Consider the following 72,089-nt stretch of genomic DNA (forward strand, 5'->3'; position numbering starts at 1 on the left):
GAGATGACCGTATTACCCGTGCGCCTTGGTACACGCATGTTTATGTCCCAAGATGACTCCGAGATAGACTCCGGTTACAGCGACAGTGGCCCGGTAATTACATACAACGTCGGGAGATCAAGTACCTCACCGTTAAATATGGCCGCCGCGCCGTCTGATTTACTACTAGTTACCAGCGTATTTCATTAAAATAAAACTATTCGCCGTTCTAGGATATTGTTTCTCGCATGTGGAGTCGCCTCGCGCCGGTCGTACCGTACAATATTTATAAAATGAAATATTACTTAGCTAAGATGGCGGCTTGTAAGTGCTCACTAGGCAATTGCGGATATCGTCTGTGTTGTACGGAGGACTTTGTACCGAGGATGTTCTGTGTGAGGTTTATGGTCAACATTTGTATCTGCATAGCTATTCTGCATAGCTGTTCTGCAAGGCTCGGATGTAAAACACGTAGGTTTATAACAGTTCCCAACAATGTTGCGTAGCTTGATACTCAGTTGTGGCATCGCTGTCGTATTTCGTCTGCTTTATTTTACAACTTTTTGAGCTTTGTCAAGGGCGTGTGGGAAGTTTGATTTATTCTATTGCACCAGACCGTTTGTCATAAGTTTGACGAGTCGTAACTTGGGAAAATAAAATTCAGTTGAGTTCTTACTACGACCAGTAAGGTTATACTGGATGGAATGAATATGAAAACTTAAAATTGAATTATAACGTGGATGGTATTTTCATTCATACAAAACTACTCAAGTTTTGAGTTTTGATTTGGCAACGAGAGGGATTTTTCTCCGTCCCGAAGACAAGTTCCGACATTTGTGGGGAAACCATACACAAAAATTTACAAATATCATTAATCCTCTTGAATTAAAGATGATAAATCTTTTAATAACTGGTTGATAAATCAAGGCAGAGGTACATTTCGATGTTACATGTCCAGACGAGCCGCCGAGGAGGGAATCTTACAAAATTTACATATAAATTAACAACATGTAGAATACACAGTTTACCAGAAACCTCGAGTCCAGTTGTACAACACGAGAAGCTATGTCACGTGACACGCCAAGTTCCAGCAGGGATGTACTGTTTATACCACGAGGCGAATGCAATCTAAATGTTAATACTTGACCGACCGCGGCCGAATTGATTACTTGGCCATTGTAAGTGCATCAGAGGATAATTAAATTGGGCCTCGTGTAAACCAGCTTCACAAACCTGCATTCAGGAATTCGCTAACTACTGTAGTGGCTCATAGTGGTCAATAGGTTATGTTTCAATCAGTTATTGCAAACGTGTATGGTTCATGGAATGATATAGTAATTGTGTTAAATTATCAGATACTATTGGCCAATTGTTTATCTAATGAGTGTTTTCATTCATCAGTGCTAGATGATGATTTGGTTTTTAAATACAAATGATTATCTAAGCAGACTTATCATCCCACTATACATTTTGAAGCAGAAGAAACACTAACTTTGAAATCATCTGATTTAGCGAGCGGGAATTGTACATTCCCGCTTAAGAGCATAAATGAGCTATTTTGCGTACTGTTTACACGTATGGCAATGTAGTCATTTCCATGCAGTGGTAGGAGGAAAATGTTATTTAAAAACTAACAATAATTTATAAGTTTTATATCTGATGACTTAGTGCAATGCGATAAACGACCAGATTATTAAAAGCATATACCACAGTAAAACCTACGAAATTTACATAAATTTACAAATGAAGGCAATTAAAAGTGTTATAAGAGAATACTAGTTTTCTCCTAGGGTAATTACAAAATGTATATCACACAGTTTATATAATTATTGTACATATATAATCTTACGACTCTAAACAGATACGCCCCCTAGCCGCAGCAATGTCGAAATATTTTACGACGTATAACAGTAATTTGAATCTATGAAAACATCTCGAAAACCGTTTGCAAACACGGTTTTTAGTTAAAACACATATTAAAATTTAAACTTTTGACCTAATGTTCATCAAAGGTTAGGCCCCCTTCACACTGGGCCACCATGGTGGTGACACCGGTGGCGACACCATGGTGGCTACGTTACATTAGCATTGATTTAAATGGGACATCTTCACACTGAGCTTTGGTGGCGCGTCTGGCCGCGCGACCAGAAATGCGGTGGCTCGGGGTTGCGATTTTCAGAGACACCAGTCTGGTGGCGCCACCACGTCGCACCATGGTTTCTTATCGGACTGTTCACATTGGAGCGACTGGCAGCGCCACCAATCACTACCAGCGGGCATTACTCAGTATACTAGTTTACTAATCTTTTGAAGTTGTTAAGGTAATAAATATGGGGAAACGATTTTATTGATATAACAAAATGTATAGGTACTCTATTTCATTTACATCTTTTCGTCATTGCAATGTATACATTGAGTCAAGGTATTACAGTGTTAATAAATGGTATATTAACTATGTTTTATTTAATTTTCCACAACGTTAGTAGCAGTTTCTCTTCTGGGGATATTTTATCTTTCAGACGTCCCAGAAGCTCATCAAAACTTAAAACACTCATTCTTGTCAGGGTTATTTCTAAGGTCTTGGTAGTGAATGAAAAAAGTCTCTCTGGTACTTTTATCTCATAAAAACGGATGAACAAAAAAATACGTTTTTTCTTATGTTTTCACAATTTCAAAAAATATATATACGCTAAGCACCTGCCTCTTCGACGTCCAACTGTGAGCTTTGTGGCTGCAGCTGCACTGGTGGCTGAGCTGGTGGTCCATGCGCATTTTGACCGGCCACCAGTGTCGCCACCGGTGTCGCCACCATGGTGGCCCAGTGTGAAGAGGCCTTAAGGTTCCAATCAAAAAGTGAATACAACATATTAATGTATGAAGAATTGACATAATATTCTCTTTTATTTTATGTAGGTTAGTTATCGACGTGATTTATTTTCTTCGCAATGCTATGCAATTTTAATAAAACTAGATTCTAATTAGCTCATGCTCAAAACATATATTTTAAGGTTTAATAACACAATCGTAAAATCTTACATTTGAAACTAATGTCCAGTATATGCGTGGGAGTTTTAGTTTTAAAAAACCATCCCCAAGGCTTAAGCCAAAATTATGGTCCAAAGGGACAGAAGAAATAATCTAACTGAAATTAGAAAACCTCGGGTTAATAAGTTAAATTATTGTAACTCAACCAAAATTTATGTACGAGTATATAAACCATTTATAACATAGTGTAACAAGTATTTTTCTAAGAAACACTTTGTTAATATGCTAAGCTAGTTAGGATATTATTACTATATAAATCCAACGTTACCAAGCACACAATAACAAAATGTTTATTTAACACTTACGTTTTCTCAAAGTTGCACAACTTTCAACGTGTTATTTATAACTAAGAGCTCTCGAGAAGCGCGAAAACTGCAATTAAATCAACCCAGTGAACCGAGCGAGTGAAAGAGTGAAAATCCAAACTTCTCATTCTAAAAGTGTGAATGGAATTACTGAGCTGGTGTTAATTTTATAAGAGGAGTTTGATTGCATTAGACACGTATTTTAATGTCGAGTTTTGAAGCTGAATTAATGAAATGTTTCACTGATAATTTTGTAACGTTGTGGAATTTAATATTACAGTTTTTCTAGAGGTTTTGTTTGGGGTATTTATTTTGTACAATATTATACAGTATGCGTGTACGAAGTAATTACATAAAAATACTTATAGTGTATGCAGTATAGTACCGGTATATAAGATGTGTTTAGTACAAAGTACTAAAGGGGTGAACGCTTATTGAAATTTAATTGAGTAACCAGAGTTTCACAACTGGTGTAAACCCTACTAAATATCGTATCACATAATACGTAAAATTGTTACATATATTAGTTCCAAACTGTTTGCAACTTACAAGCTGGAAATGGTCATCGTACGAGACACACCCACCTGAAACAAAGATGATTAAAAATGTATATACAGTATTTTCAGCATGAAATGTGGTTTTAGACTATGAGAATAATATTTCAACAGTATAAAATTTGGCAACTACAGGAAAACTAAACATAATTTTGCCGTTTAAACCCTCTCCCCTTATCATCTAACGACCAACGGAGAGGAGAAATCCAACAAAACTGTAACAGACGCTATAATTAACACTCATTTACACAACCCCATGCGAAGTGATGAAAATAATTAAAACGGATATTTATTACCTGAAGTGGAGGGGTAACTAGCACTCAGCCCTGCATCTGAGCCTTGAATTATGGCGGGTAGGGAAGGTACAAATGTACATCGGCGCTACATAATGGCGGGAAAGACACCTGTTTAAATAGATTATTAACAAGGCACATTCGCATTCACTTGCGCCCTTGCAATTACAAGGACAACCCTTTCTCTTATTTCATCCCATTCCGATGCGAGCCCACATGAATATGTAGTTTGAATATCCTACAAGGGTGGATATGCGTGTGTGGATTATGTGGATTTGAATCAATTTAATCAGTTGTGTTGTAGTAGATGTAGGATTTCTATGTGTGTTGGGAGCGAGCTGTTCTAGTGGTAGGAGGTAGGACTTTGGTACTGAGGTCTCGGGTTCAAATCCCAACAATCGCTAATAAATCAGTGATAATGCCACAACCTAGACCTAGTCTAGGCCTAGTCTAGACCTAGTCTGAAGTAGTGTGAGAAAAGGATGCCTAGCTACAGCTTAGCGTCCTAAATGTGGGGGGAAATAGGAGCTGGGTAACCAATGAAATAGCGCTCCCGAATTTTCTTTCAGAAGTATAACAACCGTATCACGTTTTTCTCTTTTCCTGAGAGATTTACGAATTTTAGTGTTATGAACCAGTACGTGACAAAACAAGCAATACATACAAATCCATTGTGTTTTGGTTAGTTGGAGAACGAGATCTCTGGCCCAAAGATATCAGCTCAAATCCCGCAAACCACGCATTACGTTTAGTTAAGTAATAATGCTATAATACAGTGGATCTTGAGCTGTTGGTTTACCAAAGCAAACAAATCTTTAGCAAGGAGATGTATCTCTTTTTGTAATACCCAAAGAGCTAACCCAAAATAGTTCTCTCTAGTTAAATTCATATAACTACACTACGTTTGCTATTAAATTTTACAAGTTTACGTTTCAATAATAGTTGGTTCACACTCTTTTGTTCAATTAAACAAAGGTATTTAATTGTAAAACTGTTTGCAGCATTTACTACTTGAGCAGGAAAACTACAGTGTATACTTCAGGGTGATATGTTTATCGTCTAAACTACAGTTTACATTCACAACATCACCTCATACAAAGTCAACCTTGCTATTTGTTGTGGTTTCGTAAAAAAAAACAAGACCAAAGAAAACCATACTATACAAGACAAGGCCATTCATAGTCCGTCCTAACAATGTGTTTGGGGTTCACCTTCGATCCCGGTCCTTTGTGACAAATTTGAGGTAAGAAGTGGCAGAGATGACCAAATAGCTAACTGTAATAGCTTCTGAATGTTACCATTTAATAACGAATGCAGATTTTAATTATTGCGTTGCGAAAAAACGCAAAACTATGTATTCACAAATCAAAGTACTTAGGTATGCGTTAATTAATACGAGTACGGTATTCTTAGAGTATAACAACTGTATAGTACTCTATGTAATTTGTTAGTTAAAACGATGAATCTTGCATTGCATTTTGTCATAATGCATTTTTATTTAAGATATAACCAAGATATATCCAAGTGGTAGCGTTGAGAGTACAAACCATAGAAAAATTATAATCTAAATTTAGAATAAGTTTAATAAATTGCTAGTATATTTTAATATACAGGGTGTATAGAAACTCTATGGAACCTTTTTTATATCTGTTCCTTAGGACAAACCCCTGAAAAACGTTATATAAACATGGTTAAAAAATGTCAGGTTTTCTGTATGTCTGTTTGTATCTGATTTTTACAAATGTATCCACAACTTTTGAACCCCTTAAGTGATTTACTTCAAACTTAGTACACAAGTAGTGACAGGTAGGTATTTAGGACTAATATTTCAACTAAATACTAAATTTCTAAATTCTACCAATACAAAATGGCGACCATTTAAAATTTAAGTTACCATTAGGTCATTAGTCAATTTTGTTTCATAGTTCCAATTAAATACTGCACATCCAATATATTTAACTACATCAATTAACTGATTTACTCGCAGTTCTCATTGATCCCGAGAAGGGTGTTCGGCTCAGGCAGTATTAACATTTAGATTGGCGTCGTTTAAAGCAGCGATTGTGTAGGATACTTGTACTTGCCCCAAGCATCAAACGACATCTTTTAGGCAACTCGCCGCCTCTAAGTAATATAATAGGCCTAAAACATTCCATTACAGAAGATGACAATATCTTGTTTAGAGGAAATCTAGTTACTACAAAAATAGATTTTTCAAATTTAGTTTGGATTACTTTGATAATTTTTTTTATGGAAGGCAGTATGCGTTATCATACAAAAACTGTTTGTGTACAATTGCGCTGATCATTTATATTTGCATTTTACTTTATAATTTTTTTTATCATTTTATTCAGTAAGTACTTTAATACCAGAGAGGTGTACATTTTGGTCTGGTCAAGACTGAACTTTAATCGTTCCAATAGCGAAACTCATTTTTAAACAGTGAATTGGTAACCTTATTCCAATTCAACGAAACATACGGTGAAGGAATGAATAAACTTGGTATTTTATCACACCTTTTAACATGTACTATTAAAAGTGTTTAAAATGTGCGTTATTTTCCCACAGCCCCTTCACACTAACAGTGCAATTATGACAGGTTACTCATGTTATACATTTGTAATCTAATTATATACTAAAGGAGAAGCTGTTGTTGTTGGATTAACAATACTTTTTAAAAGACGGTATGAAAACAATAATCAAAGAAATGTTAAGATAAGTCAACTCGCACACCTTTAAAATAAAATGATGTCCTTTGGACTTGTCACAAGGCAAGAAAGAAAATTTGTAGAATTTAGCCTTAAAACCTAGTTTTCCTTCAGGACAGAAGAGTTTACTATGTTAATTGACAATTTTACCGTAGTAACGCTTCCTCCTTCGTCCTTCCTTCCTTAATCATTGACGAGCGCAGACTTCTTTCCTCCCGCCCAACCACGTGAAAATTAGTCTGATGAAAAGTTCCCTCCTTATGACACAATTATTAACGATGCAGTAGAAACCAATGCAATCAATCTTCATGGCTCCCTTGTATGATTATAGGTTTGGACACGGATGGGTTTTTAACAAATCTACTAATATTTGTAAACAAAATTCTCAACAACTCGACAGATTATTGTTTGTATGTGAAATTGTCTCAAGCATATTGTAATTGGATGTTTAAAGCGCGTGTCGGTATCTATAATGATAATTCCTCTGTCTGGGTGTCATTAGAATACATATTGATGTATTATAATTATTTTGTTTCATATACTATAATCTAAGCTTCCTTAAATTCACATTTGTGCATCTATTTACTGGGAGTTACTGTTAATAAAATTCAAAAGCTAACTAAAATTACTACTGACCACGTTCTTTTAATTTGCAAATACACTTTCAATTGAACTAAACTACAGTATCACATTTTTTAAATTCCAAATCTCTTCAAATTTTTTAATGATTCACTCTGAAGGTAATTTCAACAATGAAACATACACACCAATTTAATGAAAATACGGAGGGAGAAAGGATTAAACTTGGTAGTAGAGATGCACTTGTAGGGGTACGGCAAAATTAGATTTTTAAAGAATGCTTTCAGCCTAACTTTCAAATATGGCCTACATCATTTTTGTATTCTTTTGAAGGATTTTGAAGAATCCAATTCTACTGAGCTAGTAGTGTATGACTAATGGTTAATCGTTCAAAATCTATTTTTATTATCAACTAAATAATTATCAATGATTGAGATGGGGACGCCACCTAGGTCCAAATTCTAACCCAAAAATGATTGAAAGATGAGTGTAGAATGAAGTGAGATGATCTCTTAGTTAATGACTAAAATCAGCTGTTTGATTAACCAGGATAATTTTTATTTAAAGCCCAATGGTCAGGAAAAGCTGGGGTCCAGTTTCGAACAATCAAAAAGCTACTGCCTTTCTCAGCATCGAACCGGTGACCTTTTGATTACTAGTCGAGCACTATAACCACCCTACTCAGTCAGATCCAGTATAAACGCAGATATAAATTTAATTCCAATTTAACGAAAAGCTTGAAGTAGGGATTAAACTCGGTGGTAGAGAGAGGCACATGGGGGGAGGGGGGGGGGTTATGTTGTGGACTGAGGATAATTAGCGAACGATCTGTGTACTTAGGGGGTGGGTTTCATTAACGTAACTCACGCCAGGTGTCTGTGTACCTTGCCGGGACTAACAACCCTTACTGGGTGGAACCCATAGGAGAAGTCTGTAGAAGCAAGCATATAGATATAGTTCACTTTCACTGTGTTTTCCAAGTGCTTGGATGTATTGACAGAACACGTTAGGGGTGGGAGAAAATCTAGAGATATTTCATGTACTGATATACTGTAGACAGCAATAAAATATAATTGGTAGCAGTTTTTCTATCAAGTGATTAAATATATCAGAATTTGTTATCGATGGTAGAGAATCTAGGCTAGGGGTTTTACCTGTACTACTTTCGTTAACGTACGATGCATTAAATTTACAATAAAATAAGGGAATTTCAATACGTCGAGATTGAATCTGTTCAACTATGATTTTGCCATGTACTGTAAAGTGCATGTAGAAGTTACTTGGATAATAAAGCTGTTGTGTTGGTGTTTCATTACAAATACACTTAGTATTTTACTTCCTGGTAATTTGAAGTATGTCAAAATATAACTTGAATGCAAGCAAGGAATTTATGAAGGAAGTGTGTATGTAATGAATGGTAGCTGTAAAAATGAAGTCACTAGACAATTTGACGCCTGCCTTGTTGTATTTGGAATTTTGTTTTAATTGTTATATCTGTTTGACTACTTCACTACTCTGTGGGTAGTTTTTTGTGTTTTAAAGCTTCAGCTATGGTTGTGCACTATTCTTGTAACGTTTTACCTATGAACGGACAAATTTCAGATCCCGATAACTTTTCCTAAGAACAACTCATCACCACAATCATCTATTCCACAATCACCTCCACAAGTGATACGAAACATTGTCGGAAGGTAGCAGGAAGTGTTGTAAACACCACAGACACTAACACTAACACAAACACCTGCGTGTGTGTGAGAGTTCTGGTCTGTGTAAACCACGGGAGGTAGTGTCAATTGATGACCAACATAGAAACACACACACGCGCAGTTTCTGTTACGCCAAATCAACATAGTACATCTCCTCTACACTAAACATCACATAACACGCTCGCCTCCACATGCAAACATATATTTACTTAACATGTTTCTTTTTCTGACAATCGTAAAGTGTGGATGTCCGGTTTTTAATCGCCTCTGCGATTTTACTTTGGCGATCACGATTTTAGGAGAGGAAATTCCGTGCATTGAAAACTATTCTCATTTATGTTAACCTTATGGCTGCCAGGTTTTTGAAGTGTGGCATGAGTCACAATGAACCTAAATCTAATGTAGGTCATGTAAATAAAAAACCTTCGTGTCTAATGATGTTCACACGAGTGACATAACACACTTCTAGAACCTGGTAACAATAAGTTAAGAGAGTTCTACTCGGTCAATTCAATATGGTGGCTAAACATGCCAATGTTTCTCAACACTCTAAAACTAATGTGTTTCCAATTATTGTGAGCTTTTTGTGCTCTTAACATTTAGAGCTTGGAGTGGGTGGAGCAAAAATAATTTTTAACTATGATTTAGAAGTTAAAAATTATTTTAGAACTCGCATGTGAAAAAGACTAGTTTACGGATTTTCAAAATTATGTTGTAAATACTTAAAGTAACAATTTAAAAAGTTAAGTAAAGTAACGAAGTTTCAGTTCAGTCAGATCTGTTTCTTCAACTCGATAACCACTTTAATAATGCCACGAGGTTCTTTTTTATGACCATGTTTACGTGGTAACCAGCCGGCGGGTGGAACCCTCTTAAACACAAATAATTAATTGTTCTTAAACGCATGGTTTGCTTCAAGGTTAACAACAGGTTCTTAGGTGCTTAGGGAATCGTCTGATTAGAGTTTGAATTACCCAACTGCTAACTATTTTGGCTAGAACCTATTACCATCAAAAGCTGTTAACTTTTACAGCAGTAGGCAATTAATCTATTCAATAGGAATGTACGAAACAATGCAGTTGCAATATTGGCTGCTAACCAGGTGGTCTGCGATGCAATACGTCCCTAGCTCACTCATAAAATCTTGTAGTGTGATTTGCAAATTGGAGAAGTAAGTTCAAGTTCGTTCTACACAAACATGTAAGCCAGGTGACTAAGAAAACGGGTTGTTTTCATTAGGCTTGGTTTTCAGACTATAACAAACACCCCCTACCCCACGAAAAATATGGATGAAAATTCCATGATAGAAATCACTAGCTACCTTGTTAGCTCAAAATACATTTTGCACATTCAAATATCTACTTTTAGCAAAAAAGGTTTTGTTCAGTTGAAGTAGTTTTATTGGGAAAGTCTTCCTAGAATGTCACTTCTCTGTGCCCAAGAGATACATTAAGGATTTCAGGAACCTCTGCCAAATTTGTAACTTTGAAACTTTCACTCCGTGCAATATTTATTTCAGTGTTTTTTCTTAAGTCAGAGTTAGCCTATAACGTTAAACATGATCGACTTAGGCCTATGTGAATACAATCAACAACGTAATAAAATGGAAATAAAACCCGTGTTAATCATATTTGTAATTTTGTTGTTGCTTTTTGTTGTTAACAATCATATTGTTACTGCAGTTATGTTGAAATACTGGTAAAAATCAGTTGGGTAGATATATAAGTCTTTTTATCACATTGTGAACAGCCCAAAAGGGGTCAAAATGAATTCTTGAACATGAGCAATGGTTAAGGCGTTCAATAATATGAACAAAACAAACATGTCTCTATTAGAATAAAAAATAAAACATATCCACCGACTAGATCTCTAAATATTCACCATCATCCTTTCAGTGGTTATTTAAATTTACGAATTTAAGTTATGTGTCTCAATTGATCAAAACCGAATGATCATTGACAAAATCAAGGCATATTTCTAAAAAAATATACAATCCCCTCGATAAATGTTAATATCTTAGAAGTTTTAAAATAATTCACACCTTTTGTTTGTAAAAAAATTATCACAACTTCAACCAGCAAACAACTTGCAAACCAGCTACGAATTTCCAATCAAACATTACATACTCAATATCCAAGAATTGACAAAGTGTCGATAGGAGATACAGACTCGCCTGGACACGCGGAACAATAGGGAAACAAGGGGGGACAAGGGGGAACAAGGGGGGAACAAGGGATGTTTTAGGGGGGTGGCAGCCAGAGGGAAGGGGGGGGGGCAGTCGGAGAGTTGTCAACTCTGATAATCGTCTTAAAACAATCCGCTCTGTCCAGTTAAGCCGCCCCGCTCCAACAAGGATTTTTGGAAGTGGTCACAAAACAGACACTAAAATCTCGACTGAAGACCTAAAGATACTTCACGAACCTTTTTTCAGATACTAATTTCACCTGATTGTCTTTTGTGTTCGTAAATCGAACATTTTCTTCTGACAAGTTTCTTCTGATTGAGGATGTTCTGTTTACAGTTGTGGTTATACAAATTTGGAGAAATTATGTTTAGTAACTATAACACTGTAATATTGCATGCGTAAAATATTTACGTATTCCACGACTTCAACGGTATCTAATATATTGTGAAGACTAATAATACATTATGTAGAGTAGTTATAATACGTTAATATACTGTTTTGGGGCAGGGAGAAAGCTGGTCTAGTGGAGGAGAGCGGGACTTTGGTCCCCTAGGTCCCGAGTTCAAAACCCGCCAATCACCAATGGATTTTATTTAAGTAAAAATTCCTTACCATTCTAGTCCTAGTCTGAAGCAATGTTCTAAACGGTTCCAGGCTAAAACGTAACGTCCTAAGGCGTGAAGGTGGGAAAACAAAAGCATTGATAAGTAACTATTCGTGATTTACAAATAAGTACATTTAATTGCTGTCTATGAATAGAAAAATAATTCTGCTACAATAACACGATATACGATGTGTGTACATTAATCCTTCATCATATTGCATAGTTTAGAGTACTAAAAGTACGACTAACCGTAAAGTAAAAACAATCCAATCGGCAGCAAGAACTATTGAATGCTCGAGATCAAAACTAATTATGTACTTGGAAAGACCGTACGTTTTGACTCGCAGCAAGTGGAATATCCAAGTAACTGTATAAAGAAGGAACTTTCGGGAGTTGTATGTCGTAATGTTAAGCTGAGTTCTATTACCGAGTTAAGTATACTATTCAACCCGCCACAGACGTATTGTACAGTATTGCGGTATAAATAAACAAAGCCATAAAAGCCTGCAACAGACGCTCCCTTTCACTTCAATTTCAAACTTACTTTTAATTATAAGTATGTTCAAATCTGATCAGTATGCAAATTGAGCTCTCAGACAATGTGCTAATGAAACGTCAGAAGTGTCCAAAAGTCGAGCAGCAGACATTTCTCACCCTACGTCATGGAGGAATGGTAACGCAATTCATCTTAGGGGAAGTTTCTGTACGCTCCCTTAGACTTGATGGATCCTTCAAATCCACCTTTATTTTTCAGGATTCAACGCGTAAGTTATATAAAGGAGCCCTGCACAGCGCACGTATGAAATAATGTATTTTCTTACTTTTTAAAGGTTGTAGAGTTATAGCACATGAAGAACAATATTGTATACCTTTGTTTGTGGTTTGTTTTTAGAGATGGATAAAATAAATAAGAATCTATACTAGATATTAAATACTATGCAACAAATATTTTTCTTGCGAGACACAATGTTCTAAACAAGCATACAATTTATGGTTAACAACTAGTTCCATTATAGTTTTTCTCGGAGAGCAACATCCTAATTACGTCATAATAATGTAATTATAATAACAATTTTATAACTTCTTCAGTATAGAAAACATGCAAATAATGCATCAAGCAATTCATAAACGTGGCACTAGATAGATGAATCACCCAGTCAAATCAACTCAGACATTTATCTTGTGAAACAGAATTATTAATCGCACAAAATAAACAACTAACCCTAAACAGCTAACCCAAGTCGAACTAAAATATTTGAAAATCTATCCTCCCGCCCCTTAACAAACTTTCCTCCAAGTTTTAATTAAACTCAAGAAAGAATAACAAGAAAGTGATCTCAAAGAAAACTTGAACCCATCAAGATTTCAAAGGGCCGAGGATTGTCCGACTGTTTAGTGTTTAGAGAGTTGTTTTATGTGGACGGAGGTCAAAGAGGTAGTTACTCTTTAACGTAACTACGGCGGAGGAGACAAGAGACCCACTACAGCTCTGTACAGACTACGGACGAGGTACAACGGTACAATAGAGGCTGTGAATATTGCAGAGGTAATTGTCACTGTGAAACATAGATGAAGAAGACAAAAGGCGGACAAATGGCGCACGTTGACTGTTGACCGACCTAGTGTAGTGGTGAAGTGTTGTCTGTGTTGTATACTTACTGGTGTAGTGGTGAAGTGTTGTCCGTGTTGTATACTTACTGGTGTAGTGGTGAAGTGTTGTCTGTGTTGTATACTTACTTGGTGAAGTGTTATCTGTGTTGTATACTTATTGGTGTAGTGGTGAAGTGTTGTCTGTGTTGTATACTTACTTGGTGAAGTTTTGTCTGTGTTGTATACTTACTGGTGTAGTGGTGAAGTGTTGTCTGTGTTGTATACTTACTGGTGTAGTGGTGAAGTGGTGTCTGTGTTGTATACTTACTGGTGTAGAGGTGAAGTGTCTTAGTGTTGTATACTTACTGGTGTAGTAATGAAGTGTTGTCTGTGTTGTATACTTACTGGTGTAGTGGTGAAGTGTTGTCTGTGTTGTATACTTACTGGTCTAGTGGTGAAGTGTCTTAGTGTTGTATACTTACTGGTGTAGTAATGAAGTGTTGTCTGTGTTGTACACCTACTTGGTGAAGTCTTGTCTGTGTTGTATACCTACTGGTGTAGTGGTGAGGTGTTCTCTGTGCTGTACACGAAGTCCACAAAACATTTGTACAATTTTTTACATTAGCCATACTGTTACTTTGCAATGCACGATGTTCTATAATGTTATATGTCTGTGTTCTTGTATCAACCACATTATACAGTTTGGTTTTACTCATTTTGTTGCCGAGTTTGTTTATCTGAAGAGATGTTGTGACCAGTTCAAATTGTTGCGTAGTGAGCAAGGTGTTTTACGTCTTGCTTCCTTGTTTTTCTGTCATCACCTTTTATAATTTCTTTTTTTATGATAGATGAAAAAATTCCTAAAAAATGTATCTCAGTTATCATCTGAAAGAGGTAAAATTATGCATTTTTTATGGATAATGAATAAATAAAACTTCCATTTAAATCCATGTGTTGTTACTGTACTAGTGTAGTAGTAGTAGTAGTAGTGGTGGTGGTGAAATATTGTATACCTATAGTAGTAGTGAAGTGTTGTACTACAGTATCTGCACATCTCAGTTGCAACACCGGGGCCTAGTTCACACCGTAATTTGTGTACAGTCGAAAGTAGCATTTTTGATGCGATAAAGAAGATTTGTTGTGTTCTTTGTTGTAAAATTGCGTTCTCGCTTATGAAGTAAGCGTCTAATTATTTTTTTTATTTTTTTTCTGTGAAATGAGTGTTTCACTGTTACACACTTGCTTGTTATAAGTGAAATAGTTTGAAGTACCTTTTGCTGTAGAAGCCTTGCAGCATGTTATTTTCCAATAGTATAATAATACAAGAACAAGTGCAAGATCAAGAAGCTTTGTAAAAAAGTCAACCATCTTGTTAATCATGGTGAACCTAAATGACAATAGTTGGGTGGACTTGTCACTCAAATGTAACTCTGGCAACAACCAATATTCAAGCAAAACCTGCATGGTAAGCTAATTACCATTTGTTTTATTGAATTTCTTAAACAGATGTTTACCAAAACAAATGAACACTTTGATAAATACCTAAATATAACTCCAGACCAGTATTTAGCTGTGCTGATATAATGGAAACACGCTTGTGTTTTGGTTAAATGTAAAAAGCTTTTAATACACATAGAAATTGTCCAAGATTTAGAAAGATGTTTCTTATGAACAAATATTTTAAATGAATTATTTTGTTCTCCATAAGGATAACATGCACTGTTCTACGTTATGCATATCTCGGAGATCTAACTCCATGGGTGTCAAATAGAGACATATCTTACCAAATTGTGCATCAAATATATAATACATATTTTAAAATGATTTAAAAAAGCTATATATTGAATAAGATTCATTTTCACAATTTTCTAGAGTTTTCTGAATGATCAAATAATTTCAAGGACGTATCAATGAGAGAGGTTTGGCACCAAAGTTTAGATACTGGCGCTTCTTGGACAATTTATCACTGAGGGAAAGAGGAGATATGTCACCCTTTGAGAAGCTATCTCATGAACGCCTTCTCATTCTCATGAGAAGCTGCTATCCTTTCTCATCTCCCTAGCTTTGTTTTATTTCTTACTACCGAGTAAGGTTAGGGATAGCAAATCTGAATACGTATTTTTGTAACAAGACGAAACAATTTCTAATGTTACAAACAGGTAAGTGAACAATATGGTTATGTGTTTTTGATACATGTTTACTTGTTCTTTCGTATTTATTAAAGCCTAAATAGTAAAATAGCTTGTAGGGGTGCTGAATTCAGTACAATGGTATGAAAGGTAGTGTTTATTTAAAACCCGTGTTTATTTTGTGTACGCCTCGTTTAAGAACAATCCATTTTGGTTTCCTATTTATCAAAGACTGGTTGGATGCCATTCAGAGACATTATGTAAGGTAGGGATTATTTCTCCTTCGAGATCAATTAATTTTGGTTCCCCATAGTTCACGATTAGAAACACACTTTTGTCTACACACGTTCAGGTTCGACAGCCCCTTATGAGGATTTTATGTTTATGCATTCTCAAAACAGAATTTTCATAAATGTTACAGCGGACAGATAAAACGTTCATTTTACTCTAGACTCAAAAATGTATTTATTGTATAATATTAACTCTATTTTGCAACTGGTAACTCTCCTTGAAAAAGCTACTAGATTTAATTTATTATTATTCATTTATTATTCATTATATGCATGTAAGCTGTATTTTATACTGTAGAAATTGAAGGACCTATAGCTACGTGTGCTATTACGAATATCTCACGTTTCCTAAGTTAGATCTATGTTAACTAAACCTTAAACACCCAAGCCACTATTAGCTGACATTCACAAAAGAATACGTGATCGCGAACATTCTTCGGCACAAAGGCCACCTAACACCTCCAGCTTAAAACCGTGTTATTCGCAGGACCGTGTATCCTGCACAGAATGCATCTAGGTGTCGCACCATCACGTCCGACCCCTGACACAATAGATACTGTCACTAATCTAGATTGATTCAGATCCTGACAAATCACAGCCATTGTCGCCGGCGCGGTGGCACGTTTCATCCCCGTATAATAGCTTACCGCCCCACGCCTCCCTCCGAGCCGCGTCTTTGGAGAATATATCGGAAACTGTTTGCCAGTCGGTTTATTCCCAATTAAAGCCTCTATATAAGGCGTCGCCACCAAATACAGTCTTCGCCCAGTGTGTCGCTTCAATAGCGGTGGGACTGGTGACGGTGCGATACATGCCAAGTTGAGTGTTCTGTGCGCAGAGTTTTGCAGTTTAAATACGTTTACAGAACAATGACTGTTTTTATAAAACCCAATCGAAAAAACACTAATAGAAATTTATTTTTTAAACACTGAGTTTGATACGTTCAACACTAAATATTTTCATACTCGGGAAAATACAGTACCTACCGTATTTAATTATATAAAAGTTAGATTTTCTTTGTCTTAATGTGCAAAAAAACAACACAAAACATTCTAGGGTATCTGTAAATAATCAAATCATACCTATACCAGAAAACCAAAGAACTCGTTAAAAGTGAACTAAATTATTTAATTACATGAATAAAAGCAACGTTAGAACAATTTATAATAGTAACACACACACATTTAGAGTTTGACTTGACAGTTATTTTTAACAATCATGTAGACATTAAATTTTTTTAATTTTAGTCGTGGTATCAACATTTATGTTTTATTTATACACATGATAATCTGAAAACCTAATAACCCTACATTACTATAAACATCTCAGCTCATCAATTTTGTGAAAAAAATGAAAGCTGTAGTGTAATCGGTAAGATAAAATTGTATTTTTTAAATAGACTTCTCATTCTAAATCTATTACCATCCAACTTAATTGAAATAAAATTTAAATTATACCAGGAGGAAAACTTTAGATTTCAAATAAATCAACACAAAATAGATATGTCAAAAAGACTTTAGAAGACAAGTCGCGGTAAAACTTCTTGAAAATCAAAATTAGGTGTCCAACCCCTCCGAGAGGTGATAAGCAAAACATCCCCAACCACACGATTTATAACGAAAATCCACCGCGCAATTTCCATTTAAATAATATCCAGGATAAATGACGATAGGGAGTCAGAGATGCGTCCCGAGCAAGTGACTTGGAAAATGAAAATCTGGGGGAGGTAATAGACTACCGGGGCCGACAGGAAATGAGGAGAGAAAAATGATTTTGGAACAAAGAGAAAACTCGGATTAGGCTATTTTATGACGTCCGAGGGTAAGCGAGAGTTATCTTTAGGTCCTTGTAACAGTAAGATATGGTAAACAATAGGCAAGGATTCGTCTGGGAGTTATTCCCGTTCACTTAGCTATCAGATGATACGTAACCCGCAATTGGCATATCTTGGAACAACGGGCCTCGTTACAGCCGCTGATAAGCCGTTATGATACATAAATATCATGAAATAGACAGCCGTGGAAAGTAACAGTGGAGGTTAATTGTGCAAGGGGATTGCTTAAGTATGTCAAATTACGTTTTCTCTTGTAATTTTCTTTCCAAATTTTATTTTAGATTTCGGTTTATGTAATGAAACAAACGCCCCGAAGTATGGCTGTTCCGCGTAAAATCAGCAAGAATTGAAAATATACCTTTTCCCCCTTATGATTAACTATATTTTACGTCATAAACCACTACTCTGATATATAATTTAAAAAATGTAAATTTCAAAAAACGTTTCCCTTTGTAACTTAGACCACAAACTAGTTTCCTTAGTGTTTAGCTATTATATACAAACAACTGTTCCTGTTAAAATCAAATCAAATCAAATAATTTTTTAAGTCAAAAATTAACAAAACAAGTTGCATTAGCACGAAGTCATAACATGATAACATTTAAAAATTCAAAACATTTACAATTTTAAACATGCCTTTCATGAGACTTAACACTTTTTATACACTGATATTATACTATAATTTACAATGGAAAATGGCTTACAAACATATTTTCCCCCTAGGTTAATTTGCTTTTCAATACGTCTGAATTTAGACCAATGTTTGTTTTAAAACTCAATACAGCACGATGATAAGCACAATCAAACCTTTATAATGGTACCGTAATTTACTATCAAATGTATATTTTCTTCGACTAGATCAGTGGACAAATTGTCCAGCTTATAAACGTGCACCTGATGAATCTTTTTCTCCCTACAAAGTACAAGAGCTCATTTAACTTCTAAAGCATTTATTAAAAATATCCATTTTCACTTCAGTGCCAAAGATAATTTTCGTGTTTCATAAGCAAAACATATTTTTATTTTTCAACAACGTTCAAACAACGTACTTCCATAATAAAAAATAAATACCCCCGCCGCAGCAAACCTGCAGACTAAGCGAATTTCCATTTGACTGATAGGATTTACACTGAAATAGTGAAATGTCTACTTAAAAATATAACATTTCCCGATTTAAATAGAATTAGTTTAGCAAGTACTTAGGTTTGCTGCATCAGGGAGGGTAAAACAGTTTTTTTTTTGTAAAATGTTAGTAGTTAGTAGGAAATAAAAACATTTTCCAAATTTGATCAAAATATGTTCATAAACAAGCAAACTACAACAGTTTACTTATTCTCCATAAGAATAACATGGGAATTTTAAATTTACAATTTTTTTTAATTTTCTCCGTAACCATTAGGCGCATAATAACGCTTCAATATACTAAATTATTTGTTTTTTTAAGCTCTACAAAATGGTTTGGAAAGAAATTGCTAAATTTTATGTTTTTGGGGTCAAAAATGGGAAAAACCTATTTTTACCCCATAAAACCCCCCGTAAACCCCCGTTCCCATGGTCCGATCATGCTGGATCGCGAACTCGTTCGAATAAACGTAGGTTTACACGTTTGTACCAAATTTCATCAAAATCGGATCATTTTTGCTCGAGTTATCGTGCTAACGGACACATATATATATATATATATATATATATAAATATATATATATATATATATATATATATATGAATTTGAACGGATGGTGTTTTTGGCCTCTAGGGACCTCAAAACGAAAAAAAAATCGGTCCCGCGTCCAGGTCTTACCATGAGTACTACGGTAATAGCTTATTCCCTATATGGGAAATTCGCTAAAAATGTCAACCTCTACGATCGTTGGTGTTGTATTATTCTTTACATAATCAAGGTTATGTATTAATCAAGTAGCCCAACGCAACAAAACTGCAAATCAATGATTTTATCATTATTTAACAATTTATTAATACAAAGTTTTTAAAACTTACTAAGACTGTTAACACGTGATTCAACTGTTCAAACTTTTAAGCACCACCAACAATTACTTGCTTTGCCAAATCGTATGCTTTATTTTGTTTTCAAACCCGATAAAACCTGTCAATACACTTTGAAGAATACAAAAGAGATACATCAACAAACTGTCTGAATAAACCAAACTCTAGGTTCACTGGTGCATCATGCATTTCGTTGTTTGGATTTAACTACAGTATATTCAAACAAACAAAACGATGTCAGCTTTTTGTAATGTTCTTTAAAAAACAATTGTGGATAGTTTGAATATATCTTCCGCGGATTGAATAGAATATATTTTTATACGATACACGACGGGCAAAGCTTTTGTTTCACCAGCCAGATTGTGACAAATCTGTTTTACTTCAAACAAAAATTCTAACTTGTTATTACTTGTTCATTGAGAAAAAAATTCTCAAAAATCCTAAAAACTGACCATGGAGTTCTAACCAATGTTTTATCATTTCTTATGTAACTCTAAAATATCAATAAAAACTATCAAACAAATTTCGTTGTTGGTCAAAACATAATACAGTATGAAACACCTCACTATAGCTTACTATTAACATGTATGTTTAAACTTTGCTATTAGCATAGAAAAATTGAACACCAGTTTGGCGGAGTGAGCTGGTCTAGTGGTTAGAGCGCGGGACTTCGGTCTCTGAGGTCCCGTGTTCAAATCATACCAAATCACCAATTGATTATTTAAGTGATAATGCCGGCAACCCCTAGGTCTAGCCTGAATTAATGTTGTAATTAATGTTGTCAATGTTGTGAAAAACAATACCGGGCTCGTGCCCAACGTTCTATAACAAAAAAAAAATGATATTAGTCTAGTTTTATCATTACATTAAACCTGGAGGTTGTAAAAACTTAGGATGCCCAACATAAAATTATAGTTCAAAGTTGATATTTCATGTTTATGATCACAGTTTATGTTTTATAGTTTATAAAGGACTAAACCAGCATAAGGACGAGCAACGGTAGTGGGGGGAGGGAGGGGAAACCTTCCAACTTTGTCATCACTGGCTGACAACTTCTCTGACATCATATTACTGATGTCAAAGAAACCCTTCTGAACTACCCTTGTTCGGAGTTTGGCTTTGGGGTAAAGATTATTGCAGGGTTGATCCTGTAATAGGCTGTTGTATTGTATAAGATAACATGCCGGGGATAAAAGGCTTAACATAAACATTTCTCATTGATTATTAACATATACAGTAGTTATAAAGTTATGAAAACTATTTAAGGAGTAGACATTTATTTTTAGTGTGGTCACAAAAAAATAAAGCTGGGTAAGATAATTTGTTATTTACATTTTGTTTCTAATGATAACTAGTTTACAATACTGTTAAAAACTGTTTTTGATAAGGTTATATTATAGTGAAATTACTTTTCTGATTTGTATAAATCAATACAGGATTTAAGTAACTCAATTAAATTACGGCACTTATATCAAAGAACCAAACTGAATCAAACTGTGTGTAATAGTGTACTATTATTTATTATTTTGTGTTTTGAGGGTTTGATGCATTACCTCCTTTCACAAACTGAACCATCTACTATGAGAAAAAGACTTGACTAATGAAGAAGGCCCTAGTAGCTCAGAAAATGTTATGTTTTTTGTATATTTTTTTTTATTTCCATATATTTTGGGAGTAAGGTGAGTCTGTCGTTAAACCTATACACTCCCATATCCTAAGTCATTACTCAGTCAATAGTAAAATTGTACGATGACTATTTGTTAAAAATATGTTTAGCATACAATCGTCTGTTTAATTCTATTTTGCTTAAATGTTCTGGATAGCCGAGAGGTTGTAGTGTTCGTCATCAATAAAAGGTCGACGTACTGGCAAAAAGCAAAGGTTTTGAACCGCTGCTTTACACAAAACTTAAATAACACCAAAGGTGGTAACATTTGACGAAACTGCAATTTCTTATCTTCCACCAAAGAATTAGGTGTTAACTTTAAACAATCACAACTCGTGGGCGTTATTCCACGAGTTCCCGGGTTCAAATCCTGTCAATAACCAATGGATTTTATACATGCAATACTGCCCAACCCTGTAGGCATATCCTGAAGTAATGTGAAAAACAGTTCCGAGCTAGAGTCTAGAACATATATTGTAAAAGTGACACGAGAAAATAAATACTGAATTAACTCGCATTTTATTTACAGGTAACAATTACCTAACTCCAGGAAATGACATTTTGCTTACTCAACAGATTCACCATGCTAATGAAACTCAGGCAGACACATTTCCAAATATGATTTTCTCGCTGTGACCTACCGCCTGATGGCCTCTAATGCCCACTTCTCGTGCTGGCCATCATTTGCCCTAAAACAATCCCCACAAACGCACATTAGCCCCCCCCCCCCCTCAACACTAACATTGCGTCCACAATGAGGTTCACAGTTTTTGCAAACCAAATGGCAGGTGTAGCTGCGTTCACATTGCATTAGCTGTTGCAATTTGCTTTTATAGGGTCACTCCTTCAATTACACGGGTTAGATGAAAAGTGTTTAGTAGAAAAAAGTAATACAGTTTTAATATTGCGCATGCGTCTTGTATCTCGATCTTTGTGTCGGGAATGTTAAAGGGTGGTGAAACGGTTTCGTTTATACACACTACTAGTACTTTGACTATCAATAGTCCGTCAATTATATCAAATTGATTGACTATTGACAGAACCAGCTTTTTCAAGAAGAGGACTTAGGCCAATTGAGTTTACCAATGTTCCAAGTAACTTTTATTTTTGTAGTATTTTAAAATATGGTAAAATATGGTATAGCAGATCCATATTTAGCAGGTAGAATGGATTTACAAAAGTCAAGGCTGGTAGACCGTGCTTTTTAACGAAGTATGAACTTAAATTTACACATTAATCTCTTGCAAGTTTCTACTTGATATCTAATAATTAATTGCATTACGAGTTAAAGAAGATTGTATAGGTAGGCGATGATTATCGAATTTTTACAAATTAAATTATTCATTATCAATGGCTTCATCATATATAATAAACAGCATAACACAGTTTCACCAAAATATTCTGTATGATTTTAATCAATCGTGTGACAGTATAAAGGAAAATAGTTTGAGAATGTAAACAAATTGTATATAAACCTAGCATCCTCCTTATTCAAGTCCTACTAAGGCTTGATAAATACAGTGCTGCTGTTTCCATGAAATCACATTATTATAGTATTAATCATTAATTTGATATGTTAACTTTGAAAATAGAAGAAACCTTTAGAGAAATTTATGATCGTGAAAAGAAAGATACCATTCAGACATTTTATACTGCAGATTCAAAACACTGTTATACTTATGTCATCTCAATCGTTTTTGCATATCTAGTTTAACAGATTTTTATTGGCACCACAAATATTGTTTGAGAAAGAAAATATTCCAGAAAGCATAAATTTTGTTTAACTATTACAGAATATACTACAGTAACTCCTAAATGCAAGTCTCTACTTACCAAAACTTTGAACATTATTTATACAACGCCGATAAAAATATATCCCCATCTACCCTACATTGCAGAGGAAGCTTTTGTCTAGATACTTATTCTATGAAGTGTAAAGTTATTGAACCATAAAAATGTTGAGCTATATAGTTAATGGTTACGTACTAAACAAAATTCACAAGTTGTCAAAACATTATTTAATAATGAGCTACAAGAGGTTGGATCTTTAAGTACATAAAAAAAATGTGAAACTCCTTAATGTTGCAGAATGGTATTAATTTATATAAATTTTAAATGTATATTCATCATTGTATTAGATTTGTGACATTTAATTCTTGCAACTACGACACACCAAGGTGCGTATATAAAAGCGAAGATAATTTATTGTATGAATGAGATGACAGCTTTGTTACTGACTTAAGATAAGCTGATCGCATATTTCTGATAATCTTTTAGCGACTAAACACAACTGAGTCCAGTTTTGAACATCGCAAAACGTTTAGCTTTTCTAAAAATCAAAATGGCGACCATGTGATTGTTTGGGAACAATTAATCCATTCAGTTATCCAGCCTTGTTGTGATTCAACAAATTTTAATTTAATGTGAAATCAAACTCTCTTCCACTATCTTAGCGTATCTTAAACTGGTTGCAATTTCTTATGCGTTTATTTTATTTTAGTTGACAATATATTTAACTCTATCATAAAAAAAAAACATAGAAGAGAGAACGACAGTTTTGCCAATATACGGCAATAATATCACTTTTAACCCGTTTATACAATTTTACCACTCTTCCAAATTTTCCTCATGCAAATCTCATACAAAAATAAAATATTGTATAGCATAAACTTAAGAGAAAAGATCAATCAAAATACTTACACTTAATTTCACCCACAAAATAGAATTTAAATTTACTTTACCAAATTAGGATCTTGCTAAATCCCGCCTTTTTCAACGCAACCTTACCTGTTTATAGTTACGAATTCATAAACTACGCCATCTCAATCCCTTGTTTCGCCCCACCAACTTTGTTACCAAGTTTAAGACCTGCACCTGGCAAAGGGAATATAAAGGTGATGCGGCGTCGTGCGCTCGGCGGGAGTTTTCCCGCGGTTTTATTATTTACGCGGAACGGAGATGACAGCTGCTAAATAACTCAGCTGACTCGGCTAACCTGCAACCGGGATCTTCTTACACAGGGGGAGGTCATCGTATTAATCTTACAGGAACAGAAACAACCACTGGACCTTGAGTTTACTTGTTTATCCCGAGTAAACATAAACTATACAGTTTATTCGGTTGCTGCAATAAACATGCCACACAAATTTAAAAGTGAAGATACAATGTATTGAGGTTTTGGTTCAGCATGCGGCGTGTCGATGAAGCAAAAAAACTCTTGCTCTAACAAACAACATACTGTATCTGAAATGTTGCTAATTATTGTAAGGATCCACTAAAAATGGTGTTAATATAGTTTGGCAAAGCAAAACTAAGTTCATGTTTATATTTGTTTTAAATAAGTACATAGAGCACACACGAAAACGCACATTGATAGACGAACATTTAACATTAAAATATACCAAGTACTCGGGGACACGAGACAGGTGACGCGACCGGGCGGAAGTTGTAGCTCGAACTACAAATTCCCCGAGTACTCGGTCTTTTTTAATGTAAAATCTTCGTCTATCAATGTGGGTTTTCGTGTGTGCTCTATGTACTTATTCATTAAATGATGACCTTCATATACGGAGGTGAATAACGTCGCCTTGTGCAGCCTGAAGATGGTTCCCTGTTAACTGAAACTATAGTTGCCACAAGCAGCAATTTGGATTACTGAATGCAGGTATTTAAACCATAATAAATGTTCAAACGTAATCCGGAGGCTAACAACTCTTGAAAACTATTTAATGTATAGCTTTAAATTTTGATTTCAGCATCTACTATGAATTGACAACTTATAACATCTAATAACCCATCAGGACTTGCCCATATCGATTACAAGCAGAGTTTTAAAATCTTGAATGATAGATTTTGGACCTTTTAGACCCAGTTCAAAAGTATTTCTATTGAGCTATAAAATAATTAACCCTAGTATTTGCGCTATGACCCATTTTCTCCTATGTTCGTCATCTATAAAATACTAATCAGCTGTTTCGAGAAAGAATCCTTCTGTAAACTTTCACTAAAGATATTTCGTTATAGGTTGTTAACAATTCATTCTTAAGTAAAGCCTACATAGTTACATATATTCAGAAAATATATAGCATAGCGTTATGATAACTGTTGTAGCAGATATAAAAACATTTTTTACAATTTCAGTCTCCGACTACAAGGTTCTGATACATGTACAAGGAAAATTAAGAATATTATACACAAAAAGCAATATGTTCAAACAAAAGGAACAGATGTTCTTAGCGATAAAGTGAGGAACCCGAGCAGATACAAGTCGTTGATATATCCTCGGCTTTGGTTAATATATCGCAGTAGAAACAGAGCAGATAGCGTAGGTAACACATGCATGGGGTCCCGTTGCCATAGTTACAGGGACAAACGCATCCCTCGGGAACTCCCCGGCGTCCCTAGGGACTGCGGCGACAATGTGGAAGTCACCGGGACAATCACACTTTCAAATTCTTCTTGAGGGAGTCAAGTGATGGTTAGGGATACAATAATGGTGGAAACCGTGCATTGTCGTGTTACCCTCGGTGATCGCGGAATGATTGTAGCTGGAAAGTAAAGTTGAGGAAAGAGTGTCATTTGCTGTAAAGTTGTTTAGGGGTAGACAACACTTGAAATGATATGGCTACAGTAAACCCTTTTGTTAGAATAAAATAATGTTACGCATTTATGTAGATCCAAATATTGTGCTTAATAGAGGCTGACCTGTAAAGTTGAGTAAAGAATGAAAAATGTATATACGTCGTTATTTTGCAAAGTTGTTTAGGCGTAGACAACACTTATTCAAAATTAAATGGCTGCAGTAAATCGTTTTGTTCAAATTAAATGCCGTTATCAATTAGGCCCTATATAAATCCCTATATAAATAAAAAAAAAATCCCTAGTGCATTTTTGCCTTAAACACAACAAAGTAACTTTTAGATAGTTATAAAAAATTTTAATACCGGTACTGCAAAACCTAAATTAGTTTTATTAAGTAAATTTATTATGTACGGAGGCTTTACGTTTACAAAATTTCTCTTTCCTTTAAAAATTACCGATGTTATTCTACTGTAGACATAATTTGCTTCAACTCTAAAGCTAGGCTTGACTATCAAGTTATTAATGTCTTTTGATCAAGCGAGTATTAAGCTCAATGTTAATAAGTTAACTAATACTAAACTGTATGAAATATTATACAACAGGCTAAACACTTTATCGATTGATATATGCATGTACCGTTTTAAAAGGTATGTTAAGATACTTTTCTGGCAAGAGGAATTCAGTTTTAATGGGTTCATTAAGTTAAATGTTGATTTGTATTCATGTTGTCTAATTCCACGATATCAACTTTTGTACGTCAAAATTAATCTCTAATCCCTTATATTTCAGATTGCACAGACCAAATGTGTACAATAATACAAGGTTCAATAATTACAAGTTTCTCTACATATTCCCACTTCACACTGTCATCCCCACGACTCAAGACACCTGATAAATAACAAATTGAGCCTCACACAAACACGTCACGTATGTACATGAATCGAAGTGAAGGGCTCTCGACTCAGCCCCGTCTTGATTTAAATGTAAATTGAGAGCCCAAAAGGGCACCAAAATGCCGAGACAGGCTTCGACTCCAGCATAACATTGCCGACACTACAACCCTTGTTTAGTTGGAAACAACCTCCGCAAAACTCAAAACACCGACATGGCCGGCATATAAAGTAGGGCTGGTGTTGAAGTTTGGCCCCCCGTTAATTACAAGTGGATTTATATCTTTGTTCAGTGTAAAAGTGTTGTTACTCTTTCGTGTTGTCTTAAACTACATACATGGTAAAATTAATTATCATTGAATGTATGCTATACATATTTTAGTTTATGAATTAAATGCAGAAGGGCCGGCCAAACACTTTCATGTGACTGCTCTATTGATTTCAACTACTTATTAATTTTTCTGGATATGTCTGATTCGTGGCAATCCAGGCACTGCTTCCGCTGCTCCGAAACACATATTTGGATTAAAAACAGTTTTCTGGATTATTCCTTTCGGAGGAACGCCGTATTTTGTTTGTTTAGTTTTCCAGCCATATTATATGATGCTCCCCGCTTACGGGAGTACCAGAACCAGAAACATCGTGTAATTTCTACATAACCAAACATTTGTCAAGCGGAGAATATTTGCTACTGGTATCAGTAAAATCTTATTAGCAAAACAATACGAGAATACAAGTTTTATGTGAAAATCTGTTTGGGATAGCTAAAACTAATTAGTTTTGTGTATAACATACAAGCATTATTTACAGTTATTGATCACACGATATACAGTGTACACAAATCCAACGTAATCTGAGTGTAAACCACGGTGATGTTTGCGATGTGGCTTAAACTGTGCCAATAAAACATACGAGGACGGTTTTAGCTGAAAATGTGTTTAAAAGTGTGAGGATTTACAAAATAAAATGTTATGATACTTTGCATTGCAAGATTTATAGAAGCTTATTTACATTTTTCAAGCACTTTGCACTAGTTTGAAATGCAAACACATGTCTAAAGATCTGAGTAAATGTATGTATTATTTGTTATTATTATTGACTGATAATGTCTTCCAGAATTAAAAATTTACGGTCATAAAAAGTATCATGTAGCCTCTACGAAATAAAATGTTACCATTTTTCAAACTATAGTTAAATAGTTTTAATCGACTAATTAAACTTTTAAGGCCAACATTATGCACTCCTTTTACACATAAATATTAGTTACATACCTAAAACTATAAAAACAGAATTGTTACTTTTTTACTTCAGCATTAGAGATTGGATTTAGCCATACTCTTGTTTAAATATAAATAACGTTTTAAAGTTAGGTTAGAATTTGTGACCCAACAGGGAATTATGTGTAATCTAATAATTATTTTTATCTGTGTGTAAAGAAATCGATAGATTTTGACAACCATGAAATAGTGACTAGTCCTTAGACATGCAGGTAACATAAACCTATAATAAGATTAACCAAATGGGATGTTGATAGGTTCATAAAATATATAAATCGACGCTAAACATGAACAATATTTCAACTGCATAAAGTTTCTTAAACGGTTTTACTTTTAATTACATAATTATATGCAGAAACACCTAACTGCGAATGATAAAGAGGCTTTGCAAGTCAAAGTCTAAAGCGCTACGGCGGGGGATTACGATTATACTTCACCATCCAATCCCATCCCAAACTATCTCCCCTTGCATACTGCACAGCTGTTGCTGCAAGCGGATTTAAACGAACGCAATAAAACCTACTTTAACTCCGAATGCAGTCCAATATGTCAAACGCACGCGTTCAAACGGACGAGTCCCTTTAATTAAAGAGCAGAAGATGGTAATGCAAACTGGGGATGACGTGTCCTTTTCTTTATTCTGTTCCCGCGGTTCTAGTCCTCTGTTCCCTGTCCCGTGTTCCGGTCCGATCCCATAATCCCTTTGACACATTGCCGCTCTCACCGTATCGTGGGTCCAGATTGGAATTGAATCTGGGATATTTATGAGTTTGAAAGTAGCAACGCGAATTGCTATCAACGCCTACGCATTGTCATTAAAACAGTATTTTTAATCAGAATATTATGGTAATAAATCTTATGATATTAAAACCTAAAGTTTATTCAATTAGTTTTAAAATTTGTTAATTATGTGAATTTCGAGGATGTTGTTGGGTAGCAATATGAATTAAACAAACCCCCAAAGGGGTTTTCTTCCTTTCTTGTGTCCTGAAATTCGTTGATTGAAACCCACTTTGGGACTCTCTTGGACATTCCTTAATTTTGTTGCTCAAGTTAAGAGGGGTTGGTCCCATGAGATCCGTGTATCTACTGGCTCTTTTCTTGAAAAGATCTTAAATTCTTATCAAATAAGATCTGACCTTAATTTAAAAATGGCATTTCAATATTGGATATATTGTAGTGCTAAGCTCCTTTGAAGACGAAATTTTTTAATATGAACTTTTAGTTAAGAGTGAATCGCTGAAATATAAGCTAATACCAATCTAACCTAACCTGCAATGCGCTGTAACCATGCAGTAACCATGTAACCATGCACTAGCCATGTAACCATGCGCAATACACTTATGCAATTAAGTGGCAACCCTTTTAAAAATACCCCTTCCAAACATCAGTTAACATCTTACACTAAACCTATTGACTATTGAATTCTAAAATAAACATCCCATCTATTTTTTATAGTATATAGGTTTTATAAAAAAATGTAGTTGTATGAGCCAGTCACAGAATGCGCTAGTGTCTAAAATTATATTTTCTACCTTATTTTTTGTTTCTGACATAGATATGGGTCATAAAAGTTGCTAAAGTACATAATAAGTCGTTCCGTCAGTTTTACTTGGTCACAACCGTCGTGTATTCGACAGAAATTTGTAATTTAGATCAGCGCAATCTGTTGGCAACCATCAACTTAGATTTAAAATCTAACTACAACTTATTGGGATGGAATGTCTAGTTGCATCAATAGTCTTATTCCACAGTTCCCAAACGTCGGTTCGTGGTCCACAGTTCCTGGTTCCTCCAAGATGTATAATCGCCGGAAGCAAGCGTTGATAAGCCGCAGTTTCGGCAGCTCTGTACACATAACGCGATAACGCGCTGTAGCCCAGAATCTCGGTAACGTGTAATTTGAGACCGTTCTTTTTTTTGGGTCTTCACCGATCTGAGTGGACGCTTTGACCGACTATAGTAATTTACCCTCATAATTCACCTTTATAGTTCAATTAAATGAAAGAGGGTATCTTTAAAGATTGAAGAAGCGTTACCCATTCTGTACTTACAACTTTTTACCAACTTCGGTGTAGAAGGTTACGGTTTGTGTTGTTTTAGGAGTTTAGCGTGCTTTAAGATATTTAATATGCATACAATACATTAAAGAAGAGTTTGAAATTCAGGAAATATAATGTTTATTGTACAGGCTTTATTTTGCCTAATTGCTTTTGAGGGTACAGTAGTAACAATATATCTGAAATATTTGACGGACTGGTTTCTGAACGTCCAACGAATATGAGAATTCAAATGTATGTGCGAGTTTTTTGTCATAAAATCAAGTTAAGCATCTTAACTTGGAACAAGGATTTAGAACAAGGATTTAGTTCTTAATTCAACTGATGAATGTTCTCATCAGTTGAATAAAGAACTAAATCCTTGTCTGGGAAATAATTAACTGACCGGCAATTTTTCCAATCATACACCATTTGTATTTTTCATCAGAAGAAAATTTTCCAAATTCAATGTTTATTTTTACCCTATGAAGAAATCTTCAATTCATCATTACAGTCTTAATCACAATAGATCAATCAATGTATACCTCGAAAAAATTCAATGAAAAAAGAGTTAAAAGATAATTACGAAATTGACTAAACCGAAGCCCCAAAACAGAGTAACCCAGCATTTCAAATACGGTTACAACTACAATAAAAGTAGTTATATTGCAAAACTGACACCAGGAGGACATTTTCCCGAGTCCAGGATAAAAGTCCTGAATGAGTCACACAATGAGATTGGCAATCACATCCACAACTCCCCTGAAAGTCCCTGAAAGCCTGAAAGGGTCTCTAATCCTGCACGGAGACGTGGCCATTAAATCTGAATACAGATTGGTCATTGGCACATGGGGACCTATTAAATGCCAATATTGATTACACGAATTCATTATAAACTAGGTTGTGAAATAATCACACAAAATCCACCAATGAATACGGTAACAGGATTTATGAACCCAAGACTATAGAAACGAAGATTTGAACTCACAAAACTAACTACCACAAGGATGCTTGATTTGAAACTACATGAAAATAGTAATTAAATTTGTGCAATCGGTGTTGATTTTATGTAATCTGTATGGTTACAATTTACAGCAACAAATTAATTATAACTAGCGTCGTGACGATGACAGCACAGTTGCATGGTTTTGGCACAGTGCTACTGGCATCAAAAACTCTAGTCGCACCTTGCGAGATGCATGTGTGTGTTAACCCGCCTTAGGTAGAATTTTTTTAACTTGTCTTGATTAAAGATTTGTTATAGATGTACAAGTCGATGAATTTTGTTTTTAGGCTTAAGTGACGCAATAAAATAGGAATAATTAAAAAAAATATTGACAAGCTGATGAATACTGTTTACGGTGTACTAGCATAACAGTACTACTGTAATTATTAAAATTAACTACTTGCATACAATTAAAATTATTGTGTCCCTAGTGACAGCAATATTAATTAATTTTGTTTTACTCTGTGTGAAAACACCTGAGTTAGTGTATTTTCTTTTTGGCCATTTAATTGTATATTTTTACTTTCTAATCATTTTCTTTGCTAGTGTAGTTCTATATCTTGCTTTGAAATTCCATAAGCCCAATGGCAATTTTTATTTCCTATGGTTTACTTCATGAGTGTTTTCATGAATCAATTTTTGCCCTCTAACCTTTTTCCATAACTTTCCTTCGCTGGGGTTTGGAATATATTTAGCAAACAGACTTTGTTTACATTTTAATGACTCTTAAAGAGACACTAGGAAAATAACACAAACAAGTTTGGCAACGGTTTAGTTGATAAGGCAAAGATAATTAAATTGTAGTAAAAGCTAAAATTAAAATAAGCTTTTATACGGATTAAAACCAGATAAATCTGTATTTTTTGTGTGTTTTTAAAATATCTTGATTATTTTACGATATAAAAATACATTTTAGTTTGAAGAGTTTACTTAGCTGAACACAACTGCGAAAACCCGACTCCAATAGCATGTTTCGTTCTGAAGTTATGATTTTTAAAAGTCTAAATTAAAATCAATGACATTTCATGATAGAGATAAATTTAAATACCCGAAGACTATGTCGCGAATGAATGGCGCTTAGCGATAAGGGACCTTTAAACCGATAAGATAACGGAGCACCTCATTCATTCATTCATTGTTATCTCTTTAAATATTTAAAAATCTACCTCAATTATTGTTGCTATTTTATCAATTATTCACTATGCTGCCATTTTTGACTCGGTTGTCCGTTTGAGCTCGGGTTTTCGGCATTGTTTTTTAATAATAAATACCTTTATTTTATGTGTATATTAATCTTTCTGACACCTAGCGGCCGTCCTCCTGAGGAGGTAGCGTATCACTATAAATGTTTTTACAATAATTTTTTATGACCAGTGACTTTGTTAAAAATGTTGTAGCTTTGTCTTTATTTTATTTGTTTTTGTAAATTTTTGTTTTTGCTTATTTTTGAGCCTATTAATTTATAAAGGGACATCTCTGCACATCTAAAGGAAAATATCTTTCTAACAGTATGCGTAGATTTTCCCTGCAATGCACACAAGCTGAGAAAAAGGTTTTAAAGACACATGCTTGCCTATTAATATATAGATAGATGCCACTAATAGTATTGGATAATGGCGAAAATCGTAATTCATTAATTATCAGGGCTGTTAATCGTGATTAAATAATTAAGAAATGGCTGAAAAAACATTGAAGAAAATATTGCCATACCGTTGAGGAGACGTTGTATGAACTTGAATGCATTATGTTAATTCTTCGATCGATTTAAGTGAAATATTAACAACTTTCGCATCCTTACACCATAAAAATATATTTTTGGGTACAACTTTGCAAAGTCCAAAAATAAATTGGAGGAAGCTGAGTAAACCAATGAGGCAATTTTGAATTTGTTAGTAAATTTTGTTAAAGTTACCTTCTTATATACCTTTTATTCTTGTTATATACATGGAACACTTATTTTATCCCACCTTTTAACTAGGAGGAGTTTTTGAAAGGGGTCCACACGTTTAATTAAAATAGTTTTCTTCCCTGTTACTTTTAACAGTTTTGATCTACTCTTATTATACAAAATTATCAAATAGTACTAAATAAATCCAAATTATCAAAAGATTCAAAGTCATCCACAGCACAACACCAGATGAACCCACAAGCCTCCCTCACTTTTGAATTCAAAACACGGCTTGGAAAAGTTTTCGCTTGGGGGAAATATTTAAAAATCCATTAAAGTGAGCAAAGATGGTTAGGAATGCGAGTTTAATATGCTGGCCAGCGACGATTCCATCTGACGAAAGGTTGAGAACTCGCCTAGGATTAGAATGTATAATTAATCAATGCTGGAGAGCTTTAGGGATGAAGGGGATCCAAGGGGGAGCCCCCCCCCTTACCCCCTCCCGCTGGTTACGGGGTTGTTTATTTAACTGATTTACATACGTTGCATTACCTTTCGAGGAAATTGTCTCTAATTTGAATGAGTCGATTTGGAATTGTAAGTGTTGTGGGAGGTTATGCATTAGGAATTAATCATTGTCTCATATAAAACTGGGTTGTAACTTATTGTGCTGTATTTTTATAGTAGGAAGATATCTTCGTTAAAAGCATATCTTTCGAATTGAATACAGCAATTTTATACGACCGATATAAAATATTAAATTTCCCAGCAGAAAGAGCCTGAAAAATCATAGTAAGCATGCACAAAACATATTACCCAGTGGTTATACATACACAATTAATTAGAATTATTGTTAATTTTCATATCTCCATATAAATTATGGATTTATGATTGTTCAAACATTGTATTGTACATTAATTAAAAACGTTTTCCACTTTTCCTCTTTCTTTATGCAATTTACGTATGCGCTAACAAATTCATTTTACTTGATCATAATTTAATTGCATTGTTTTCAGATAATGAGGTTCCTTTTTAGACCTATTTAGACAAGCATGAGTCCAAATTTATTAAACGTATATTATTTTGAAACGTATAATGATATGCTTGGGCAGTCTTACACCACACCAAACCATGGGTCATATTAGCTGGTGATATTACTCTGTAAACGCGAAAAAATTCACCATTCCACCTTGTAAGCTAACATTTATAGTACTTACAGCTTAAATGTTTTCCAACGTGCTTATTTTCTTCCATTTTCAATACGTTTTAAAAAATAAAATTAAACAATACTGCCTATCTTCACTTTAACATTCTCACATACTGGTATTTTTTCGACTTCAAGAGTCTGAGGTAAAATTGTTTTGAGTTTGAGTGGAAAACCGTCTCAGTTCCTGTTTCATTTTGTCTTTGCGCTGTTCAATTCCGTCTTCAAAGGTTGGAATAAAGCCACTTTGATACTTTTCATGGGCCATTTAAAACTTATTTTAAACGCCCCTTTACCTCGAGGGTGAATAAAGTGAAGTTCCATGTAGGAGAAGACAAGTTTGAGTTGAAGAACAGTTTAAACACCTTGGTGCGATTAAAGTCGAACCGAACAAGTTTAGATATTGGAATTGCAATCTCATAATTGCTACAGATTCGGTAGAGATACTTTTAATCTAACAATTGAGTTTTGAATATAGGCTGCATACTTTTATTTTGTAGGACCAGGCTAAAATCCTGCCAGTCCAATGACTTTTAACTTATTCCAATAAGTTGGTGGTTCGGGACCTAATTAGAGTGGAAGCCCCACCTATATAGGAAACAACACGATAGTTATGTTAGTCATTGGCAATGTTGTGGAGGAACCCCTCAATGTTTTACCATATTACTGTCATTTTTATTGTTTGCGTTATTCAATACACACAATATAACACAAATCAAATGAGTCCAACGTGGTTCCCATATAAAAAAAACATGCTTGGACATAAAATTGTGCGGCTCTTATTTCCCAAATCACGTATTGACGACAGTATTATTTTTTTTTTCCATTACGTCTGTATCTAAAATAAGTGTATTGTGTATACATTTTGTTCTCATTGGTCTGTCGTTTTGAAAGGATGTAATTTACTGGAAGGCTTCCATTTCAGCCACAGCTTGAACAATAGTTATTTGTGCAACTAGTGAGAAAAGTGAGCAATTGACTCACTCGAGAGAAATCCTTACTCGCGAGCCGTAGGCGAGTGAGGAATGGTTTCTCGAGTGAGGCAATTGTACTTTGAACTCGAGTTGCACATTATACTTTTCCTACAGTTACCATAAAACAAATAAATTGGTGAAGAAACATAACCTATTTTTACACAGAAGTGAACTTTTAATATAGCATTTAATGTGAAGTGACAAATACAACAGTACAACAGCTGACCAGCTGATCTACAGCAAGTGCTGCCAACGTATTTCGCGAGCATATGACGTTGCCTGCATGTTACGCGCTCACTATTTCGAGCCTTCACGTTGCAAATCTGGAGTGAGACAAAGTAATTAGAGTGAGACAATGTTAACATTGTCTCACTGATGAGCGAATTGGCCACTTTGCTTTCTCAAATCAGTGAGAGAACGTGTACATTGTTAGGTAACTGTAGGAAAAATATATTTTTAACTTACCAACTCCTTTAGTTGGATCCTAAATTTGAGTTATAGAAGAGAACCTGTCAATGCGGCGTGACTTAATAACTTGTTCGTCGATTTGGTACTTATTATGTACTTTTGTTGTAGGTTGAGGGCAAAATAATATTTTTTTTATATTTTTACTTTAAATTAGACCAAAAAGGCTTTTGACACCATTATGGCATTTGATGATGATAAATTATCATAAACAATTGCTCTTTTCAGTTCCATCACTACTCATAAAGCAACTTATAACAAATCCTTTACGCATCTATTTCCTCACTAAAACAGGGACACACAAAAAACTCAACCTCTACAAACGTATTGCAAATAAAAACTGTACATTTACAACCATAAAAACCTCCCTACAGGATCGCAGCTGGATTGGAGCATTATCGCAAACACAGAAAGTGAACGGAATTAGCAATCGTGTGAAGTAGGTAATGACGCGCCAAGTAGCGCTATACGCTGTGCAGTGATGAAGTGGATGCGCGTATGTATGTAGAGCTAGGGTGGTGATGCATTAGTGGTGTGATTGTGTAGGGGTTGCAGTGTGTTCTACCCGATTGTTTCAAATATCGATTTTAATAAACACTCAGTCAACGCTGTATTTCGCATTTCAGGATGAACCAGAGGCTGAACAATGCATTCATCTCATTGGTTTGGAACATGAGTGGCATTGGTGAACATATCAATATTCGTGCGATATGCACACGTTACAGTAACTATATACGCCGTTGTAAACGCTCATTAATTGGAGTCCCATGTACAAACTTCGCTTAATTCGGACAGCCATTAGTTGACAATTTGTCCTAAAGTTAAGTTGGGAATGTACCACTCTAAATTACGTAATATTGCAATGAACAGAATTTTGACTGAAAAATCAAAACATACTATTCAAACCATAAAAAAATGTTTCTTTGTATAAAAAAGATCCTCATGCAACCCCTGAAAACTGAAATGTTTCTTCGAATTAGAATAAATTTACACATATCTCCATGAAAATAGTTGTATTAACATTTCCTCTGTGGGTGTTGTTTTTTATATGACGGGTGTGTATATGAGAAATTCTCTAAAAATAGATAAATAGTCATGTAATTTGAAAAAATGAATCGTTTTACTTCATCGTTTTACTACATTTCGTAAGGAGAATCATCTAGCCTATTCCCATCATTTATGCACAAACAGCTATGGTTCACATATCTGGCCCTAGGGTTTACCTATTCTCTAACTAACCTCACTAAGCTAACATAAAATAGATTAAACCGAACATAACATAACCTACTGTAACTTCTTTACGCCATCTTCATTTGCATATGCCCTTCACTTGAAAATACCCAGATCCCCAGGTTAGTTTGGATAGTCGAGACTATATTGCATGGTATTAAATTAGTGGATCATAACAAAATATGTTTATAAACATAACCAAAGATTGCATTTGCACATTACTGTTATCATGAAAATATAGACAGAATAAAAAAATTCATTTCATACTTTAAACCCGATTCGGAAACAAAACAAAAACAATCTACAATGAAACAAAGCAAGGAAAACCTTTGGTGTCATTATAAGTTATAAAATTAGTCCCCAGTTTGGGGGGGGGGGGGAGGGGGCCAGACCAAAAGTAAGCGGATTAAACGGGCAGAGGTAACTGACGCACTTCGAAGGCTTGGAAGCCCCTCAAACGTGCTGAGTGGAATTGACTTATTTTGAACACTTTTAAACTTTATCAGCAAAATATTATCTGCTGACACCTATGGGTTTTATTGGTTTAAGGCCCTGTTTCACGTCCTAGAACGCTAGGTTCTTGTCTGGAACAGTTTTCGCATTACTTCAGACTAGATCTAGAGAGTAGAGAGTCAATTATTATCTGTGTGATGGAACCTGTCTCCTTACCATATGCCCACTTGGATACTGGCGAATGGTTCAGGGTCCAGGCCAGTCCTAGGTAAATGGAAGGCCAGGAGACAGGTTCAGTTTTACAGGCTGTAGACAAAATCCATTGGTGATTGGTGGGATTTGAACCCAGGACCTTGGGGTCCGATGTCCATACTTCTACCAGTAGACCAGCGTTCTATCACTAGACTTTCCAGATGTGTGGACTGGGGTAGCAACGAGGATCCGCCGTCCTGACTGCAACCATTGAGTGTCGAGTAAATTAAAATGTTCATTTAACAAGTGGTTATAGCGCAAGAGGATTTTACAGTATTGAATTACATTACAGTACAATAACTGTTCAAAATAAAGTTCTCATAAAAAGAAACAGTTTTACAATAGTAAACTTGTTAAGAAGAAAGTTTATGGAGATACAAACAGTATGACTCTTCTGCCTACTGGACGCTCATACTCGACATGGTTAATAAGGGGGTTTTAAGAGAATGTGATGTTTATTGCATTAGCATCACTGTGAGTGGTTACATTCAAACTTAGTAGTGATTGTATATTAACAGAAAAGATCCAAGGTCCATTTAGGAACATCCTCTTGTTTAATTCAGTTAATTTGTGTTTTTACTAGGAAAGTTTTGGGGTAGTTTTGATTTTTTCCATTTCTTGTGTATTTTGGGGTGCTGAATCCGAATCTGAGGTTTGCCAACAAAAATTCTTAACGCAACATTGACAAAAATGAGAAAAATATGGAAAAAATGATATTTTTTGTAATATTTAGCTTATAACTCACAAACTATCAACTTTTTGTTATTAGTCTATATTGTAAAAATTAAAGTACACAAAATTTGCTACAAAATGTACCCCTAATGTGGTAATCTCCGATGAACCGTTTAGGCTCCAGAGCTATTTGAAAATTGAATCATTTTGTGTTAGTTTTTAAATTTCTCCAATTATTCTGTCAATGACATATATTAATTGTATACGCCCAGGCAAAGGTCTTAAAATAATCCAAAGTGTTGAAATTGATTAATTTTGTGTTACTGAACCGTTGACTTTTTATTTAGTGTAGGCTACAGAAAAGTTACACGAACTGTTGCCGTTTAAATTATCCTCACTCAAAGGGTTGTAATGAGGCAGGTTCTGGCAAACGTTTCGATGCATTATTTGTGAGCATTCTAGCTTGTTCATCTGAACAATTAAAAAAAGGTTAAAAGTAAAAAATGTACACATAATAATAAGAGATACCAAAATCAAAACTAGCAAAATTTAAATAACACAAATCTATTAATCATGTAATATCTTATGCACCTGATGACGTGATATTAAGATAGGCCTATACGTGAATAATAAAATGTTATGTAGGCATATACTGTTGCTAAGCATTTACATTGTGTGTAGATTTGATAAATTGTAGGTCCTAGGGCTTAGGGCATAGGCCTACATGAGAGTGGTAAGGGTTAATTGACTTAAGATAGTCAATACAAATTTTGGCTAGAAAACTAAATCCAACGTTGCCTCACTGCCCCCAACTCAAGCAGCTGTGTGGACATAACTCGCTTAGAGTTTACATTTACATTCGGGTGAATGAATGGGGGTGAAAAAATTAGTATTGGCCTATGGTAACAGTGCCAATCACTCTAAGCCATGCATCGGTCTTGAAATTTTACACAGAAAATTTTATAATGGGTGCCAATACGATTGAGGATAAACGATGGGCTGTGATGCTAGAATCTAAGTAAGTAAGAAAGTAAGTATAGTGCCAAACGCACATTCCTTTATTTATTAACTTGTTAAATCTACACACAATGTAAATGCTTAGCAACAGTATATGCCTACATAACATTTTATTATTTACGTATATCTAAATATCACGTCATCAGGTGCATACGATATTACATGATTAACAGATTGCTCTTATTTTAATTTTGATAATCTTGATTTTGGTATTACTTATTATTATGTGTATTTTTGTTTTTACTTTTACCCTTTTTTAATTGTCCAGATGAACAAGCTAGAATGCTCACAAATAATGCATCGAAACGTTTGCCAGAACCTGCCTCATTACAACCCTCTGAGTGAGGATAATTTAAACGGCAACAGTTCGTGTAACTTTTCTGTACACTAAATAAACTGTCAACGGTTCAGTAACACAAAATTAATCAATTTTAACACTTTGTATTTATATAAGACCTTTGCCTGGGCATATACAATGAATATATGTCATTGACAGAATAATTGGAGAAATTTAAAAACTAACACAAAATGTTTCAATTTTCAAATAGCTCTGGAGCCTAAACGGTTCATCGGAGATTATCACATTAGGGGTACATTTTGTAGCAAATTTTGTGTACTTTAATTTTTATAATGTAAACTAATAACAAAAAGTTGATAGTTTGTGAGTTATAAGCTAAATATTACAAAAAATATCATTTTTTCCATATTTTTCTCATTTTTGTCAATGTTGCGTTAAGAATTTTTGTTGGCAAACCTCAGATTCGGATTCAGCACCCCAAAATACATAAGAAATGGAAAAAATCAAAACTACCCCAAAACTTTCTCGCTATGAGTAAATTTAAATACAAATTTACTGGATTAGTTTTAAAAATCTAATATTTGCAAAACAGGTGTTCGAACTGTATGAGTTAAAACAATTGAGTCAACTTCTTTCATATTTTTACCTATGGCTAATTTTATAGGTTCATATTTTTACTTTGCCAACTTCAACCAGCTCCCCCTCTCAACAGGTGTTGCCGGTCACAGAAGCCAGCCGGAGCCGATGGTAAGTTAAGATTCAAGCGACGTCCCTCTGACATATTCTCGCGGTCGAATCGCCGATGACTTAATTGATAGCCGTGTGACCATGCGATCCAACTGTGGTATAAATATTGATCAGCTGACCACCGGGGGGCGGGTTGGGGGGAGGGGTTGGAGAGACTCAATATTTTAATTGCAAAACAGTCTCGCAATCGCAACGCCTGCGTTTGTCAGGGTAAAATAGTGATAAAAACAAGTGAAAACTCCATTCCATGTCCACTCTCCACTGATTGTATCTGGACTGCAGATTGCACTTGCACAAATAAATCGGTTCACCTCTGAGTGTGCGTGGAAAAACAACGGGTTTACGTTTCGGTGTTTATTGCGTTTTGTGGGAAATTGCTTGCAGTGTGAGAATGACATTAGTTTGATTGAGGAAATTCACTTTGGGGGGTTTTACTTTTAACAAAAAAAAAACCCCTTTGTATATGGCATGTACAATTGAAGATTAATTTTAATTTTCTGCAAAAAATACACTCGGAATTATCTGTGGTTCTGATTACATTTTTCTATACTAATGATATGAGAATGAAATCTGCAACAGTTCCTCCTTGAGGAAAACATGAGAGTCAACTTACTTTGTTTTGTTATTTTTCATAACAAGGTTACTAAACAGGTGCAATCAGCATTAATAACAGGTCTATGTTAAAGATATGATATAATTAATTGGGGGTCTCGAAGGGCAAAGGTAAAAAATTACGATAAAGTGAAACGAAACTAATTTCCCTACCAAGATAACTTTTTCGTCGTATTGGTCTTGGTTTCTAGCTCAATCAAGTAAATGAACATCCAAATAAATCCGTGACCCTAAAAACTACCCACAGCTACAGGCTACGTCCTATGAAAACTAAACTATTACCAAATTTCTTAAAGGGAAATTGGCTAAAGTTAATGCGTTTTTAAACATTTGAACGGTTTGGACGTTTTCTCGTTAGCAACCGTTTCCAACGTTTTCTCAACTGAATTGTTTATCATTCAGTAGTCACTGTGAGCAAGTATATCTTGCACTAGTATAGTCATAATATCCACATTGGGTCTGTTACGCGACATTTGCATTGTCATCCACTCAATAATTAGTGCAGCTGATTGCAGCTAATTAACTCACAAACATGTAGTTTTTCGACCAAGTTCGTTAATTCAAAGCTCGCTACGAGGGTTTAGCGTATCCTTTGACCTCAGTTAATGAACGTCTAACTAATTAGCTTATATCGGGTCTTCTCAATCCTCCCAGAGAGAATTATTGTGGTTTGAAAAACTTTGACAAAGCTGATGGAAATGTGAAAAATCTTTACCAGAGTGTTTCTCAATTGTAAATATTGTGTATTTGTGAGTTCTAGTTTGGGAATCTTTTGTACTTTTTAGAAATAAAGTAGTCAAAATGGAACTATGTTGTTCCCATCCGTATGGAAAAGTTCTTAATCTCGTTTTCCTATACGAAAAAATTCGGTGGTTGGACTATAATAATAGTACGCTCTTAAGTATTTGAGGAGCCATACAAAATCCGAAAGGAATTTTCCAAGACCATGTTTGATTCATTTTTCACATAGTTTGTTAATGTTCTATGTGGATACTACTATGAATATCAGTGTACAACATTTACTCCAAGTGTCAAATTAGAATTGTCTGAAGAAAAACCTCGTTTTAGTATAAAGTTGATGTTCTGACACATAGGAGTCCGAAGGAGAAAATATAGAGAAAGGTTTTGCGTCAAAAACGTTAAATGAATGTTGTTACTTATTTTGCGAGTCACATAAAGACTAAACCCTACTTGTGTTGCTTGGTCTAAGACAAAACTATAGGCTGTAAAATATTATTGATGGAAACTTCAGGCAACGTATGAAATATTTCTTTTATCGTTAAAATTGTACAAGACAATAAATTTATAAAACTCTGAACTTAAACCAACCAATCAACCAATGTTTCTCTCATTTTACATTAAATCGATCACACCTACATTTCCTTCATAGAAAGAATTATCAAGGAAATGACTACAATTTACCCCTCTCAAACCAGCTAAAGATCTCAGAAAGTTTATAAAATCTCTTTGTACTTCTCTGAACGAACGGGAAAGTCCTAGCAAGTAAATCACGGTCAACTTTTGTCATTAATTATAGCCGCAGTGAGCGAGTATTCTTCTGTAAGTCCGTAACAGTCTTTTCCGTCCATTTGTCTGTGGGGGAAGGGGAGGCAAAAAAGAACCTCTATTATAAATCCATAATGCTCGGCCGCCGTTAATTTGAGGCCTTGGAAACTGTTGTGTTACTGTGACGAGGCGAACCCTTCCCATGTCCCGGTAGGGAATCCTAGAAACGAAGTAGACAAATAGTGTTCTTTTACAAGCTTGGTTGACTGCTTCATTTACAATAAGCAATATTTTTACAAGCGTAATTGTTTGCGGATAATGAGTAATGAGAAATTGGGTAAAAGCACCAGAAATCTAACTTATACATTTACATTCCTTTTATCTTTTCTGGTACCTTCAGTAGGCACTTTTACTAATACACTCGCAAGAGGTTTTTGTTTAGTATAGAATTTTTAGACAATTAAAAACCTTTATCTCTCTCGTATTCTTATAACACAGATTTTTGTTTATACCTAACTAGTAATATTTATGCAGTTTGTACACCAAATCGCCATTCAAGGTTAGTTTGGATAGCACTAAACACTATCCTTATCACAATTTCTCCTCTTAATTCATACTTGCTTATACTTTGAGGTAAGCTAAGTAGGTCTACACTATGTAAAAAATCAGAGTTTTTTTTATTGTATTAGATTTGAGGAAAATACAAACTGACCTTGTTATACATGCCTTCTAATAATATTAATTTAATTTTACTTTCAATTGTACTTTTCTTATAGAAGAATCGGGTTTTCACTTTATTACCTATTCAAGGATGTAATGTGAAGCACCCATTATCACACTAGTCCCACTTATCCCCTTCATATTTACCTATACTTATAATTTTGGAAATCAAACTTTTTAAACGCAGTTTTCACCTTTCGTCGCAGTATTACAAACTACCCTTATCACAAGACCCTCTATCACACTCAAATTCGCCTGTTTTAGGTACAATCGTTTTGAAAAATTGTAGCTTTCCGTCGTACCCCCTTCCAAAACACTCTTATAACCCTCATGTTTTCCTAATGGCGGGCATTAATTGCGCCGACTGACCTGCGTCAGGTACTCGGGTATTCCTGAAATGCGCCAAATACTCCAGGGAGCCACCCGATGAGTTAACTGCACCAAGTGGTGGCCCTCTTTGACTGTATAATTGAGTAGGTTAGGTTAGGTTAGGATGACACGTAAACAAGAACATCCCTTTTGTCGGTAACTCACCCCTACCTGGCTTGGGCTAGGTGCAGCTAAGGAACTTTTTGGCGCAATTCATGCACGACCTTTCCTACACTTAACGTTTTTCCACCGCAGTTCATTTGTCCACACACTACCCACCCTTCCGCCACACCAAGCCACATTCCCTGCGTCTCGATAATTTAATCGTCGCTCTCTCTCCAGTGTAAACGCTCCTCTAATGTTCTACATCATCAGTCATCTCAGGGCGACTAATTCTCCAGCCATTAGTTCCACTGTGATCGCAGCGGCGCGGCTCACCTCTACTCGCGCCTCGCGCCTCGCACAGCGTCTCCACTTTATTGCGCGATTGTTCCTCAGCCACATGTTTATCGCCCATTCACAATTATCAGGTGATAATTCCAACAAGTGTCGGTAACGCGGTGATTGAATGGTCGGTAATATTTCGAGTCGTTGCGGTGAAGTGTAGGTTGGTGGTAAACTGAAGATTTGTTTCGGGAAGTTTATTTGGTTTGAAGAATCTAACTTCGAATAACCCAATCATTAAAGTCCATAAGAATATCCTGCAGATTTAGTAGTAGCTACTTTAAAAAAAACTCCAGTATTGTAAACAAAACTCCAATTAATGTGGGATCTGCAATCACATAATATATTTACCAACTGCCATAAGATGATGGCCTTGTATGTTTTCAAGGCCTGCTTGTTGGTTACAAGAAGCCTGCTTGTATATTTTCAGTTTAACACATTCGAATTCGAAATTACAGTAAAATTTTTTAATATAACTGAAATATCTCAGATCTCCTCCCACAAATCTCTGTAGATATCTAGATTTATTACTGCGTTATAACATTTGACAGTATGACTGGTCAGTTTATTCAGCGTGAAAATACTCAATTCCAGTACATTAATACGAGAGTAATGTTAGCCAGGGGAGAAGATTAGGCGGATTTCTTTCTTGCATTTGATACCTAATTAATTTGTGCGCCAAAGCACAAAATTGTGAGCCTACCTTATTTACAAAGTTAACATTTTTTTTTAAACTATGGAGTTCATGGCCTCACGGAATTAATCCATCGAATACATAAATAAACTATGGTCAACCGTTTTGTTTGCGGCTAACCCAATTGCATTTCCTACTCCCTACGCTTGAATTATAAATAACTGTACTTTGTCGCTCAGAACAAATTTCTGCAATGTTCGACAATGTTTGAGTATAGATAGTACAATACACACAATAATTCAATTTGTGTAGATAAATACGTTAATAATTGTTTCGGTTAAACAAAAAACCGCGTTGAACAAACAAATCTAAAAGGCCAGTTGCACCAGTTCAGCTCAAAGGTAGGCCTAGTACAGTACATGTACTGCATAGTTTTCATCCACCTTTTATCCTATCCCTATTAATGTTTTTACTATAGGTAATAGTATATTTCGTACCTAGGGCCGAAAATGAGGTTTTGCCGGCTCGAGATAGTTTTTAAGTTCGAGACGAAGTCGAGAACTTAAATCGATCGAGAGCTGCAAAACCATTTCGGTCCGTGGTACGAACGCTATTTTTCACCACACTATACCCTATTACCACTATTCACCACCATAATAACGCACACTGATAGTCAACACAACTTAACTTTAAGGTTATGTGAAAAAATAAATTGAGGAATCAGCAAAAATAAAAACACAATTCTATTGCAATGCTATGGATTTTGATTGTGTATTTAAAATGCATTCATGTTTTAAGTAAGTAAGCGGACAGCTGATTTTGCGGCCCCGGCCTGTAAAAACCTGCTCGGTCCCCAAATTACGATGACGGCTGGCATGGCCAGCAAAACGTAACTTTCAGCCACCAATTAACGTATGTAATACAGCCAAAAACATCATAGTGTGGTGAAAAGTGTTTTATTGTAATGATACATCGACAACAATAACCCTGATTTGAAAATTTTTAACAATTTATATTAAAATGTATCATCAATCTATGTTAAAAAACACCAGTTTTGACCAAAAAGAATTGTGTTAAGCCAACCTTTTACTGTAACTCAAATAAAGTTATGCAAAGTGGTGTCAATGTATTTTTCCGAATACAATTAATTGGAACATTTATCGTACCAATTGCTACATATAGAAGTTGTCGTACCAATAGTTGTTTGGCTAAATGAAATAAACATAATTTGGCAATCTATAGAAGTTTATTGCTTTCATTTATGAAATGTTACAATACTTTTTTGTATGTCATTTATTGCTTCAAGCAAAAGTTGGTGTCACTATCGACTCAACCGGTGAAATTCACCACTGCAATACCGAATCACTTCCTATTCACGCACAAACGCAAAGAGCACCGTAAGTCAACCCCTTCAATGCTGCAATGCGTTACCTCTATTTATCTGTTAACCAACACACCATGTTCCATGTTGCCAACATTATCTTAATATTCATCACGCTCCATGATACAAGGCTACACTCGAGTTCTGGGAAACTCGCCGCAGGTTGGGCAACATTACACTATGTTACGTTGTGTTGGTACCCTTGGTTATGCAAATGTTACCTGTGCTGCCTAGATAACAGCGACGTTCACACTTTACCGCAACATGTGGCAATTGCTGATGACGTCATCGTGACATGTGTCAGTGTCATGACGTCATTACGTGAAATCTTGATGATTTGTTGTGATTAATCTATGTAGTGTATCATTCTATTGCAAAAATTTGGTTGGATCTTTTTCGTTATTCACTACTACTATACTTGTTTTATGTAACAAAACACAATCTAAGGTTAAGCCCCAGTTTCAACCTAACCTCATCCACCCAACCTTGCCTTAACCTTAATAGATTTGTAGATAATTAACATTATAAACATTATAACCTAAAAAAAAAACAAAAAAAACACACATAGTGCTAGTGAATTAATGGAAAAGGTCCATAAGGTGTTAGTATTTCTATCTCATAAAACCGCTGACCAAGATAGGCTAAACGTTTGCACAAAGATTCACACTCTAAGATTACTACGCACAGTAGTATACGTAGAAATAGGATAGGAATGGGAGTAGGATTACTACCCGTATAGGCATATTCCCGTTTCGATATCAACCAAGGATCTATCTATCCTATAGTGTTTTACCAATCTGCATATAATTCGATAAACATTTATTGATTTGTAATTTTAAAATTTACTCAGATCAGGCTAAAAAACAAACTATTATAAAGATTATGCAGTAAGCCACCAAAATCAACAATGTTTTACGTATTTAGTCTTATTTACTGCCTATTTACTAATTAAATTAATATCACACACAATATACATTTTTCATTCTAATCAATACACAAACAAAAACTCACATTACGAAAAAGTGTCAAGTGCAAAGCTATTCCAAGACGATGGACACTTTCTTTGAGCGTCAAGGAGGCGTATGCTCCGCCAGTTTAAATATTTGAAATATTAATCGGCCGGTTGACCCATATTTTAGAGATTACATCAGTAATTTAGTGTGTGAAAGACTTGTCGGCGGCGCGCTGTTCACTGAGTCATGGGTATTCACGGGGTTTTCCCCTTCCACCCCCTAAACGTCCCTCTGAACCTGTGTTGATCCCTGCGATACAAGGGTTTATATTTAATATAAAACTCACAAGATGTCTTAGGGAGTTATTTAAGTTTGTAAAATATTTACACGACTTCATAAAGGTGCACTTCTTCAGTTTCTCAAACCAAGCTTTTTTTTAAAACATGTAGAAAACCTTATTGTATACTATTATCCATAGAATAACTGAACAATAATAAGTTTTTCTATAATAGAATGTTTAAAATAGCGTGTTGTTAGTTAATACAGAAATTTATTTGTTAGAGAATACTTATCAATAAATTTCCTTATCCCCCAAAAAGACGAATTTCGGAATCATCTACTATACGTGCGGAAACAATAAACAGCCACAAACGCGTCAAAAAGATTTGTTTAACTGGCTAATGCAGATTCATCTTATGGATCAAGTGAAAAAAGATGTGTAAAATATACTAAAAATAAAACTTTTTAGACTGCAAATTATACAGGTTCCTGCCACCACAACTCTGTTCCATTAGTTAATACTTTCACTGCTGCTTCCAGACCAAATTGTGCCCCCAAAGTGTCTTTGTCAAATAAACTTAATAAAACATATTTTTCAATTTAATTAGAATCACAATTAATTCTTACACAAAAATAATTAAGTTTAATCCCCTAGTTTATGGTCACTGATAGTGTACTGGTATTACACCGGTATAGTAGTGTATAGGGCAAGGTCTGACTAAGTAGGCCTATGTTATATTCTTCGATTTTGCGAGTCAGTTCTCGCACACAACTTTGCTTTACAGGGATATAGTTTCAGTGTTATTCTCAATACACTACATATCCATAATGTTATAAATTATACATTTACCAGTTATGTCACTATTTCAGAAATAAATCCATTTAATTTCACGAGTTTAAGGCCTTTAATATATAAAACCTAAAACTTCTCTACCCCTTAAGGTTTTCGAAGACTATAGATTGAAAACAAAGTAATCACACACAGACTTACATATCTGACCATTCATAACCGAAGGGGGGGGAGGGTGTGTAACGGAATACACCCAATTACCGGGTCCTGGCCGAGGTTCACGCACGACTCTGGGTATTCAATTGGTGAGGAGGAAGTATTTAGGGGATAAAGGAAGCCGCGCCACCTTTGTGTGCTCAGACCCGACAACCTGTGATTTATTATAATACCTGATGGCCAATATAGTCCGTCCACCGTGGAATGGACCTGGAGCGCCGTAAACATGTGAGGTCAGGTCTTTTCGCATCATCAGGTTTTTGTTTATGTCATATATTACCATATCTGATGGCCAATATGAACTGCCCGCCGTGGAATTGACCAATAGCAAGGTAAACACGAGAAATTAGAATATTTCACATTTCAATGGTTTTGTTCATTGTTTCATAAAAGCTCATTTTCAGGTATTTACCCAACTACAAAAATACTGTAACATAATAACATATGCTAGGTTTTAAATTTGTAATCCTGAGATTGTTATTGTTTTTTTAGGTATTTTACTTCAAAATCGATTGTGTGTTATTGGAGATTTTCGTGGTAATCAATTATTCCGTTGTACACGTTTTTATGGAGTTTTTTTTTTTTCAATTGAGGAGCTTTATGAATAAAAACGTGTGTGTGTGAAATCGTTTACCACTTAAAGGTTTAAATTATTAATGGAAACATATTTTAGCTAAGGTTACGTAGTTATAGACGATACGTATCTAAATTCACTTTATTAATAAACATATTGTTTATAGGTTATACTTTAAATCTTCAAACCTCTAAGCTATTATTTTTCGACTATCATAAACTGTGATTTTAATTATATGTTATAAATTTCTGAAGGATTCCTACTTAAATATTATATGTTTCTGAACTTCATAGAACATTATTAATACATATTTCTTTACGCATCTCTTCCAAGGAATACCATTGATAACCTATACCAACGTTACACTTTGCTAGTCATACTTTTACATTAATAACCCTTATACAGTGTTCAAAGGTACACATAAAACTACTTATATATGGAAGATAGAATTAATTATAATTTATTAATCACTCTTCCATTATATACATTGTGACCAACCGTTCTTCTATCACCACAAACGGCTAATGCGTAAGTCCTACAAATCCTCAAGCTTTTAAAATCTAGTGATGTATAGGTTAGTTATATAAAAACATGTTACACTCCAAAAACATTTACCCAAAACCTCCTAGGAATTCACCGCATCCAGTACAAACCGCACCGATGTCGATCGTCGAGCAATATCGTCCATTGTGTCCCTATCTCGCATTGTGCTATTCATTACCCCTATTCCAATAATTGGCAGTAATACCTCTATATAAACTAATAAATTAGCATACAAAGGTTGATGGATATCGAGCGGTATTTATGACATTGTTCGAGCGTGGTTCGCGCCATCAGATCTCTGCGGTCACTCATTAGACGCAAATAAATATCGACTATCTTCACTCCATCTGGACCTCTTCATTTGAGCGTTCTTATCGTCAGAAAATTGACTGCCTCTGAATAATTATTGGAATTTGGCTGTCAATTTGCGTTATTCGATGTCTAATTGCATCGATTATTACTTTGCGTAAGGTAGAATAGTAATCGATGGAATACTCGTTGAGTATGGTTTCTGGGTTTTTTTTATTTCGTCATACCGAAATAAAATGCCCTTTTTAATGCATGCGTTGCGGGTCTAAAGTAGAATTTTTACTCTATAGGGAGTAAAAATCATTTTTAGTCTCTAGGGAGTAAAAATCAGCTGTTGTAAACAGTTGTAAATTTCGATTGTGGCAATCGTATCGATCGAAATTATTTTTTATCGATTGATTTATTAGGTAAGGTTTCAGCCTATTGTAGTCGATTGCTCGATAGTATAATCACACAATCGTAATCGATTTAATCACTTACTAAACAGCTGCTTATTTGCATTATCAGAATTGAAAAACAAGCTGGAAGACGTTTTAAGATGTTATCTTTACATAAAAATTATTTCGTGTTCTAGCTTTGTTTTTGTTAATTAATGATGCTACGGTGACCAATGGTGTACATCGCCCGGACATCAACAGGAGATCATAACAAAACCTATCTAGCATATAGTTTATAATAAATATATAACTAGAAGTGAGAAATCGATAACAAAAATGATGATAACACTCTATGTAATTGTCATGTAATTACAACATGATGTTCAAATTTGGCGCAAAAATTCTTAATTTATTTACGGGCTTCGTCACTTGTAATACAGTACTTTCATTAGAGGACTTACTATGATTGGAATTTTGGTAAGGTAATTTCAAAATTATAACACCTTCGACTCGTAGCTCTAAAAAGGTTTAGTTAAAAACTTTACAGTTAATCTTCCCTCCATAATATCATGACAATTTTTACAAAATTCCACAATCATAAAACAACAAATTTTTCTGCCTCCAATAAATATTTACATCTCAATGTTTACGTTGTCCTCAAATTGTCACTACAAAGCCCCATACGTCCGTCCTATTCGCAGAACCCTGTCCTTACCCCCTTTGTCAGTTTACAGCGAATTTATAGCACAAACAGCCTCCAGTTTGTTTCATATTTATGAAGTAATTTTCTAAATGTATATCCGCAAGTAAACAAGTCCGTAGAAGCTGTAACTATGTTTACAACTCGCAGGAGTAATGCCAAATGTGTTTACTTCGCCGCAATGCTGCCTTTGAGAGAGCGAAGTAGTGTATTTCGTTCAAATGTAAACATGGCGACAATGAAGTTTGTGTGTAAACATGTGATAATGCTTTTAAAACAAGTATATATTTTACTTATGTAGTTTAGCAAGGGGAAATTTTGATATGTTTTAAACAAAATATTGATAAAATCTGCCATATCAAGCGTCTATGTATTGTACTAACCCATGGTACCTCCAGGTCTTTTTTATATTTTTTAAAAATCGGAAAAAGATGAAAATTTAGTATGTTATAGTTCTTTAAATTCTGAACAAATTAGTATAGCTCCCATTGCAGTAACAATTACGGTTCAATATTTATTATAACTTATGTTATTTCCCCATAAAATAGCCATTCCCACCGCTTACCCATGATAAAGGCTGCTGACAAGCTGATGGGAGAAAGTTTGTGTCAGATTGCTGATACCGTTTATTTACAAATAAATTGAATATAGGGCCCAAATGTCCTCATTCAACTGGCAATTCTTTATAGGCAATCTTAGTTGTGACAAATCCGCTGAATGAAGTAATCATAAACCCATAATGTACTTTACTCTACATTCATCCGTCATTCATCCACACACACCTACGCACCATGAAGTATTGCCATTGTGAGCATTATATTGATACATCTTGTAAAGCAGTTCAAAACAAAAATACCCACTCAAGCAATCCTGAAAGCCACCATGAATCTTCCTGGAGAGAAAACAATCTTTGGATTCAATAAGGAGCAATTTGGCGGATTTAAGGTCGGCCGGGACCCGGTTGATTAGGTAGTTAACAAGCAGAATGTGGTCGAGCGGTGGTAACTCTTGTGTGCAGATTATGAACAGTAAAACACATAAGTATCAGACACGCACACGGCGTGGCGGCCCGCGGCAATTAAATGTAGCGACATAAACAAACACTGCACGTGAAGAATAACACACGAGACCGGTCCACGCGCCTGCGCAGCGCTAGAGTAGAGCTGCGCTGTAGCACCAGTCGTGTGCGCAACGCTAGAGTAGAGCTGCGCTGTAGCACCAGTCGTGTGCGCAACGCTGGAAATCAGGGTATGTTCCGTGAATGCGCCGCGATGGATACGGCCGTTCTTTAATCACTGTATTATTTCCATTGTAAATACTTACAATGCATAAGGATGAAAACAAATTTTGTAATAAAAAAATTGCTTTAGTCAGTAATTAAATTATCTTAGCTTACCTTTACCCAATATTGACTGCAAAGCTTAGATAACATTATAGATAAAAACAGTAACATTATTTTCAGACATTAAATACAGTCCACGTCAGGCAAATAAACCACAACTATATTTCCGAGTTATAGGTAATGCTTATACTACCGCAACAGTATCATTCTGCAGGAAATCATTCAGTCAATTTACCTTGCCCAAACGTATAAGAAACATTGTCAGTTCCCAAAGAATATTACTTGGCTGATAAAAATTGTTCAATTTAAAACGTTTTACCTTTATACGGCACTTAACATCCGTCTGAGAAAGTTAATAGGAAGTCTACGATATTTCACTTTGATTGGTCGATTACAAGTTTGACTTTCAGAGATAAATGTTATATTTCTTTCAGACTGGGAAAACGCCCAAAACGGAAAATGTCTAAGGCACAAATAAACACAGAAACAAATAAAGGCACAGGACTTTTTCATAATATAGCTTAAACTCCTGTTGATTTTATAATATTTCTTAATGTTGATTGGGTAGTATTGAAAGTAATAAACTATGCATTGAATTGTCGTCTGAAACATTTTTTTCAACCTTTAACCGTCACTTACTAACATTTGAACATTGTATCAACAAATCAACACGTCACGAATAACAATCGTTGAAATCTTCGGATCCAGGGGTCCATCCCAAAAACCAACCTTTTCACTCACTGACGATCAAGACTAAATGCTAGCTAACTAGCGAGTTCCAAAGCACACAAAGAAAGCTAAAACAAAGGGTAGTGAGTTGTTGACGCTGGGGGGGGAGACCCTAGCACTTGGGGCCAATGACGACCCCGGGTAGCAAGGGGGGGGGGGGTACGGGGGGGCTAATCATCATCATCCTTCCCCAACACTACGTCAGCAGACCGCAGCTGTCAGCGATGCAATCGTCATCACAATTAAATATTACAGGAGTAGTTGGCGATCCTTCATCCAACCCTCTGTGTCCCACCCTCCTACTGCCATGCAACTATACAGTAGTGCTCTCTATCTAGTTGGTGAAGGAGGAGGCAAGGAGCTTTCATGATGAACCCCCTCAAAAAACTGCGGGTTAGGTTAGGTTAAATTGGTTGGGTTGGGTTCAGTTAAGTTAGTTTAGGTTAGGTTAGTTTAGTTTAGGTTATGTTAGGTTCTAGTTAAACTAATAATTTAACCTAACATACGTAACCTAACCCAACCTAACCTAACGTATCAATTTAAGGATGGGTTTTATGATTTGTGTGTTTACACATCTAGAGGACGAGCTGTTGTTTATAATGTTTGGATCGTTTTATTAGGTCAAAATAGTTGTAAATATGTAAAAGAACAAGAATAAAATAGAAAAAATGTTCTCTACATAAGCTGGACGCAACTAAAATTAAAATTGTCTTCAGCTGATCCATAACGAAAAAGGAGATACAGCAAGTTTGGGGGGAACTATAATTAAATCAATGCTTTAACTTTTTAGGTTGATACAAATTGTGTGTAGGCTTACATTTTTAACTCCATCGTCTTCTACACATTATATGATCGAACTTTGATATTTGCAATCGGCAGGTGGACTGAACGAGCATCGAAGCGTACTTGAACTCTTACAATAAACTTTTTACAGTTCTAGACTTTTAAGTTAATTCTACTTTACGAATCTCGATTAAGTTTATGTTTTTCATACCCATTGACCACAACTTCCTAATGTTTTTTGCACTAGTTTAGTCCGTAAAATAATACATAAACATGGCCAGAGTACAGCCCCCCCCCCCCCCCACTCTCACTCAGCTTCATGGTACAGAATTAAGGTCTGGTGTGAATGAGCCACACGTCGTCACCGCCGACTTTGCTCAGCTGAATACTCTACATTTGAACGTGTAAACGGTTGGGTTGTTAATGAAGTTGATGTTTGTCGTGTGAGTGTGCAGCGTGTAGCGTGCAGGTGACAGAGCGTGAGTTCACGGCTTCAACACGCCCTCTCTCACAGACCGCAAAACTCTGCTTTGAGCTGCTAAATATTACTGTAATGTTAAACAACTTTTAGCCTATAGATCACGTGCATATAAATAATAGGTTACATCTGTTGTAGCGCGTAGAGCTGTCATAATTCTACGTGTATCTTTCAAGTGATTCTGTTATCGAGTTGTGCGACCACGGTGTCATGCCTCTGGCTCATTTTCTAGCAGAAACGAATTTTTTTGACAAATTCCTCTTCATTTTTGAGTTGCGAAGATTCGTCAAACAAATTACACAACGCGTCAACCAGCATTATTCTAATAACGTCAAATATATTTTTAACACAATCCATTTTAGTTACAAGTGCCGACAGAACCTGAACAAAAACAAAACTAGCTCATAATTTAGCATCCTGTTTTCTTTACTTCAATGCCGATCAGGTGATATGCATGGTTGAAGTTTTCCACAAGGTTTAGCCATAATTGGGTATGTATTATGAATATTCAACACGTGTTTTTGCAAGCCCAAAAATTAATAATTGGTTTTATAGCAAGAAAGGGTCTAAATCCTGTTTCTTAGTGTGTATAAAATAAATATAGGCCTACTATTGAAATATTTTTTAAATAAAAAGTCATGAACCGTTAAAACAATTTGAACAAAGCATGTTTTAAATTCATATCTGTTGCAATCACAACAAATATTACAACATAGAACTACAAAAAACACATCCTTCGGTCCTTCCTTCCTTTAGTTCCTTTTGTTGTTGTTAGTATTTTATATGTGAATGCCCCTACGTACATACTTTAATATGTGCTACAATACTCATATGAACTTCTGGTTTGTTTCAGCAGTCCCTCCCCCATCATCAGTCATGGGGTTGAGAATATTGGACTTCTCACCCTTACGTCTCACGTCTCACATCCACCCTGTACATCACTGCCACTTGTAGACCAGTAGAATGTATCGTGCAACATTTGTAGGCCTTGCTACTTATAGAGAAAACACGAAAATCCCTGATCTTTCCACCGAGAGAGTCATAATTGTTGGAAAAAGTATCAGTCTTCATTGAAAATGTCGATTTGATGTACAAAACTAACGTGACAGTTTGGAAAGATAATCCTGTTATAATATTCGGAAACTTGCTGATCACAATTACTGGGGTGGATGATCTAATTTGTTTTACAAATTTATATGCGAATATATAATACTGATAATTTGGAAAATAAGCTGTCCTGTTGTACTTATAACATTCGGAAACTTGCTGATCACTTAAGGGAAAATTTTATTGAGAAGACCATCCATCAATTTCGATATTGAAATATCAAATTTGATATTAGAAAATATCAAAATTCGTACTTTGCCTGAATTATATATGCCCCAGACTCCCAAATAATTCCAATTAACATACTGTAAATAAATGCATCCAGCCTATCTAAGGGACCATAACCTTAGACACGTAAAAAATTTTAAAACTTGAAATCACAAATCTCTGTAGTGTATACGCCTACAAAGATACTTTTACGCCTCACAGATCTGTGAACAATAACGTGAAGAAACAAAGAGACAAAACGCTTTTAAATCTTCTCCCCCATTCATCACTAAAATCCCAAGATCCATTACGAGGAGTGAAAATCAATCTATACTGGAGCGAAGACAGACGTTTCGGCAAGAGATTGAGAAAGGGTGAGTTTTAGCGGGTTTCATCACAATATGACCTACAAACAGTGGACGTAGTAGCCCCACATCTGTATATTATTTTTCAGGTATTCTCTTTTATTCCGAGACTATAGTCTGCATGACGGAATCTGTCTCTTGTCACTACGTATACCTGGGATTGGTCATTGGCCAATGTCCAGGTGGACATTAGGGGGTGAATTTTGGCGGGTTTCATCATAAGATGGCGTCCAAACAGTGACGTAGTAGCCCCAAATCTGTATATTATTGTATAGGTATTCTCTTTTTTCCGAGACTAGTCTGTATTATGGAACCTGTCTACTGGCCCTTCGCCAGACTGGCTAGGCCTTTGGCCATTGGCCAGTTCCCAGGTAATCATCCGGTCAGGGGACAAGTTCATGATACAGACTGTAGACCGAAGAAAGGCTAAGGGTTGAGAAAGGGTTACTTTTTGGCGCGTTTTACCACAAAATTGCGTCCAAACAGTGACGTAGCAGGTTCAAGTCCCGATCTACATAGTAACGTTCAGATATTATCTTTTATTCCGCTCGGGAGTGCAGTAGCCATGTTCATTACTCGGCAGACAAAAGCCTACCCAGGGGCCCCGCTATGGACGATCAGGCTTATTATCCACCTCATTGTGCTCAGAGCCAATACTTTGTTGAACCGCCCATTGTAGCCAGGTTATTCATAATAAAGACGTGTTTAATGATGAGAGCTCTTATTGAAATAGGTAAATGTCAGGTTTGATCTGGGAGGGATGTGATAGGGTAATGTAATAAAACTTAATCCGTAGAAAGCAGAATCAATTAAATTGATGCTACAAAAGGGTTAACGAGGGCAAATTCATTAAACTAGCGTGTTGAATTAATGGTTGATGTAAAGTTTTTTTTTCAGAGGTTTTCTGCAAAATTTTGACTAAAAGGATTTAATTGCCAGAGAAGTCAAGAACTTATGGTACCCGCCTTCAATCCCTATAATTTGGTAAATTGGTTGTCTTGTGCATGCACTAAAGCAAAACTGAAAACGACCAGGAAAATGTGTTTAAATATTTTGAGGCTTAAGCAAAGTGAATTATTTTTAATTAATCGGATTCAAAGCGAAAAAATCTATATAATTATTTATTGTGCTTATGGCTTCCAAATATAAATTATGGTTTAAACATAGCTTACTAGAAAAGTAAGTAAAGGAGCTAAGGCAGACTGGGAAGCTGAGGCTAGGCTACTGTACCGTAGTCTTGGCAACCTTCGGCCTAAATCCACTGTTGAATATGTAAGTGTTGTTCCGAGTCCAATAAGTCGTGAATAAAGATAGTAGTTCAAATATTGGTCGGTCTCTGGGAGTGTCAAGTGCTATGGAAAATAGACGTCCTACCAACTACCGAACGGGACTCGAATAGTGTTACAGTATAACTTTGATAGATCGTGTAACTTCTGTATGTCTAATTGAGACTTATGAAATACCTTCCAATTTAAATATTTCAATAACCAAGTAAATACAAAACCAGATTAAATACACGATAAACCTTAAACCATAACAGTATACAGCCAATTATTAAAGTTTCATTCCCCTAACAAGAGTACATTATTTTTAACCTGAACTTTAACTTACTAGCTTCGGGTTGGGTGTAAGTGTATGTATAAATTAACAAAATGCTAATACAATTATAGCCTAGGAAAACGTACCCAAGATAAAGCATACAAATACTAAATACAATATATTTTAAATTGTTATATTAAATACACCGTAACACTGTTTACCTTCATTTATTTTTCCTCGAAAATCGTTGATAAGAATAAGTTCTCCTCAACAGTACTGTATACACACAAACACATACACAAAATAACTTAAACGTAGTAAAAACTAATAAATAGTCCAAACTATATACGCAACGACCGCAACGCACGCCAGTACAACCAACTGAAGTGGAGAAACATGTCGTCACAGGAAAATCAGTTGTGCAAGAGAAAAAAAATCAGCTGATATATTACAAGAAACAAAACAGCTGACTGGCGTTGGCTCTGGGATTTATTTTAACAGTGTTTACGAGTGAAAATTATTGTATTATCATTGTGATTATTGCATTTTAATTACTGTATAGTGGTTTTATTGTAATTATTGCAATTAATTTGTGTTTTTATTCCAGTACTATGTACTTTCTTGAATTATTGATCTATAATTCTATCCTCATATTTAAAATGTGAAAGGTTATAAGCAATAATATTTTTGAAATAATTTTTAGCATCAAACTTGGTGTATTATTTTGAGTAAATTTAAGGGACTCTATAAAATATATGGACATGATGAGTTTAATATAGTTTTATTTAATCAAATATTTTTAAAACAACCTACATCTGTGTTATATAGCCTATTTGTTTTTAGTGAAAATTAATCCTCACTCTTGTGTTTAATTTAGTTAAATTACTGTAATAGACAATCGACGTATTGAATCTGTTATCAATGGATACGTAAAAATAAATTGCATCACACTGAATAACTTACTTAAATACGATTGCTTTGCCATTTACTCACGTTCTTACATGAATAAGCATTTAAAAAGTAAATTACTCTTTTATACAGAATATAAATGTTATAAAAATAGTGGTGCTGAATTGACTAGCCCTTACACCAGTTCCTGCCTTAAGGAAGAAATATGAATGATCTTTCTTTATTAATTATTAAGATAAAAAAAAAAACATTAATAATCTTAACCATGTCGAACGAGGATTTTCAGTAAATATTTACTAGGTTATTTAAATTGATACAACATTTAAATTAGTGGCAGTGGCATTAATGTTGAATCCTTGTGTTTGGCTGAGTTGATGTGGATGGTTGGCTTGGTTGTTGTGGATGGTTGGCTGAGTTGATGTGGACGGTTGGTTGAGTTGATGTGCATGGTTGGCTATGTTGATGTGGGTCGTTGGCTGAGTTGATGTCAATGGTTGGCTGAGTTGTTGTAGATGGTTAATGGGTTGGTTTGACCTCCATACCTCCCGATCTCCCTGGACCTGAATACAATTATCTAAGCGTAGTTTGATATCCCCTAACTTGTATCTTTATCCAGAATAAATCAAATTTGTCCCAACACTATACTACATTACACGGCACACACTTTAAACTTTTACACAATATTAGTTTATAAAACATGTAACATTGATGTTATGTTTGTCAACAGGTAGGCTACAGTAGTGTAACGGCACAAATACCAGAAAAGCTCACAACACATCGAAGATGCAGATCTTTCCAGCGTCATCCTCCAGCGTGGTCGCTCTGTCCGAATCAGTCATCCGAACTTCCGGACGGTGAGATCCGATACTCCGGACCCCAGAAGACGGCCATACGGACCTTGGTTCCCAACCGATTCTCACAACCCATTCAAGTATATTTGTATCCATTATATTGCCATTAGTTCTCATTATTACCACGTTAGGCGAGGCGAGGCAGCCACCTTGCCTTCCTCTGTCTCTCTCTTCTCACAGATTGACTTATTTACGATTGGTTCCAACCTCCTTGCTGCATCTTTACAAAGACTTTTTGTACGCTTGAAATATGTTCACCTTGACTGATTTGAGTATTGAGACATTTTGTGTTTTGACGCTACAGCGTTGTGATTACAGTATGGACGGATTAAAGAATTATATACGCAAAATGCGATTTAGATGTTCAAAATTATGTACAAGTTAAAATCGTGTTAACAGATACAAAATAGGATAAATCGATAACATCCTCTGAGTGTCCTCCTGTTGTCCTATTTCCCTTTAACTTTAGAGGATAATACGAATTCATGGTGAAAGAACCTCTGTTAAGTTGTCTAAAACTGTGATCAATCTTACAACTACCGAAATTGAAACATAAAACGTCTGGCATTGTTTTGAATACTATAATGAATCAAAAGGTCCCCGGTTCGATCCTGTGAAAAATCAGTAGTTAGAATGTTCGAAACTGGGCCCAGCTGTCCCCCGGAACCCCATTTTGTAACATGTTATGGGAACGTCGTAAAGACAATTACCACTACCAATTGAGATGGGGACTTCACCTAGGTGTGTAGTTTAACCTAAATATAAGTAAAGGGAGTGTAGAATGGAGTGAGATGATCTGTGTAACTTTTTACTGACTTGAAGGGTAATTTATTTAAAGCCCAATGATCAGGGGGTATACGATTGCTGTACCATTTTTGTCTTGGGTGCAAATCTGAAACCTTCGAGTTTCCACACTTAAGCTTGCATTACGTACAGGGGCAACCAACTCATTTACACACTGACTTCCCTTCACCATCGCGAACCACTCCATCAGGTTGTGCAACAGTTTAAAATACTTAATGAACAAAACAAGCAGTAGTGTGGAGTACAGTCTCAACTAGAAATTACCCGCTCAGATTTACTGCAATCTGTCCAGTGTTCCGAGTTCAGACGTTTGTGTGGAATATTAAACGATTAGACCACATCTAGACTCGTTCCTGTAAAAACTCGTGGGACAACGACCAGCTCCGGTCATTCCTGGGTCTAGTCAGGTACTGCTTCACATGTGGATTGATATTTGCTCTGTTGTCAATAATGCAAAGACGACCTGTAAGTTGTTGCAGTTCCTGCTACAGTCAGATATGTTGCTGATGTGAATTCATAGTTGTTAATATTGTTTGCAATGCATTTACCGTTACTCCAGTCAACTTTGTTGCTTTCTTCGCTACATTTGGATTGATAAGGTGACAGAATTACCTAGCCAAAGCCAAATACACTGTTAATAGAGTCCGAAAATTTCACCTGATGCATTTTTATGTATTGGTTTTCTTGATTGAAAGAATCAATTTGTGCTGTTGAACAGGTTTTTTGAGTCGTATAGTTAGACACATGGCAAATAGTACACATTATGTCCTCAATGGTACTATTTAATTTTTTTGAATTGAACCTAGGTTGCGTACTTAAAATCGAAGCTACGGCTACGTACAAAAATATATCAGAACTATTATATAGGTTACAATTGTTGTTAGATCGTTATTACTCATACATTCTACCTAACCTATACTGTTTTCTCTATTTCCATTTAACTGCAAAAACTTACTAAACCATTACATATACATTACACATTACTATAACATAACATAACATTACATATACTACAGATTTTCTAGTTATTAAGTAAACTCATATAAATAAAAAAAATCAACCTTCTTTTGTTGGAGAATCGCATACCAAATCAGACAACTTCATCCCAAATTTCAAAGATCCAATTAAAATTAGAGCTCCACAATAAAATCGTTACTCAAGTATCTTCACCACCTACAGCCTAGAGTAATAACGACCCCGGCGCACATCAAATTGTCACTGACACCATGGGGGGCCTCGCTATCTACTGGCTAGATAACATTCACTCTGTCACATCCAGAGGCTAATTAGTTGTATAAACAATGCGCGGGAGCTAGATCAGCTGTTATCTGGACGCGCCATCGCCGCCATCTTGTCACCACCTCCGTTCTTCGTCACCCTCTAACTGCTATTTTATTGGTCCCTTTCAGCTTTACTTCTCCGGCGGTTGTTACATTCATTGCCTAACTGCTGTTTAAATCTGGCTCTGGGAGTCGACACCTCGCTAATGCCGTCGTCGCGGTCTTCGGTCAAACTGACGCGAACGGGAAAGGAAACTTGGAGTATGTTGAAAGGAAAATGGTTTCGTGAAATGTGTACAAGCTTATGCATTGTGTGAAACCATTTACTTTTGAATACTTAAGTAGACGTTTCATCTACGTGGGCTAGATGTAGCCAATTACATACTTGAGTGCGTAACTCGCAGAGTTCGCTACTGTAAGTTATTTTTGCATGGAAATTATCACATTGCCACACCAGTAAACAGCACGCAAAATAGCTCATTTCTGCTCTAGTGCGGGAATGACCATTCCCGCTGGCTAAATCACTTGTGTGTGTACTCGACAGAAACCAGTATCTAATTTACATCAGCACAGTTTGTCGGTGGCGAAATTCAATTACAACGTTAATTTTAATTCTTAAACTTGACGCAACTTTACATGCGAATGGAATGTTCAGTTCTTTGTATTTCGTTTTGGCCCCTGTAAAAAATTCCAGCCTGATTAAAACATGTGTACAATTAATTGTGGGGCATACAAAATTGAACAAAAGCAAAACGACTTATATAGCTTTCAACATTCCAGAAGTTATCTAAATTAAAGTTGTGCCATAAAACTTGTTATAGCATACATTGGATAGTTCTTGGATGTCCAAGAAAAATGTCATCCGGTATTGCCAGTTTCTTATACTAACATAATACCAGTAATGTTTATGGAGCCTTACTGAGGCAATACTAAAATATGACCAAAAGTCGGGTCAGATAGCAAGCATAGTATCCATAAACGTGAAGGTCTCCGTAAAAGTTCCTTCATTTCTCATTATTAATTTAAATTGAAAAATTGACTAAGCCTTAAACGTCACATTTGACTCCTTCAAGATCAGCCCTAACCACGTGATTCCCACTGATTAACAGTGCTTTGAAGTCAGCGTATAATCCATCAACCTCTAAGGGTTAAATTTAATCTGACTCTCGAAATACGAAATTGGATGTAAACCATAATAGCACACATTACAATGGCGATGACAGCCGCTGGATCAATATGGCTTACGTCTCCCTAGCAATTACTACAAGATGTTCGCGTCCCAATTTATTTTCAAAACGGGATTCACACGTCTTGCCTTCGTCAACCGCACTTCAAAGTTGATTTCCATCAAGATTTTTTGCGCAATTGGGATGTGGTTTTGCACACATTTTGAAAGGTGTTGCACGGTTTTCGATCGCTTAGAATGGTACAAGTAAAAGTTTATTGGCAAAATATAGCCTGTTTTATTGATGTGTTGTTTTTGTGACGTTTAAAACCACTGATGTTGACTGAAGGTTCCTCTTTTGTGTTATGGTAGATTTTACAATTTGACCTTTACTCGATGGTTAAAATAGCATAGGATAAGACATTGTTAGAAAGTGTTTAAATTGGTTCTTTCCTAAATAGTGGACAAAACCAATCTTAAAACTGTCTGAAAATGATCGATAAAGGTGATCAATCTATAAAGGAATTAATGTATTCAATCTATCATACAAATTGGTGTCTTTGTTTGTGTAAAAACATTTTTCAAAACTTCCACTCTTGTAGATAAGTAAACTTTTAATACGATACATTCGACTTTTTATCAAATCGAGATCAGTTATAGCCAATACAGTTTCTACTGTAGTTTGAACGAAGCCTTAAGGTGGTTCTTGGTTTATTTGAGTTGTAATAAAGCATTGCTTTCCTTGTATCCTCTAGACGTAGCTTAAAGATCTTGAATCTTTACGATACAACTCTTCCTGAACTTAAAAATCAATTCCATTATTAATAAAGCAACAGTAAAAACGTTTTCACACACTAAATTTAATAAATCCTTACATTTGACTGAACCTTTTCAACATGCAGCCGATTAGGCAAGTCGATGTTTATTTATAAATGCCCAAATGAAAATGAACAAAAAACCCATCATGAAATGGCTAATACAATAAAATATGGAGAAATCCAATAATTAGATCAAAACGGAAATGAATGTACTAAATGAAATGGTTGTTTATTGGCAATCAACCGGCTGCGTTGTTAATTGAAACTAATGTTATTTCTGCAGTGATTTCAAGGATTATGCGTTAAATGGACTTCATTATATTTCACTGCGATAGTTTGGTATTTTGTGGACGATTTCAGGGTAATGTAATAAATGTACATTGAATTAAGCAAAAATTCTGGAATTTTGTAAATTAATTCTTTTTTTTACTAACAAACCATTCTAAACTTAAGTGAACGTAAAAGCGAGTTCAAGACTTTATCACTTGCCAATTACTTTATATCCAAGTGTTATTGGACTTGTACTACAAGCTATAAACTTTATACCGGTTTAATCATACGCTTCCATAGAGGAGGTTTAAATGCTACAAGTTATGTGGACATCTTGTATCAAATTCAAACCTTTAACATTGGTCCATAAAAGAATCACTGGACTATTAGTTTTTACCGATCTCACTGCACATCCCCGTTGTTGTATGAGTAATAATTACTAGGCTGATGTTCATAAGTAAGCTAGTTCGATCCTGTGAAAAGTCAATTAGGTTTATGATGGTCCGAAACTGTACCCAGCTGTCTTGATTGTTAGGCTATTGATCAAGCAAACAGCTGATCTTAGTTTGAAACAAAGCTACACGTTCATCTCACTCTACACTTCCCTGCATTTGTATTTTGCTGAAAATTAGAACACGAACCACATCACAATCTTGGTTAGAAACAAGTTGGGTAACACATTTTTATCATTGTCCTTGATTAGGCCTACTGTATAAGATTGTATGGTAAATCTTTTCACGATTAGTAGTGTTCTTTTAAATCGATTAACTGGTTTAACACAACACTTGGTATCAAACAAATTGCGGAATCCTACAACCTATAAACTCCAGCTGTGGCCTCTTTTGAAGCTTACTTACAATGTTGTTGTTACTTCACAATGAACAATAAAGACATTAAACAATTAAGAACAAATCGTGTTGCGAATTTCTTCCTAATGAATCCAAATTTTACTGGACTTTTGTAGCCTTCAACCTAAGAAAGCTTTACAATCTTTGAACCCTAAACAGATACATTTCGCAGATATCCAACGATTAAGATACAAATCTTGTGAATTCCTTTCAGCAAGAAGCAGCGCAAGGTGACAAGATCGCTGCAGCGCAGTGCGCATGCGCGTGCACAGTTCACCATGTTGTGCGCATGCGCAGCGCGAGGCGAGTGTGGTAATGGTAATAGTCCACGATCCAGATGCCAGAGCAGCGATTGGTTGGTTTATGGTGACAGTGTGTTTACTATTGCGCCAGATAATAGCTAATAATTACCCCAGGTAATGGTGGGCTAGCGGTCTGCAGAGTCTGCGGCTCGTGTACAGATCAGTCTGCAATCGATCTTGGAATTTGTATTGTTTGGAGTTTGATTTTCTAGTCGGTTATTTAAATTGTCGCAACTTGACTTTCTCATATATGAAGTATTGATTTCTTCGACATTTTAGAGTGTGAGTTCAAGGTGGAAATATTCGTTTTGGGAAGCAAGAATTTTTTTCTTATACATTTTCGACAATGTTAGGGTGGAAATATCGACAATTTGAAAAAAATGGAAAAATCGACCCAATTTGGGCCCCCTGAACAAAATGTCACAGCCCTTTAAAAAGTACGGTTCAAAATATATTTTTAATTTTCGTGATTTTCCCTCATAAAATTGCATACCTAACAATTTACAGCTACAAACTACCTACAACAAACTACTACATATGATCCGATATTTATAAAATTTACCAATCCAAGCTATCTTTTTATTGTCTCTCCCTATACACAGTATTTGAAGAAAGTATTGTTTTTATAAACATGTTCGAGTTTGCATTTAGGGTTGAAATATCCAATTTAGGCCCTCTGAATAAAATGATGCAACCACTAAACACTTTAAGAATTACGGTTCAAAATGTATTCTAATTTTCGTGATTTCCCCATAAAGTTTCATAAAAGCTTTCAGCTACAGAATACACCTGCGATATGATTTATGTAGTTAATTCCCTCACCATTATGCACAAACACAATTTAAATATCTCTTCGTTAAAATAAAAATAAAAGTTATAAAATGTTAGTAAAGGAACAAAACCCAAGAACAAACAAAAGCTTGAGGAGAAGCGCCGATGGGTGGTAGTCGTTAAGAATAGCATTATTGATTCTGTTCCCGGCAAGTAACACAATTTATGTCGCAAAGTTGCCGAATGTTTCCGCTCGTTTATGTGAAAGTGAAGCCAAGTCTTTGAAAGCGAACTTCGACTGATTCAAATACCATGATCGAAGTTCCTTTTAAAACTTTACTGTGATTTCGCTTTAGGACTGTATGATAAGGATGTTTTCAAAAGTTTCAGCGAATCTTTGGAATATTATATCGCCCCGTGTATATGGCGAAATAAATCAATATTTTCATGATTGGGGTTGTTAAATCGTCTCTATTTTCTTCCACATAGCACATAAGAATAGCACGTAAGAAACACAATATTGCGAACACATAAACCTCATATATTAAATAGTTTCATATTGAGAATTTATTAAATGTCTCAACTAAATAGTTTACCTCATGATTTTAGCCAAAGGTTTTGGGTTCCCTGCAAACACTTGTTCTACGTTTTTTAAGGGCGGGCATTAAAGGTGACAAATGACCTGAGTCAGGTAGTCGGGCATTCCTGAATTGCGCCAACTACTCCAGGGAGCCATCCGACGGCCCTCTTTGACTGTATAATTGAGTAGGTTAGGTTAGGTTAGGATGAAACGTAAACAAGGACATTCCTTCTGCCGTCAATTCACCCCTACCTGGCTTGGGCTTAGGCAACTAAGGAACATTTTTTGGGACCATTTGAGGGCTTGGCGCAATTAAGGAACTCTTTGGCGCAACTAATGAACGACCTAAAATTAGTCTATGAGCCAGTACACTGAGGTGGACCATCACAAATGAGCGTGTTCCTTGCCCCTGCGCTTTGTCTGGGAGGAAGAGGCCAAATGAAGCGTAACGGAGGTTAGGAGGCCTCGGTGGTTGTGGTTGACTCCTGGTTGCTCCTCCACCTGCCTCATGGTTGAAGCACAACCACTCGTGCAGCAAGTCCTTTCCTGTCTGCATACCTTGATTTTGGATGGAGAAGCACGTTTACAATGCATGAAGAAGGATCTTCGATTATAATCTTCTTTCGTAATGATTCCGTAGGCGATGAACCCACTGGGCTGTTTTATGTATTTATTCCTCGCCAGCCTCAATTTCGTAACTTGAATTTTACATTGTAAGTGCAGGGTTACGCTTACAATATACGAAAAATGATTTAGGAAACGTTGTAAGTCTTCATTTCCTTTTGTGATGTTTCAGTGGGTGATGAGCTGCTGTTCTAGAATGTTATTCCTCTTCAGCCTTAACTTCGTTATTTGGATATTACCTTTAATTTGACTCTAAGATCACGAGTTCATATGAAGAGGGATTTAAGAATATTTGTTACTTGGACTCTTCATACTCTTTTCCTATTTGCATACCCTTTTCTGAACCGAATGAAGGATCAAGTGTACAGCTATATTTGACAGGAATTAATTTATACTTGGAAGAAGGATTTCATAATAGTTACTCGTTACTCCTCTTCTTTCGTGATGCTTCATAAGGTGAAGAACCTTGTATTGAGATTTGCCTAGATCACGTGATGCATAGTACATGTGTATTACTAGAGGAAGATGGCCAACTCTATCTTCATACAATATTCTTGGCTTGTAGGATTACGCGTAAGTTGTATGAATTAGGATTTAAAATATATTCGTACGTCGAATTTTCTGTTTGTATATGTATTTAGATTTACCTGCAGAATCGCGTGCAATATGGACGACATAGTGTTTTAAACACTTTGTTACTTCAAATATTATGTAGGCCTATCCAGATTTAAGTGTAAAATTCCACGTAGGCTATATTTAACTGCGATTTGTGAGTGAACTACAAAATCATATGAAGTAGGAATTGAAGATCTTTGTTAGTCCATCAATGCTCTTTGTATTTTTGTTTAAATTAAATTGCTGGATTCCAGACTGCAGATCTTTATTTGACTGCCAGAAATGTCTATGTGTTAACAGTTAGATTTGATTGAAAATTCATCTTTCTAAATCAAGAGATCAAGCTAAAAGATACTCATGAGCGAAGTTTTCCTGACACCATCTCATTCTTCATTACATAATTTGGTCATTTGACTGTTCGGGGAATTAATTAACAGTGCATTCAGTTGAGTTTGAGGGTCTATAAGACTTGAACTTTTTCCTGCATGCCAACTAAGTTCGAAGAAGGATAATATGCCTACATTTAAAAAATACGTGAAAACGGACACACAGATTTACAAAATAAAAATATTTAAAGTAATTTGTAAAAATAAATACTGATCAGCAAATTGAGAGCATTTCAGTTCACTGACAATTTTTACAACCAGTGTATTAAAGTTTACAGTACAGTTTTATCACAAGGTTATCACTTGTTACATACAGTAGTGTTTAGGGTTTACAGTGATCGTTGTGATAGTGTAGAACTGATTGCAAATGACATTTACATCGCGGATTTCTATCACAACCACATAAAGCCTTGTCCAAGATATTTATCTATGTAATTTATTCTCGCATTCTACCGCCTTGTGCTTTAATATCTTACAAACTACCTGTTGTTTTGTAATTGTAATTTTAACAAAATCTTTATTGCTTGAGACTAGCTTTTAAAAGGGACATACTGAATGATTTTGCAAACAATAGTTTTCATTGACACCTGTAGAAAGCAATTATCACATTCATCCAGGATCACAATTGAAGAATTCTCGATTGATTTATTTTATTCTTATTTATAAGCTATGTATTAATTTTACGTTCCAATTCACCTATTTCAAAGTAGGCTTAGGGATTTCTTATGTACCTGTCTACCATTTATTATATTACTCCTCAACGTATTTATTTTTTGAAATACTTTTAATGAAACGTTAGTGTCAAAAAGTATCTCCTTATTTAAGTTCTTAGATTGGTTGTGTTTCCGAATTATCATTTTTTATCCTGCACATCTAAAAGATCCTTTGTACTTTGTCCTCTTGTATTTAACAACCAAAAGGTAGTAGAGATTATCAAGTCGTTTTTTTCTGTTTCAACGTTGGTGACGATAAGTTCAATCAAATAATCACTGCGATCAATTTCCATTGTCATTAGATTGTTGCTCAACATTATATTTACCAACTGTTTCGAAACCCATCTGTTATCCATCTAAACAATAATTAATCCATTAGAAAATCTCCTATGTTATCATACGTAACTGCCACATTGTACAGTTAGAGGTCACATCAAGGACATGTCTACTAGCCACTGTCCAGGATGTGTCTGACAGATAGCAGTGCAGAGACCATCAACAGTCCTGCAAGGTCTGGACCAGTCTAACAGTTGCACAGTTCCTAGAACAGTTAACGCTGCTGTTTACGGTCCCCAGCTGATGTCCATCTGATCCTGCCTCTGAATAAACCGGGAATTTCTAAACAATCTCGATCTCCCGCCAGTATTTCACGGTCGCGTGGGACGGAGGATTCACTAGGCGTTGGAAGTAGAAAGTAAGCGTTGATTGCGATTTGAGGTTATTTTACCTATTAGTTATTCCATGTGGTGTGTGAGATGGCATGGTATTTGGTAATGTTGGTTTTGACGACGAGAATTGTTTCTGAGTGTAGGAACTGAATTGAAGCGTTGAAACTGTTGGTGTCCGAAAAGAATCGTTTACTGCGATTCAAGAATTTTGCGATTCTGTAAGAATCTTTTGGAATTCTTAATGTTGATGGAGGTTTTATACGAGAAGAATTTTGACTTCACTCTTGAATTGAAGCGTTCGTTAGATATAAGTTGACTACAATCTACAATTCGAGGCAATTATAATCATCAGTTTTGCCATGGTGGTGTGTGAAACGCCATGCGATTTTTTATGTAATCCCTAGTCAGAAATGTTTTTCCACATTATTATTATAGAAACTAAGCCTAGAAATTGTGGCATCAAAACAAAGCTCGCCCAGTGGTCGAAGACTCGACCAAAAATATGTAATGTACAGACTCTGTTTTTTACATCTTCATATACTTTACTTTACATATTACTTTTTTATCTACCATATCCGAGTAGACAAAGTAACTTCTACCCTGAGAAAATGTAGATGTTCTCAATAGGCCTATTATTCACTGAAAGGTGTAATATACTATGAAGTTACTACAGTAGTATTACAAATAATTGATCAAGTACAATATTGTTATTGTATTACAGTATATACCCTAGCATGTTATAAACTTATTGACTATTTATAGTCAATTCTGTAATTCATCAGTGACTTATAATTCTTAATATTTTAGTGTTTGGAACCAAGTTGTCAATACATTACATGAGGATAATTTTATTTGGAGAATTTATAGCACATAAACCATATTTAAATCGATTATCAATCCTTCAAGACTTTTGCAGGATGTGTCAGACAAATTTCCTCAATTTTAGCTCCACACATGTACACTTTAAGATTAATTCTCTAAACAAATAATGCTATCACCTTATATTCAGAGAGAGTAAAATAAAATTACTGTACAACATTTGTGCTTTTGCATAGCTAGATGGTTTGTCTGTAGCCGTATAAAGTTGACGTATAAAACGCGCTGCCTGTGCATGAGTACACGCAACCACAGCGTATGTGAGGTCGTATATATGTCCAGTCGAGCTCTGTACAATGCTGGCGAATCTATCTTCATTTGCTAAATCTGAGCAATAACTCTGAGGCAGGCAGAGCATACTGAGCAGGTGTCGCAGGTATTAGCATCTCCTTCTCTACTCTTTACCTCTCTTTTCTCTCCTTTTCCTCTACCATTCTCTTCTTCACTACTTCTCTCACTCTTTCCTTCTATTCATCTACGCACGGTAAAATTATTACTTTTTACCGTGTAATCAATTCTCTAACATGTAAATACAGATTTTCTAGGTAACTATGCAAACGAAATGTATGAGTATATTTCTTGTATGCTATGTAATGAAAATGTTATACATGACTAAATATAAGGTAATGTTTTAAAGAATAAATTATGAAGTTAGACACAAATGTTGATAGTTCGTTCCTAAGGCGTAGTCAATTCAAAACACAACTGTAATATTTCATTGGGCAATCATTGTTATGATACAATCTAAAAAAATCTACGACAGATATTAACAAGACAGGGTTTGGAAAGTCCCCTTGCCAATGCTCCGTATTGGCAATTGTCCGTATTGTACAGAATTCGATTTACGTGGACAAAAACACTACGTCATTTCTCAATCTTTAACTAATCAATAATCATCAAATGATTGTATACAATTTTTATAGATTTAGTGCCATAAAAAGCTTATTCTTCTGGTTTAACTGACTACATGTTAATTCAACCTGGCAAGTATTTAAAATTTAGCTTGTGATTATTTTTGTACAATGTTAGGAAAGAATATGGCAAAATTTTAACATTAGGGCCTTCAATGTATTGTAGTTTGTGATTTCTCATACAAAATATAAAAGTGAGCAAATAATTCACCACAAATCTCCGTTCCTTTCTATTGACGCATAGGAAGTAGGTCCGTGAAGTTGGCGTACCCATATTAGCGTATCCACTTTTGATCATACCAATCGTTAGTTCATCGTTAGTTCTCGATAGTTCCCAAATTTTTTCGTTAGTTCTCAAAAAATAAAAAAGTTATAGCCGATTATAAGTGGGTACGCTAACTTCACACTTCCGGGTTCTAGCACGCGCCGTTTTCTGAGGAGAAATGTTCACATCTATATACCAATCGTTAGTTCTTCGTTAGTCCTCAATAGTTCCCAAATTTTTTCGTTAGTTCTCAAAAAATAAAAAAGTTATGAGGCATACAAAGTGGGTACGCTAACTTCACAATTGTACAATTTCCAGCGGGAACAGTTTTTTTACTATAAATGCCTATATATATATACCAATCGTTAGTTCTTCGTTAGTTCTCGATAGTTCTCCAAAATTAACGTTAGTTCTCAAAAAATAAAAAAGTTACGAAGCATAAAAAGTGGGTACGCCAACTTCACAGTTATACAATTTCCAGCGGGAACAGTTTTTTTACTATAAATGCCTATATCTACATTCCAATCGTTAGTTCTTCGTTAGTTCTCGATAGTTCTCCAAAATTAACGTTAGTTCTCAAAAAATAAAAAAGTTACGAAGCATAAAAAGTGGGTACGCCAACTTCACAGTTATAGAATTTCCAGCGGGCACAGTTTTTTTTACTATAAATACCTATATATATATACCAATCGTTAGTTCTTCGTTAGTTCTCGATAGTTCTCCAAAATTAACGTTAGTTCTCAAAAAATAAAAAAGTTAAGAGGCATACAAAGTGGGTACGCACACTTCACAATTATAGAATTTCCAGCGGGCACAGTTTTTTTTACTATAAATACCTATATATATATACCAATCGTTAGTTCTTCGTTAGTTCTCGATAGTTCTCCAAAATTAACGTTAGTTCTCAAAAAATAAAAAAGTTACGAAGCATAAAAAGTGGGTACGCCAACTTCACAGTTATAGAATTTCCAGCGGGCACAGTTTTTTTACTATAAATGCCTATATCTATATA

Source organism: Macrosteles quadrilineatus, unplaced genomic scaffold (assembly GCF_028750875.1).
Source record: "Macrosteles quadrilineatus isolate MER2022 unplaced genomic scaffold, UCM_ALF_1.0 Scaffold_3__2_contigs__length_128488019, whole genome shotgun sequence".
NCBI classification, from domain to species: domain Eukaryota; kingdom Metazoa; phylum Arthropoda; class Insecta; order Hemiptera; family Cicadellidae; genus Macrosteles; species Macrosteles quadrilineatus.